At 45.9% G+C, this 72,089-nt stretch overlaps 1 protein-coding gene across 1 annotated transcript; it reads right to left on the reverse strand.

The window, feature by feature from the left end:
* Positions 1 to 5,090: 5,090 nt before the first annotated feature.
* Positions 5,091 to 55,132, reverse strand: LOC138580984 (gap junction beta-3 protein-like). The gene is made up of 2 exons (XM_069651958.1): positions 54,603 to 55,132; positions 5,091 to 7,433 (listed from the first exon to the last, which is right to left on the reverse strand). Exon 2 carries the CDS (start codon positions 7,423 to 7,425, stop codon positions 6,694 to 6,696), a length of 732 nt encoding a protein of 243 aa, XP_069508059.1. The 5' UTR covers positions 7,426 to 7,433; positions 54,603 to 55,132; the 3' UTR covers positions 5,091 to 6,693.
* Between the last annotated feature and the right edge of the window lie 16,957 nt (positions 55,133 to 72,089).

The raw sequence follows: 72,089 nt of genomic DNA on the forward strand, positions 1-72,089 counted from the left end.
CTGCTAACACTCTTCCTCCACATCCTCCTTCTCTGTCTATTTATTTTCCTCCCTCCAATCTATCCATCTCCCCCACTGCGCGTAACTTTGGGCTCCACTTTGATTCTAACCTTTCCTTTGCCTACCATATTTTCTTACATCTCGGTCCTGTCGCATTCTTCTCTATAATATTTGCAGAGTTCATCCCTTTCTCACCTTTCATGTTACGAAACTTCTCATGTCTTCACTAATCTTTTCTCGCTTATTCTATTGCTCTGTCACGCTTTTTGGCCTTCCTTTTTCACGTCTTGCTCCTCTTAAATCAATCTATCACTCTTCTATTCATTTACTTTGTCTTCTTTCCTATCGGGACTCGATCTCTCCATCTCTTGTTTCTCTTGGTTGGCTACCCTTACCTTCTCAACTTAAATTTCACTTTCTTTGTTTAGTTTTTAAATCTCTCTATGGACTCACCCATGACTATCTTGCTTCTCTTCTCTCTTTCTACACTCCTTCTTGCTCTCTTCGCTCTTCCTGTCTTTTTAAGCTGTCTTCTCCTTTCAGCCTGTCTCCCCTCCTGTGCCCAATCACGCTTTCTTTCTTTCCACTCCTTGTTCCTCTTCATTGGAACACGCTTCCTCTGTCTCTCCGCTCCATTGCTACTTACTCTCTGTTCCGTTGTTCCCATAAAACTCACTTGCTCTATTATCCTTGTTTGTTTGTTACCGGAAGGCTCTGAATGTTGACATGCATTACTGATCATTACCTGTACCGTTGTTCCTTTCCATGTGAAGCGCTTTGGACAAAGGCGCTATATAAAGTACAATAAAAATACAAATACAACATACTACCAGCAGTTCACCACCCCCCACTTTCACCCGCTGAACATGTATAGAGTATTCAATATATATTTTATATGACTGCAACTACGTGAGTCTCTATGTATATATCATTGGTTATCCTACAGTTCCCAAGTGATCCGAGTATTGTCGTTTTGTAATGGGGGGAATGAGTTTATACTCAGTGACATTTGATTTGTTCATTATAAAAAAGGAGGGAGTGTTATGTGGGACCCTCCCAAAGTGTATTGTCCTTTTAAGACACCCAAGCTAAGAAAGGGAGCTCATGCATGCACACGCCTCAGAACGGCTGAAGACTCCAAAAATTGAACTGCTGACTGTGTCTCTCATTTCGGGTCTACAGGCCCATACTGTGTGATCACGGCCCTGCAGGCTTTGCTGGTCTGGGCCTCCCAGATCAGCATGGTGCCCTGGGTCTGCACAGGCCACCCTCCATCCCGTATGCTCTCGTCATCCACGGAACCACAACACCCCAGGCCCTTTACCCCATGGGCCACCAGGCACCCACCCGGCAACTCCAGTAAATCCGGGTGACCCCCGGCAACTCATCAAGGTGCTGAGCCCCCCAGCACTGGTGAAGCCGGCCGTGTGAACACCGCCGGCCTCCCAGCATGCAGGACCATGGGCCAAATGTCAAAGGTAGTAAAACGTGCATACATTTTCAGTTGAAAGTTGCAATATACTCAGTACTATTCTGTGGAGTGGGCGATTTTCCTCTTTTACTGCCGGGACTCTAATGCATTCCTAAGGAAATTAGATCTGCACCTGGGAAAGGGTGCTCAGCCAATCAGGTGGCAGTAAATGAGGGTGCGAACACAATGTGTACTGCCCACATTTTCCAGCCATCCGAGGCCCTTCCCTCGGTGTCGCTATCTTGATTGTGGGGATGCAACAGGGAGCCTCTCCATGTTTCTGACCCACTCCTTTCCCACCCTCCCCGCTAACCTGCTGGATCAGCGATTTGTACTCTGGTCCCAGAGCTCCTCCTGCCCACGGCCGCCACCATGGATATAGAAATGATGGCGGTGATCTTTTTTTATGGGAGATTGAGCTCACGTAATACGTGCAGAGCCCATCTCTTGTGAAAAAATAAAATAAAATAAAACTATTGCCCCAAACCCCTGGGCAAATCCTGGGGTGCGAATAGCTATCACCCCCTTGTCGGGGGGCTGTGCAGGTCAGGTAACAGCCCACAGCCCTCGCCGAACTGGCTGGTGGGCCGTTTCTGGTCATGTACGCACCTCTGAACCCCAGGATGCAGGGATGATTGCTACAATGTACATGTTCTACCTAATGGCAGTGAAATGGTTACAGTTTTGGATATGGATAACTCTTACGGGCACCCAGCTGGTAATAAAAGAAAATTTCACACGTTGAAAATCTGAACTGTGATGCAACAATTTGTATTCGATTATTTTCCAATTACATATTTATGAAACCACAATTAAGCTTAGAAAAACTGAGTATGTTGCAACTTTGAAAGGAAATTGACATCAGTTTGACTATCTTCAGCTTTGGACCATTGCAACCGACTGCTGTACATTTCCTTGATGCTTCCTTATAATTGTGCAATAACTCACGTGCATGCAAATGATCTAACCACCTGAATACTGGTTGCCTTTGTGATCATCATTGCACCCACCACCATGCGACTGCACCCTATCGGAGAGTCCGACAATTCCTCAGTGCTCTCAAAATGCCTTGTCTGGACTATGACAATTGATAACGTCTGAGAATTAGAATTCTGTAAGATGCTTGCTCCTTAACTTGGAACATTGGGACCATTAACATGTCGATAATATGTATTCATTTCCACTCTCCTATCTCTGTATATACATTTGATACATTTGCTAAACATATGCCTATTGGTTTCTGCTAAGGTCTTAAACGTTCTACAACTGCAACACTCTTTCTGGTCATTTTTGTATTGTTCATCCCTTCTTGGTGACACTTTTCTCCCCAACCCCCACCCTACACATTCAAACAACTGTTCCCAGCATCCTTAGCACAAGTGATTCTGTGATGCTCTTCCTCGTTCACCTTTAGGTGAATGTTAAACAGAACACACTTTTCGTCCGCATGATCCTTTGGGCAAATCCCTCCTCCTACAGGAAAGTCTCGTACACTTTCATTTTGTGATTTCTTCACGTGACATTGCTGTTAGGTTGCATGCACCCTGAGGCTCGTCTAAACTCTCCCAAGTCTGCTCCCTGAATGTAAAAACGCATGTGGTTTTCCCACAGTGTTGTGATGCTTGTGGGGCCTTGTGCACACTCTTTCATGTCCAGATATTGCAGTGGATTGATTGGCTGTCACAACGGCTGTATCTGAGTGATGTCGTCTCTCTGCTGGAGGTGACTCTGAAGATGCAAGGATGATGTTTAGCCAGTATAATTATTATCAATTCAGCTGTTGAGACCAAAAACGATTTCTCTCTGAGGAGAAAGTTAGGTGTGAAAGTAAGCAAGGATATCCAGTGCTCGCACTTTTCTGATCTTCTAAAAGTGGTTCTGTGGCATTATAAACACCTGATGGTGGCAATCATGCTCCCTCGCCCCTAGAAGGGTGTCAAGGATCCCATAATGAGACATTCAAAGGTATCTCCTCTTCTACTCCTCCTTCTGAGTCACATAAATGCAGTCTGACAAAAAAGCGGTGCACACAAGCCTCATCCCCAGGCACCGTGGCACCCGCACCCATGCGAAAATACACGCACTTACCTGCGGGGGCTTGTATTAACAGATTCAGCCCATGTTCCTGGCAAGACGAGTGGAGGAGGAAATGCATCCAGATGTTACAAGCTGCACTCACTGCAGAACTTCATGGTGCCCGTCCGGGCATCTCTTGTTCAAGGGTTGAGAGTGGAGAAAATACATGGGGTGGTTTCCTTGTAGTTGCACTTTCGTGGCTTACTTTTCGTGTCATCTGTATGTTCCACCAAACCATTTTTATATCATTTTTTGTTATCTGGGTCATGGCCTGAGTGGGAGTCTCCGATTCACTGCCCAAGCTCTAGGTGGCGCCTATCCCATCAGCTGTTCTGAAGGTGTCTGAACCCGAGGAATGCGCCTGCATTGAGCCAAGGACACCTTCTACACAATACTGGGAAGGGTCAGGCCAACCCCCACCTACCTCTGACGGGAAGTGGGGGGTCTACTATGGCTTGACCTCTGATTATTTGGGCAACCTGGGACGGGAAGTGGGGGATCTACTATGGCTTGACCTCTGATTATTTGGGCAACCTGGGACGGGAAGTGGGGGATCTACTATGGCTTGACCTCTGATTATTTGGGCAACCTGGGACGGGAAGTGGGGGATCTACTATGGCTGGACCTCTGATTATTTGAGCATTCTTCCAGTCCGACTGTGAAGTCTTTGAGAATGCTATAATTAAGCCCCTTTTGCACGTTTTACAGACATCAAAAGGCAACAAAAGCACATTGAAATGAGTGGGAAATTAGTGAATGATTTAGAGTCATTACCATCGAATGCCATACCAGAGAAAAAAAAGCATTGAAAAAAAGCATTGAATGCATTTTCTTTCATTTTTTTTTAATGGGGGGTTCCCCCCCCAAACCTCCCTTTTTAACCTTTAAACCCCATTTTAATTAAAATAAACCCTTTACCTTTGGAAAAAAAATCATTCAATGCTTTTTTTCGATGCTTTTTTTTCTGGTATGGCATTCGATGCTATTTCATTCGATGCAATGACCAGCTACTGAGTGGTGAATGACTTTCACGGAGTGCAGTGTGGTTACATCATTTGCAAATGGTGAGCCTCAAGCATATTCCAAACTGTCTGCTTTTCCCCCTACAAATGCCTTCATGAGATGATTTCATACTATATGCAGCCAGCCTCTACTGCCCTCCCCTTCCCCCTAATCTTATGAGGAGACAGCAAGCTAAACCACCTCCCCGGTCTCCCTCCACAGAGAAAAGAGCACTGTATGGGTCCCCCGGTCACGGGCTCACAGCTCTATCACCACCAGTCAAGTTGGTAGTGCATGTTCCCTAATTGACCCACCATGGCCGGGAGGACCACGAGGTTAAGGGCAGGTGGGTTTACAATGATGTGAATGTTACAGGAGCCTTTGTGGTGCTCAGTGGTATTCTGCTACCGGAAGTGCTAAACAGGAAACGGTATCAACTGAGTCTTTGGATTACCTTATGCCACGGCCACCCAATACCTTTTCGACCACACAAAAGCGAACTAGCGTAGCACCCTGCACACACGTATTTATGTCTTTGGTGTGGGATGAAACACTGACTTTTATTTATGAACGAACAGTTCGTTAAATACCTTTTCCATTTGCATCAATTAGAAATGCCTCACACAGGGCAAACTTCCTCCAATTCAGAAAGTGTGCATTACTGATAATGTCATTATTTGTTCCGCTTTCCTTCCTCCGTCACCTCCTCCAACCGTTTCACAGTTAGTCTGCTTTGGTGTTTCTGTAAGACCAGGCATAGCATTCTTTTTCACTACCCTCTTGGCTTGGGAAGATAGCCGGCTTTTCCTAATCGCCTGGCAAAAAAGACATGGGGGTTGCTGCAGTTTAGGTCATTCCATAGCTCAGCCCCAAACTGAGCCCCTCCCCCCCAGTCCAGGACAATAGACACAGAACCTAGTGCATAATCATAAAGTAACTGCTGTGTGCCTCTCTCTCCCCATAAACTCAGCTCCCAGCGATCTTCTGCATAGCACTTTAAAAGCACTTGCATGCTTAGTCGTTTTCTTAGTTGCTTATTTATAACGCACTTAATACCCAGAGGTTTCTATGCGCGGACCCGGGGGTCGAACCTGTGTTGCTTCGTGTCGTCTTGCTGCCAGGGCGAGCACGTTGGCGCTGAGCTATCCTCCCCATGCCCACCACCCGACCTCAACATGTGTATTATCAACCGCCTTCTTCTTGGCCATGCTAGGTCTGAGACGTAAGCGGTGTATCAATGACACACATTTGTATATAAGAGGCCACTGTCATGGAGAGCCTTTGAAAGAAAAGATACCGGGCCGAAAGGATTCATAGGGTTTCTCGTGGCCAGTTTTCTCAGCATCATGTCCAGTCAACAAAAGGTCAGTGCGCTCAGTGAGCGGGAGTCACATTTTCAAAATGAGAGCTCATGCAAAGGTAAGCAATGATAGTTTATCCAAAGTGTTCCTTTGTATCTGGCACTGGAGGGGGAGCAAGAAAATCCATCAACTTTAATATCCCATGAGAGGCCCTCTCCAGGCACACCCCCCATTGCGGGTCATGCGGAAATGTAGATATACTCTTTATTATGTAGTTTTTTAATACTGCTAGGAGGTTAATGTCTTAAGGGGCCAACATTTTGGGTGGATATTAGAATTGAGGCACATCCTGATAATCTTCACCTTCCCAGGATCCGAGAATTCGTTCATCCAGGATTAGACCTCCTGGGATCCATGGTCACAGGGTTAACATCTAGGCTTCCTCTGGTTCTGCCTTCTGCAATGGGGACCATAGATCCTTTGTGCGTCTCCCTCCCTCTCTGTCTGTCCCCTGTGTCTCTTCCCCGTCCCCTCCTTCTCTCTCCCTCTTCTTTGCCCTCTCCCTCTCTGTAGGGAAGGCTCTAATCTAAGCTAGCAGTTGTGTCCACGGCACTTCGGCTAACAGCCATAGGGAAGCCGGGGTGCCAGAAATACCATAGTGCTCTCTTCTACTTGGCAGGGGAGTTCTCCTACATTGTTCAGAAAGTAGAAAAAGCAATTGTTTGTCAACTGTGTATGCGGGAAATCATTATGGCTGCTATGAATATTTCATCATCTAACATGTTGTTCAGTTTATGGGGAACCAGATCAATGTCTCACTTTGCACATGGGTTTCCAGAACAGTTATATGCAGGACCCATGGTGATTGCGGCCAAAGACTAAGTAATGGCAAGTGGTGTAGAAGGCAAAGAGGATGCAAGTGCACATGATGGCCAAAGAAATGGTGCAGAGCATGAAGATGGCCATACGCTTCTCCACAGCAGCCCGCACCAGGCAGACGTAAGGTCCTGTACACAGCTGTGTGCTGCAGCTGATGGGCGCGCCATCTACCTTGGGCAGCTGGCAGAAAAACAAAGCATAGAGGAAACCGAGCTCGATGATCAGACGAAGGAGGACGCAGAAGAGGTAGAGGACCAGCATCTTCTTCTCGTGATGGAAGTCGATCATGATATCCTTCGTTGCCAGTTCGTGGCTCTTGACACCCGTGAGGGCAGGGTTCGCCAAATTCTCTGAATGTGCCCCATGCTTTAGCTTGGCCTTGATGAGGTTGTAGCGTAGCTGTGAGGCGAAGAGCTCCATGAGGAGCACAGAGATGATGAAGAGAATGAAGGTGAAGTTCCAGAGTGAAACCATTGGTATGTTGAAATGGGCATTGAAGCAGTCCTTGCGGCAGAACTCGCTGGCATTCACATCACACTGAAAGTCAAGGTCCACTTTGCTCCAGGGCATCTCAGCAATGTAGAGAGTGACCAGGCGGACAGCCAGAAAGCCAAACCACATGGTGCGCCCATTGTAGTCAGTGGTCGCCTCGATTGCAGAGCGCAGAATGGGGATCAAACCTGTCACCATGGCCATCTTGGCAGCTGCAAGGGATTGAAGAACAAGAGAGAGCTTGTGGTGAGGAGGGAACGCGCATGCATCAGCCATCTTAAACCCACCCAATGGTCCCAACACTCTCCCAACCACCCCAACACATAACCACTTTGGCCTCCCTGACCTTCACAAAACCACATTTACTCCCACCCAACCCAAAAAACATTTCTTCAATGACACTAATAAACACCCATATCTGTAACTCTAACATCCACTCTACCACAGAGCAATCACCCAACAGCTATCTCAATTCCCCATCCATTACCCCATCCATGCACCAATAAAACAATAGGAGAAATAGCCATACACACCCCTGCACGTTTCCTTATATCTCTATCCCTCTGATTGTATCCGATGATAGGGACAAACATTACAGTGATCCACTGAGGCCAGAAAACAATCTCACCCCATTATCCACATACTGGAATTCGGTCAACATCAAGCAGTCCTTTGTCGCTGTCTGCTACTACTGCTGCACATCTCCAGCTCCCTCCGGGGCCAGAGCAGTGCCACCCAGAGACTAACCACTAGATTTAAATTCTGCACCGCATCTACATGATCTCATCTAGTGCCATACTGTGACTACTGGTTGGATGCCGCTGCTGTAGCTATGCATTTGAGGCCCTCCAGAATGTTAGTCCACACCATACACTGCACTCCTTAAACACTTGTGTATAGGCGCGTTATAAATGCCATATCATATCATTTAATCTATTTATCATGGCAATGAGATGAACGTCAGTGGGTGGACATTCTGCCTGTTTCTCCAGGATCTACACGGATCAGGATACAAGCACATAGAACCCGGGCTTAGGAGAGGCACAGCCACCGAAGAGAAGTCCTGGCACAAAATGAGCAGGTGTATATGAATGTTTCTAAGCTTGCATCGTTCTCACAGCAGTAATCTCACAGCAGTAATTCTCTGAAAAGTCGCAAAGCCCTTACCAGGCCAACACTACTGCGGGCTCAACTCAGCAGCCAACAGGCAGCCTGTGGTCAGACCCTGGGTAAGTGAAACATAGACCAGGCCACCCTGGTCTAGGAGAGCCCATGCCCTCTTCCTCACCATCTTGGAGAACGTTTCTCCCTCGAAATCTGATCACTGTGCCCTCCCAGAAAGATGAAACCACTTAGGGAAATGAGTGTGTGCACCATTAGTGCACACCTCTCTCCTGCCCCCCCCCCCATACTTAGCTGGTGGCTCTGAAAATAAATCTACTGATGGAGGAAACAGAGAGGGAGCAGGTAGAGTATATCTACATTTCTGTAAGATAAATAGCAAGCGTCTTTGAAGATTAGACCCTAAACCAAATTAGTCTTAAATTATAACTATTCTTAATATGCCAAAGTGATATATTTTTAATCTACATAGCCAACAAAATTCAGATTTTTCAGACCTTGTCCATCCTCGTATCTTTGAGTATTCGACTGCCTCTATTACATTTGATCTGAATACAGTATGGCCAGACATGATGCCGAGCTAAAATGGGGGCGGGGTGAAAGTCAAACAAAATACAAACCTACACGGCCTAAAGCAGGGATGCATAGGCCCCTTTGTATTTATCAGATCTTCTGAGTTGTAACGGCCTACTATATGACGACAACACATTGAATTTAGGTGGAACAGGTGTCAGCCCGTGGCATCAGGTGAGTACGCTCTAGAAATACTGTGTAGACATAACTTCTCTGCTCCTAATATGGCAAAACAGATTCCTACTCCTACATAGGGAAGATCTTTCCAAAACATCTCTCTTGGACGCATCGTCTTGCCTATGCCTCCACAAGAGAATGGGTATGAACCTCAGGAATAATGTTTGGAGGTGCATGGAGCCAGGTGCCAAAGTCTTCAGGCTGGAGTTATATCAAAGAGTCCTTTGTGGAGTTGGGGTCTGGTGTTGGGGTAACGTGTTACCCAGTGACTTATTAGGGGGCATCTAGTGGAGGCAACTACTGGATCTTCCTCAGAAGGCAGTGGCACCTAGATGCTCCCAGTTAGGCCTTGCGGCCATGAGTTGTAGGGGGAGATTGGGGGCCTACTGTTTACTTGGGAACTTAGTAGTTAAGGAACACATTCCATACTGGGGTCTGTTGGAGGGAAAAAGAGAAGTCAGGGTGAAGGCATAAATTAATTGCGCCGATTGTGCTGATCCACAGCAGTGATAAGAAGGTGATGATAGCAGGGATAAAGACTTAGGGTTTTAGAAGGTAGAACTGCATGTTGAAGCCCCATTCTAAGTAGAGGAGATGAGAGCTTGACATTGAGAAAAGCAGGAGCTTAAAAGCAATGTAGCTCTCGAGTCAGTGGGAACTAAATTGGTCCATGGCAAATGTATTGCCAGGGAACATGTGCAGGGAGGTATGTAGGGCAAGGTTGTGTTTCTTTCCAATGATGAAGGACTGGCGAGTCTGGACTAAGACTCCCAGACAGGAACGAGCATCTCTGTGCAATGTCTATTTGATATTCTTGTGTTGATTTGTAGCGCAAACCTAACTTGAGAGCAGCTTAGCACTTTGCAAAGTTTGGAAGCCAGCATTGGGCATGGTCTTTTTCGACAGTAGCACAGTACTGTTGGTGGAAGGGATGAAGACCATGGAATTAGACAGGTGGGAGGTATTGATAGAAGAGACACATTTTTAGTGTTTTGCGGAACTAGGGGAAGGCGGGGGCTTTCTGAGACTGCAGTCTGATGGAGTTCCAAGGCTGAGGGCGGGGGGTTGGCGGCGAGACAGAAGAAGGCCTGTTGGTGTGTCTTCTCTGTGTGGGCTAGCTTAGACTCCAACCTGGATTTGCTATGGATGGCACGAGAGCAGCCAAGGGTGTGCAATCCTAACATACTCAATACCACTGAGTATCGGTTTATAGTCATTGCATCGAATGCAACAGCATTGAATGCCATACCAGAGAAAAAGAAGCATTGAAAAAAAGCATCTAATGCATTTTTTCATGTTTTTTTTTAATGGGGGGTGGTCCCCCCAACCCTCCTTTTTGTAACCTTTAAACCCATTTTAATAAAATTAAACCCTTTACCTTTGCTTTTTTTCTCTCGTATGACATTCGATGCTATTTCATTCGATGCAATGACCAGATACCCTGAGTATCTATTATGTTTCTATTCGGCGTTTAAACAACAAAAAGCATTTTTAAAGCCAATGCTAGTGGAGTCTAATGTTAGAATGGTAAGCATAGCCACGCATTTTCGTATTAGACAGAAATCAGGCACAGGTGTGTAGGCCGCAGGGGGGTTTTCTACTGGCAGTGCAACAACAAAAAGAACCCCTCACAATCAATGTTCCCTCTAATTATTTTTCTCTATGTGCGGAACTGGTTGGCTGTTGTGGACACATTGTTTTCCATGTGCGCAACTGACTAACGAGGTAAGTCACTTTGTGAGCTACCGTAGCAAATGAGAACTTGGAAAGGAATTTTCGCTTCCCAGCTTCTGCATATCTTTACAAATCTTACAAAACTTTTTCCAAACACATAGGCTAAAGTAAAATATGCCGTATGTGATTATACAGAAAACTCATTAGCCAGTCAAAGACTTCAACATCTGCCACTGTACCTTGCAAACATACTTCTGCGCAGCAAAAAAATGTCAGCCTCATTACGACTTTGGTGGCAAGTGATAAAGTTGGCAGTAATTAATTACCGAGCGCCAAGGTCACACCTGCCACTGCTAAACGCTCCTCAGAGCCGAAATACAAATCAAATGCTCATGATTCTGCACCAGCCATGGTCTTACAACACGTGACCAAGCCGACCTGATACGATGACAAGCCCTGCGGGACAGAAAAGCGCTGGGGTCTCACGTCTGGGACACAGTCTGCAACAATGAAGTGACAAATTGGACACCTAAAGCGATGAGAAAGACATGCACGTTAGCCAATAGTCAGACCTGTCCATTGTCCCCCACAAACACATAGTCATACTTTGTTGCCAGTACCAGGTACACCGCAAGCGGGTAACAACGATGGTCCCATGCTTGGGGGCTCGCGGATAAACCAATCAGAATACGAGGGGCGCATCATGACGCCTCTATAGTCTAGCCAATCACTAATTGTCCCCTTGTAGCAACTTTCGTGTAACAATCTGCCGTTGCCCCCTTTGGGGGACTACAGGACCATCGCGGAACTGCGAGACGACCGGACAGCGCAATCCGGAGATTGGCCGTCGTGAGCCGAGTTGAGAAGTATGCCGCCCGCGGTTGGCAAGTGTCCAGAAGTGGTCCAGATGAGGTGAGGCGGCGAGCTGATTGGGAGGGGTGTCCGCAGCCGAGCGGCACCAGCAAGCGAGAACTCGATGTCAGTATGGCACACACAACAAGCAATGCAAAATTGTGCAGGAGGGGGGAGGAAATGTAAATTGGGAGCAGGGTGGTTGATAGAGGGAGTTGAAGAGGGATTTTGACAAATGAGCAGCGATTAGTGTGTAAATTGTAGCAGGGACGGGCACAAGGGCAGACTGGGTGGAGCTATAGGCACTCACGTGTGGTTGATGGATCGCGCTGATTGGTCTAGATCACGGACACCTGTGTAAGGGGGCGTGGGACTCGTACGAGTTGGCATTGTACATGAATGAATAGATAGAGATCCCTATCTGACTGAGTGTTTTAGCTCTATGAATAGATGACGTATTCCCACACACGAGGTAGCTAGATTGTTTCTCAGGCCGGAAGACAGTTGGCTGGTTAAGCTCCCCTAGAGAGGGGGCGTATCACACGCTAGGGGACGCAGCATGCGCAGCATGATTGTATTTACTAAATGACCCCCAGACGTGGTGGGAAGACAGCTGTGGGGATAACAGGGGACAAGTTTGTGAAATGTGGCATGCATTGATTATCTGTATGAAATTGTACGTACTGGTAAAAGTTTTTTTGTAGTGGTTGGTGACGTCACCATAGGACTTGCAAAGGGGACTTGCATAGGACGCCGCGGTAGTTTTCTTTTCCTATGAGAGTGAAGGGAACAGGCACCTGCGGTAAGGGGGGTCGAAGGGAGAAAGGCGGCCGCCCACGGAGAACGCCAGCACGTGCTCTACAACTGGGGCCGCACCAGGAGGCGGTGCAGCCGGTGGGAGGGGGGTCTAAAAGGCCTACACTGTGCAGGCAAAAGAGAAGGAGGAGGAGGTAGGAGAACATTGCAGGTGCGCCGAGTTGCAGCAGCACAGGAAAGGCGGGGCAGTTTACAGCACGCCTCACGGGGCACGCAGCCGCAGGGGGCTCCATGCGCCACAGGTCAAAGGGGGCCCTAGCTCCAGAAGGAGAAGCACAAAAGTAGGAAACATTGTTCTAAAGGTTGAGAGGACAGTGGCATTGAGCACGAAATTGTAATTTTAAAAAAAATGCTTTTCCTTGCAGCCGAAAGTCGGAAGACCCCAATTTACGGGGCCAGGTAACGGTGGTATTAAGAAATTGAAGTAATAAAATGTCCACATACTATGGGGTAGGAGCAGGGCTGGGGCTCAGGGCCAGCGCCTTAACAACACCACTTCAGCACATCTGTGCAACACTAATACCACACAGAGATAAAATAGTAAAGGATAGCATTGAATGGACACAAGGTACGGACAACAAAATAAGGATACCATGGCCGCCCAACGGCAGTTTTGATATGTGCAAGCAACCCTCGCTGTTAGCATATCTACATAACACATACAAAGGGAAGAAACTAGCAGGCCACTTGGAAGTTTTCGACCTCTGGAAAATGTTCCAGGGGTGCGCACCCGGGCTACCAGGGATGTTCACTGTGCAGGGAATAAAGGTGGAAAAGGTGAGCGGAGAGGGCGAGTGTAAAACACAGCAGACTACGCCCACTACTGAGGAGAGCGAGGAAGAATCAGAAGCATCATTCACAGTTGCCAAAGTAAAAAAGGAAGATGAAGGAGAAACACCCATAACTAAAGAAGTAAAGAAGGAGGGCTGTATCCAATGAGGGAATTGAGGGAGGCTACCCGATCACCATTGATGGCTGCCGAGGGGTATTCTAACCCCGAATACAGCCCACCACCATACGCGCCAGCAGACAGTTACCCAAAAGGGGTGGGTGCGAGGAGTGCAGCAGAGTCAAAACGAACACAAGTAAACACAAGAAAAAAGAGCGCAATTAGACTTGGCAAGTGTAGGACCAGACGAATGGATAGCAGCACAGGTGCTACTATAGCTTCGAGGGACACTAACAGGGGAGGAGGAAGAGGCAGTAAAGAAGGTAAGTAAAGAAGAGATAGACTACACATAAAGGGAGAGCGATGTAAGTAGAGAGGAGGAAGGGAGGATGACACAGTAGGAAGAGGAGATGTTAGAGGCAAGACTAGCGGAATTGAGAGAAGCACGGAGTGCACTGATCCACCAGTTCCAGCGGGAAAGGAAGGAGAGAAGGAAGGGAAGCAAGGGGGAAAAGGTGGGGTCAAAAGGACAAGAGGAAGAACAGAGGAAATGAGAAGAGGAACGCATAAGGGCCATCGCAGAAAGGGTGGCACGCATGGAGCAGCGGGAGGTCAGGAGAAGAGAAGAGGAAAGAGAAGAAAATGACAGAGAAATGGGGCTTTGGAGGAAAAAGATCATATCAGAAAGTGCACGAAAATATGAAGAAGGGAAGGTTATAGAGAGTATACTGGCAAAGGAGGGCAGAGTATGGGGCAACAAAGAGGAAGAAGAAAAGATATTGGAAGAGGTAAGTGGCGCGATAGTGAATGAACTGTGCAGAGTACGAAAGGAAGGAGGTGGTGGGGTGGCCGAGCAAAACAATACAGCACAAGGAGAAACGCACAAGGAACGCAGAGCAAAAACATACGCATGTAACACTAAGAAGGAAGCCACGCACACGTGTAGCAATAAGGAAGTAGCAACAACACCGCAGGAGGGGGGCACGGAAAAGAAGGGTGAGTACACAGACATAGACTTAGGGACCGTCACAGTGGGAGGAAAGCGCACAGGCCTTGGATTAACATTTTCAGATGGATTCTGCAGTGAGGAGGAGGAGGAGGGATTGTGTACAGGACGGAGTGATGGAAGCGGGGAGGGATTAAGCAAATTATACATAACCCGCACAGACTGCGGGTCATCATGGGAATGCGAGATGCGGGAAGAAGAAGACACAGAGAGGGAAATGAAAAGGCAACCAAGAGAAAAAACGCCACAGCCACTGACACTGCCAGCACAGCACACGCCATATGTTAGCAGACTCAGAGACCTCCCAGGACGCAGGATGGAGGAATTAGCTGATACACACAGGAGGAGTAAGATCGGTGAACATAGGAGGAGCAAGAACATAAGGGGTGATAGAGTAACACAACACATTACTGACTTCATTGAAGAACTTTCTGACATGGAAGAGGACAGCGAATACACCCACACATCCCCGCACAAACTAACACCAAGGGAAGTGAAGGAATACACTTTAATGCCCTTACTAGAGAGGGGGGAGCAAGGCCACAATATGTCCCATGAAAACATGCAGACAAGGAAAACATTAAATGCAGACTCCCATCCCTGAGCAAAGGGGCCGGGAAATGGATATATCAGATGGAAAAACACACTGCAGGGCAAAAACTAGCAGTGGGTGACGTAAAGGGGTTTTTAATATCAATACTAGTTGACGCTGCAGATGACATTTGGAAGAGGGCGGGATTCCCAGGTGTGACTATAAGCGACACATCACACGATGGGGCGCCATTTGCAAATTGCAGACACGCGCTATGGCAGGCACTGAGGGTGCAGTACCCAGACACTTCAGACATAGGAGCAATAACGTCACGCAAAATGCGTGAGAATGAAGATCCTGTTGATTACATCCAGGAGATTAAAGAGAAGTGGTGCCTGGAAACACGAGAACCGTGGGGCAAAACACTAGCAATTTTTTTATCACATACTGATGCAAGGACTCCCAGAACAAATGCAGAGACAATTGAAGAAATTAGTAGGGATGGAAGCAAAGGCATGGCCCGAGATACAGCTGACAATAGCACACCATTGTAGACTATGGCAAGAAAAGATGAAACAGAAAGAGGAAGACAGAAAGACAGAAGAAGCGAAGTTGGTCCAAAAGAAACTGTCCAAGTATGCCATGGAAGGAGCACTGATAACAGGTCCCACTCAGACAACACCGTCACCAGACAATACCCAGCAATACACAGCACCACTACAACAAGCACAGATGACGACACAACAAATGCCACCACCATACACAGCACATTACACAACACAGATGGGAGGTGGATACCCTGAAATGGGGAACGGATACACAAACAACTACAGGGGGAGGGGTGGGCATACGAGAGGAAGGGGATTTGTCCAAGCAGCACCACAGCAAGGGGGAATTCCGGGGGCCAAACCAATATGGGCAATAGGGTTATTTAGACAACACGGGAGGGTACCCATGGCAAGCACGGGAACCACCAATGTGTTGGACATGTGGGCTGGTAGGACACATGTCATGCACATGCAGAGTAAGACAGGCACAGGCAGGCTGGAGGGAACAAGGGCAACAGGGTTACAGTGCCGGACAACAACTTTACCAACAGCAACAACAGCAGCAGACACGGCATTCAATACAGCAGCAGACACAACCTCCAATACAGCAGCAGACACCACCACCAATACAGCAGCAACCACAACTGCCACATAATCAGCAACAATTGCAAACATACACAACACAACTAAAGCAAATACAATACCAACAACCACAACAACCAGTACAACAGCAAGTGGCTACAGCACAGCAACATGTCCAGACAGCACAACAGCTCACACAAATACAGGACGACAAATTACTACCCGCGGACACGCAATTACAACAGACAAAATTGGGGAGAGTGACAATACTAGGTCACAACCCATACATAGGGAGTGGACAGTCACTATACCCACAATAGGACAGCCTACAGATGTCTTTCATGTGTCCCATCCTATCGGTAACAACTAACCCTACGGAGGAAACACGCATAAAGGTGGTGATAGGTGACAACACATTTTCATTCCTAGTTGACACAGGGGCCACTAGGTCCTGCATTAGGGAAGGGAAGTTCAAATTGTCAGGCGATGTCATGCACACTCAAGGATTCTCTGGGGCTCGAGGGCTGGTTCCCTTTAATGATAACATCTCCTTATCTGTCAGAGATAACGATCTGTCTCTACCATTGCTTTACTCAAAGCAATCGCCGGTAAACATACTCGGGAGAGACATTATGAGCAGGTTGAACATGACTATATCCTTTACTAACAAAGGAATAGTGTTCTCCACGCCAGGCATCAACATGCTCACAGCACGACACATACTTCAGGCTTACTGTGGCAAAACGGTAGTAAGGGCAGAACCAGTAGATGGGGACCTCTTCCAATACGGGACGGACATGGCACTAGCATGGTTGCACGGGATTGAGGGCAAAGTGTGGAGAAGACCAACAGCTTACTTTTTCAGGCCAGAAACACCCACAAGCGAAAGGGAAGGAGCTATCATATCAGTAGATATAGAAAGCATCGTGGCAACAGCTGACTACATAGCAGTTCACGCACAAGATGAGGAGGGGAAAGCATGGAGAGCAGTAATAGCACTGGCAGAAGGTTGCAGGCTAACGCAGGTGTCAGACGAGGAGCTATTTTCAGATGAAGCAGGAGATGGAGAGATGGTCGTTCGAGATGAGCGTCTACATTTGGCTACGAGTGACATACAAGAAAGTAGCGCAAAAAATGGCAATGGCATGTTGGGTGTCCTGACCCACGTTTAAGCTATCATGCCACAACCTTTGGTGCCGTGGGCTTAGAAAATTCAAGATGGCGGAAAACCCACATGTGCGCCGAAATCCAGGAAAGCTGCGCAGTTTGTGCGCACACCAAAATGCTTGCCTCACTTGCCACCCACCAGTGCGAGAATGAAAGGCCGGGTTGCCATGAGGGAAATGGGTTGCCAAAGGAAAAATAGTAGCGCCGGTTAGCTTCAAAGCGCTTTAAAACCACCATTGGACTACCCGCACAGTAGTCTGAAACCATTGGGAATGGCAATGCTGATTGCCAAATGCAACCTAGAATTGTGGGGAATTCATTTCTTAAATCCCAAAAATGGGTGCAGTACCAGTACTCGCCACTATCCAAAAGCCGGCGTTTTAAAACCACCCTGTTTTTCTCTGAAGGCAGGCTCAAAATGCCTATTTTCAAACATTGCAACATGTGCAAAATATTCACTGAACACCAGCAGACATTTGGCAGAATGGAGTTTTGTGTGCTTACAAAATCTGGGAAATGAAGAGCCCAAAACAATGCTTATAACAAAACTACTATGGAGTCAGCAGTTTAAGTTGCACTGGATTTAAAGACACTAAAATCGAAAATGTTTAGATTAAATGAGTGACCTATGTTTGGTGTCACATGCCTTTGTAACTGTTGAAATGTCATAGTTTTGCACTTAGAATCAGCATTCTAGCTGCATGTGTAAAATTGCAAGTTAATTTAAAAAGCAACAAAAAGTGACATTTTATCTGAAACTTGGCTTAAGGAACTGAATTCTGCCTGGCAACTACCCCCATCAGGAGTGAAACTTGAGTCACAGCTGTGTTCCCAGGCCTAGCTGCCCTTTTGCTGCTCACACCAAAAGGGATATGACACTTCCCTGATTGAATTACCTGGGCTCTGCAGGAAATTGAACAAAGCCCTGTCCTGACTCAGGCAAATGTTTTATTACCGCGGTCGTAAAATGTAGCTTCCTCTTGGCAGAAGCTGGGAGGGGCACTGCCTGTGAGAGCAAGCTGGCTTGGCAGAACTGGATAAACCAGTATTTCCACCATGTGACCTGGGAAACCACACCCCTTTGTAGCCAGAATATTGTTTAGAAAAAGATGAATAACTCATGGTGCGGACATGTGAAAATTTTTATAAATGATACCATAATTCTTGTGATTTTTCTGCCCACAGTTTAAGAGGTTTTTAGAACCGGTGGTATGTTCAGGGGGGTGTTAGCGGAAAAGTGGATATTACTCTAAATGTATGCATGTTAAAAATCTGAAACTTCATCAGCTAATGTCCATACTCCCTGCGCACATGTATGTAAAGTTGGGTCAATGTCAGAAATTGAAAAATCAGTTAAAAAGTCAATTATGTGCCATTTCTGAATGCAAGCTCTTAGAAACAGCAGATTTGGACAGAGACATGGCTAAATTCAGCCACACCATGTATATGTAATTTCAAGCAACTGTGTAACTGTGAAATATGTCTTTTGTTATCAAATATAGAATATGTGCAATCTGACAGGGGAGTGTCCTATCTGTAAGCCATAAAATGACATCACTCTGACTCACAGTTCCTTCCCCAATCAAGTGAGGAATGGAAATTGGACCAATGATAAGTGAGAGGGGCAAGTTTAGTTATGACCAACACACACACCCACTTGCAGAACATATAAATGGACCACTGAAACTTAGGTAGAGACCTTCAATTCCATCTGCCGCTGGAAGCTCTGCCGGAAAAATCCATACTTACCTCCATCAAACTTCAAAGAGCCAACACTTAGACTCCAAGATAAACAGAGACTTCAGAACCTTAACCAAAAAGGTCACTGCCAGCAAGAGTATTTGTCAGCAGGCCTAAAAATCTTTTTGCAACTGAACTCTTCAGACAGCCGGCTGACGCCGTCTGAATTTTGCCAAGAACTTTTGCAAGAACCCGGTGACAGAAATATCCAAAGAGAAGGCAGGACCCGACCCAGAGAACCGGTGCCTAGCAGAGACCAGGCCATTGTATCCAGAGTGCTGACCCCGATGCTGTGAGCAGTTCCAGAGACCAGACGCTGTGCCCAGAGACCATCCGAAGTCCAGACCTGTTGACCAGATCGTGACAAAGCCGCCTTCCTGTTTAAAATCTCTTGTGAGTACCGCCAAACTGTACCAAACCAAAGCTCTTAGTTTAAATTCATCTAATTCAATCTATTTAACCTAAGTAGAACTGCCTGATAGCTCCAAATCTGTCACCTGTCATTCTAGCTGCAAAATCTGCACTTGTCATTTTGAGCTTTTAAAATTTCAAATCTGAAAAACGACCTTCACAAAATCGCTCATATCTCTGCGACCGTTTGTCTTAGAGACTTGCAATAACTTTCATCTGAAAGCTTAGAATCGTGGCTTTCCTACGAACCTAGAACCGCATTCCTACCCCCTATAGTTTTACCGCAATCGCGGAACACACATCCGCGAATTTTACCACGATTTGCAAATTTCTCCTCGTGTAAAAACAGCTGCTGCTTGCCTTCCATTTGCCAGAAATTCGTTTAACCTGCTAATCATTCCTGAATCATTGCAAGAGTGAGCCTGAGCTAATATTAACTAGATATCACTCACCCTGAAACTCTGAAAGGGAATTAAAAGCATTTCCAGCATATTTCTCATCCATTGCTAGCACATATAAAAGTATTTGGGCCTGTGTTTTCAAAACTCCTATCTGTTTTCTTTAAGCGTGCTTGGGGGGGATTGAACTGAATTACATTGATTGCATTTCTGAGAACTGTGTGCTTTCCTCCCATTTCCTTGCATTGCATAAAGAGGGGGGGGGGTGAATAGCCAGAGAAAAGTGATTACATTGTTTGGTTGAAATCATATTGAGTATTTTCTGTACTGCATTCATTGAATATTGCATCCACCTGAGCTTACATAAAGCATTCTTTACCACCTTCTTCTTTTGTTCCTATTTACCAGTGTGCTATCTTATCCATTTCATGTCAACTCATTAGTGATTATAAAGAAGTGTGCTAGTGCCAGATTCTCCGTTGTTAATATTTATCATATCAGATTAAGTGTGATATATATATCTATTGTTTAAATTATCAAATAAACCTTTTAACTTGTAAAACAGAACTACTTCTTGGCTCAGTGGGGTCAGGAGGATTCCAAGAGAGGGGTGTTATATAGGGGTAGTCATCCAGAACGCATGAACTGGACATAAAGATATATCAATAAGGGTTTCCATTCAGTATCCCAGACTAGGCATTGACTTAGCTGTAGTGTTGAATTGAATCCTCTTACAAACTGGGGGCTCGGCCGGACGTTTGGGTTAGAATACCACTTGTGCAGCTTAATAGAGTGTGCTAACTGACGGGATACATACATCCGGTCGGATCACCACGCTGCATTACGCTGTGAAGCATTCCTCAAAAGGGACACTCCAAGAAAAGTTCTGTTCTGCAAAAATAAAATACAAACTTCTGTAAGTCAGGACACAGACCAATCTCTAGAATGACGACCTTGGTAGATATGAAAATAGCCAGAGAGCACTTCTTACATAAACTATTTGTGAGAGGGGAATGGGCTGAGCAGGGCCAGGATGCCTGGTTGCAGGCCATCACGCGACAGGTCACTGAAACAGGGTCAGACTTATGGAGAGATCAGGGTCCATTACATGTGGCCCTGAGTGAACTATATATGGCTCCTAAAGCCAAAGAGGAACACAATAAGATTGCCAGGATAGCAGCATACCTGTACCTATATATGGGAGACATGCAGGATAGATGTGCTGAAAGCCAAAATCTGGCAAATAGGCAACAGGTGGTGTTAGAGAAGGTCCAATCTGACCTGGTCTCTTCTGAGCAGAGGCTGCAGGGGAGCCAGGAGTCAGAAAATGACAGCAGGCAGTACATCATTAAAATAAAAGAGGATATGGGCATCCTACAACAGGAAAAGACAGACCAGGATACCAGATTTATGGCCCTGCAGAAGGAGCACCAAGACAGTTTGGACTCCTTACTGCAGAACCAGAAAAAGTTGGAGCAACAGATCAATTTCAACAGGGCATGTGCGGAGCAGGTAGTCACCCTGCAAAGCCAGCTAGATAGAGAGAAAGAGGAGAGCAATAAACTGATTCTGAAAGACCTGGATACCCAGGCAGAGTTTGATCAGGAGCGCCAGAAAGCTGGTGCCTTCCAAAGGCAGAGGGACGACCTGGCGGCACAAATGCAGGCTCTTAGTCAGGAAAGAGACGCCATAGGCCAGGAAGTCTGCCATTTAAAAAGGAAAATGGAAGAAAATCACCTGGCCCTCCAGGGGCTGGGTGACCTCCAAAAAGAAAACCAGAACTTGTTAGAGCACACCAGGAGGGTGGAGGATGCTCTAGCAAGAAAGGAGCAGGCCAATAGGAACACAGCTCAGGAGGTAAACCTCCTGCAGCAAAGACTGGCCCAGTTCTCCAGGACCAACCAGGAAGCACAGAGGGAAAATGAGGCCCTCTGTCAACACAATGATAGGCTCCAACAACAGGTAGCGATGCAGGAGAGACTGATAGAGTCTAGTAAGGCCTTAACTGAGGAACTGAAGGCACAAATGCAGACTCTTGCATTGCAACAGGGAGCAGGGGCGGATAGAGATGAGGTTCGCTGGGAAATGGAAACTCCGGAGCATAACCTCAGGAGCCCTAGTACCAGAGGCCCTCATACCTCTCAGTCCCTGGACTCTGCCACCCCCATGTCCCCTGGCGCACGTGAGCACAGGGCCACAGGGATGGCAGATTACTATCCAGCTAAGAGTATGGGGCTCATAGGCCAGTACCACCCAGGAATGGAGGGGTGGGCATCCGGGTATGGGCACCCAAGTACAGTACAGTTCAATGGGGAACCCCAGGAGAGTAGGCCCATTAAGGGCATCCTGAAAACCTCTGCCCAGTTAGGTCAGTGGAGGGGGTACCCATCAAATCCTGGCAGCAAGGAGGAATCTGAAGACTCCTCTGAACTGCTCAGGACACAGGAGACCAGGTCCCCACATTCTGCCAGCCATTCCCAGGCTCGCAGAATCCGGGAAAACCTGGAAGAACAGACGGGAACCTCTGGGAGCAGTGCCTCTGAGTCCGAGGACGAATGGACAAGGGTTACCCGAACCAAAAGGGCCAATAAGGCAAAAAGGGCCTTGCTTAAGGACCCCTTAAAACAGATTAAGGCGATCAGGAGCGTCATCACGCCTTACCATAAGAACGCTAAGTATTCTGTTTGGGAGCACTTAGAGTTGTTTGAACAAATGATGGAGACTTTCCATTTGAAGGACAGCCAAAGCTGTATTCAGTATGTAAAGTGGACCTTCTCCCCGGAATACTCCAGTTTCTTTGCGGGGCTGGAGGACCAAAATCATTTAAGATGGTCCACCTATAAGGCGGCCATCTTGAAACATTTTTCTGTTCACAGAAATCCTCAAGAGGCTCGCAAGGCAGCCTACAATTTGCAATGTGGGGAGGATCAGGCCCCACAAGAATTTGTGCAAGAACTGAAACGTGCTTTTGCGCAAACCACCAGAAGGGTGCGCACAGATAGTAGAGAGTTCATTAATACGTTTTTTCATGCCTTGCCCAAATACATAATGACCCAGCTCGTGAGGGATTTTCACGAGAAAAGATCTTTAGACTGGGTCATTGAACAGGCTACCCGGATCTATGAGGTGCAGAAACCGGTAGATAGCAAAAGTAATGCCCAGAAAAACCCCAAAGCCAACAGCACCCCTGCTGCTGCCAAGGTGGCAGAGGTAAAGGTCACCCCCGTTTTGGATTTGGAGATGGGGGGGCCTAAAAACCTACCTGCACCTAATAATGCTAGGCCCAGAAGGTCCTCGGGCCAGTCACAGGCAGGGAGTGAAAGAGGTAGTCCCCCCAATGGGGTCCCTCGCTCTCCTGACTATGTAAGTCCTCGCTACAAAGGTAACAGACCCATCCTGGGTTATGTGTGGACTCCTCCAGCCCAAGGGGGGGGATCCAGCCAAGCACCTAACCCAGGGAACTTCCCTCCTAACTTCCCACCGCAGGGCAGAAACTCTCCAAATCCTGGGCAGAACTTTTTCCCCAGGTATCCACCCAACTTTCAGCCCCAAAACCATCCATCCTTCTTTCCCCAATTCCCTGATCCCAGACCACTGAATCCGGGAGAGGGGAGGCCAAGGGTGGAGGGGTACCCAAATCTTCCCAACCCGGGGTATTACCAGAGGAGGGATAGCTACCCTTCCCGGGATCAGCCCAGGGGAGAAAACATGGCCCCGTATCAGCCTGAGCGGGTTTCCCAGTTAGAGCGCCAGGTACAAAACATGGCGCGGGATCTGGGTCACATACTGAGGGCTCAGCAGAACCCTCAGATCGGCATGCCGGCGCAGAACGCACCCAACTCTGGACCTGGTGCTCCAGAACAATGACAGGGGCAGCACCCCGATAACTCACCGGTTCCCAGGGAGGAGGCACAAAGGGAAGGGGGGTGTAAAGCCTTGGAGGAAGCTTCCTTCCTCACTTGTAAACAGACCCTGGAAACCCAGGAACCAGAAACAAAATCTCTTGCCCCTGAAAGTCTGCCTCCTAAGGAGCAGAGGGGGGGTAGGAGAAACAAAAGACCCAAACAGACTCAGTTTGAGGAGGAGGTACAGATCTTCCAATTTGAGGGAGAGGGATCCTCAGAGGATCCTGGGAAAAGGATCTTCTCCTTCAGAGAGGGGGGAACTCCTCCCAAAGAAAAATGGGTCCCTAGGGATGCAAATCCAGACTGGGGAGATGTGGAGACTGAGCTACCGCCGCCCACCATCTCATCCCAGAACCAACAGCAAGAAAATCCCCTGGTTCAAACCCATCCTGGTGACTGCCTCCAAAAAGGGGGGGGGCGGCCCGGAACCGGAGCCAGGGGAACCCACAATGGCTCTGATCTCCAGTTGCCAACTTTTTCTTTCAGATTCCCAAGGCTCTCCACAGAATTCTGCCCAAAATTCTTCTCTCGCGATGTCCAAAACCAGAAAATTAGCCCACCAGTTGTCCAAAAATGTACATTATCTGTGCCCCCTTGAGGAGAAGGAGGGAAGATATTATGCCCCGGTACAAGTACAGGGGCAGGGTACAATCTCGGCACTGGTAGACACTGGATCTCAAGCTACCCTTCTGTCCAGAAGGGCCTTTGACGAACTGAATGCAGGAAGGGGAGAGAATTACCAAATTCCTCTCACCTCTCTTCCTGGACAACTGCAGAACTTTGACGGGAAGGAAATTCCAGTTGAGGGGACTGCAGACTTGGACATTAAGATCGGGCGACACAAGTTGAAACACCCGGTCATAGTTGTGACCCCAGAGGGCACCCCTTGTTTACTACGGAATGACCTCCTGAGAAGGTTGTCACCCCTAATAGATTGCGTAAACAAGGTCCTCTGGACCCAGACTAGCCGACCAATAAAATTAAAACAGAGTGTCAACCATGTTAGTTTAAACGGCACCTGCCACATGGTTGAACAAAAATCTGACCAAGTAGAATTTCACTTCCAGAACAACCAGATTCCAGACGTGACAGTAATAGCAGTAGGACAACAGACTGGTGATGGGGGGTCCTCTCTATTTCTGAAAATCAACCTTCCTTCCAGTTTAAGGTGGTATTCCACACTGGAAGGAAACACTCTGAAATTCTATACTAATCCACAATCAGAAACTACCACTTCTATAGTCCAGGAAGATGTGAAATCAGCTCAGAGCCTGGCTGATATTCAGCAAATTGGAGAGCAGTTGTTCATCCCTGTTCAGTTAAATGATGGGAAGGACTCTGTTCTCGCTCGAGCGTGTGTGAACAACGGTAAGAGCTTCATCAGCGAAGCCATGTTCCGCCAACTCCCAAAAGATCCAGCCATTCCCACCTTCAAACTGATAGACAAATGGGAAATGGACCTGGAAGCACCTAATTCCAAACATCTCCTGCCAAGCAGGTGCATGCTCAAAATCTCCATTGGCAACAAGAGCATAGTCCACAATTGTTGGGTCGTGCGAGACGTCACTGCCGCCTTTTACTTAGGCAGTGACATTCTCAATCGCTTTGCCATTAGTTTGGACCTAATCAACTTCAAAGCTTGGTCCCGATTAGCGGATAATCCCATGGGCTTTGATGATCCAGAAAAAGTATTTAGGTCAGCTCAATCGCTACCTTATGCAGTTGAAATTCAGGTTAAAGAGGAAGTCACCATCCCAGAAAGGACCCGACAATTCTCCCTGGAAGTGAAAGTCAAAAGGGGACAAGAGTTGAAAAACCCTGATGCTTACATACATCTAAATGCTTCTCTCCAACAGCAAGGGTTGGGGGTAAACCCAACACCATTAGTCAACATAGAACATGACACCATTCCAATAGAGGTGGATAACAGCGACTTAAAGAGTATTACTCTAGCCGCAGGCACCATTATTGGAATGGCGGTTGATGACCGACATTTCTCCATTGATCTTAGAAATGAACTGTTAGGACCAATCCCCAAGGACTGTTTTGACAGTGACAGTGATGACAACGCAACACCAGACAGGATTTTTACCCGGCATGGGGGGAACTTCCTGGTGTACACTTCCTGCCCGTATGGTAAGGAAGATGTGACGTGTGACTTCAGGAGGGATGAGGTGATTTTCCAGGTTCATGAAGGCTGCCTTTCCCACCTGAAGCCTCCGGTCCAAATCAGCACTCTGACCAGGGACTTCTCCACCCAGCTGGAGGAGGCCGCGGAGATAGCCAAACCAGAAGTCTTTCCAGGCTTCAGGCAGATGGTGGAAGAGAGAGTCAACCTAGCTGATGCCTGTGTGACTCTGGAACAAAAGCAAAAGTTGAAACAAGTTTTCTTGGATTTCCAAGATCTCTTTGCGGTAGACTCATATGACTGTGGCCGCACCGACATCCACACAACCACAATCCCCACGGACCCTGGCATGACTCCTGTGTTTGTGAAGCAATATCGCTTGCCTCTCGCATCAATGGAGTCCCTTACTGAAATAATTAAGAACCTTGAGTCCCGGGGAATAATCCGTCCAGTCCACAGCACCTTCAATAATCCGGTGCTGGGAATATTGAAGCCAAACGGCCAGTAGAGACTCTGTGCTGACCTTAGGGAGCTCAACAAACGGGTCCATACTTCCCGATGGCCTCTGCCCTACATTGAACAAGGGCTGGCCCAGATCCAGGGGTCACAGGTATTCACTGCAATAGACCTGACCAATGGATACTGGACCGTGCCGGTCAGTAGGGAGGACCAATACAAACTGGCTTTTACCTTTGGGGGCCAGCAGTACACATGGACCCGGACTCCCTTCGGATACCTCAACTCCGGCAATGAATTCAACATTTTCCTACATAAGGCCATGCCCGACCTGGGTGCAAGGGGTAACCTGGCTTATGTAGATGATGTCCTCATCAAAAGTTCATCTGTGGAGGAACACATAGCGGAGATCCGTTATGTTCTGACACAGTTGAGGGCCGCCGGAGCAAAACTTTCCTTTCAGAAAGCACAGTGGTGTAGAACCTGTGTTAATTTCTTGGGGCATGAGATTACTCCTCAGGGCCTCTGTCCCCAGGAAAAGAAAGTGGAAGCACTTCAGAAACTGAAAGACCCCACAACTCTGCGGGAACTAAGGAGCCTCCTTGGACTGACTAATTACAGCAGAAAGTTCATTGAGGGCTACGCAGAGATCACCAGACCCCTGATTCATCTCCTGAAGGGGGGAGTCAAGTGGGAATGGGGTCCAGAACAATCCGAGGCAGTAAGACAACTCAAAAGAAGCCTCTCGCAAGCGCCATGCCTAGCTTACCCTGTCAGAAACAAGGAGTTCTTCCTGGAGACGGGGTTTTCTAATACGTGCTTGACGGCAGTATTATACCAAAAGCATGACAAGGTCAATAAAGTAATCTCCTATGCGAGCAAAACTTTATCCTCTGTGGAGGAAAAATTCAACGATTGTGAGAAGGCACTCCTGGCGACGGTGTGGGCATTGAAGAATTACCGCCCGTTTATCCAGGGGGAACACATCATAGTGGAGACTCCACACCAGCCTCTGCAATATCTCCAAAGTGACAGAATCCGGGCCGGAAATGTGAGTAATTCCCGAATTACTTCCTGGATTCTGTCAATGCAAGGCTTTCCTGTGGAGGTCCGATATGGCCAAAACAAGAAGAGTCCCCTCGCGCAAGGTCTGGCTGACTTGCATGATTGTGCCAGAGAAAACTGTCTCGAGGACGAAAGTCTAAAAATAAAGGACAACATGGAGGCATACCTTAATTCCCCCCACAAAGTCTTTGAAGAAGACAAGTGTGAGGGAATGCCCACTGTGTATGTGGATGGATGCTCTTACCATGTTGACAACAACGGGGAGAAAGAACTGGTGGCTGGCGTAGGGAATGCATGGGTAAATGAGTCCCCAGAACCCTCCGCTGGATACAAAATTGGTCCCCGAAGTAGTCAGGTGGCAGAATTGATGGCTGTGCATCAGGCCATCCTCACTGCTGTCCAGCATCAACTCCACGAACTGGTCATAATCACAGATTCGGATTATGTACGGAACGGGTTCGTGGAGCACCTGGTTAATTGGAAAACCAGAGGCATGTTATGTGCTAACAACAAACCCTTGAAACATGGGAAGTTGATCCAAAACATTGATGATCTGGTCACCTCGAATGAGATGACCATCTATTGGAAAAAGATCAAGGGTCATTCCAAAGTAGAGGGACCAGACAAAACTGGAAATGACTTAGCTGATCAGCTGGCCAAAACCGGGGCCATCCAAGGGGATCTAATTGAGATTGAGTCCCTGTTGGGGGAAATCCAGGTCACTGCTATCACTAGGTCCCAGACAAATGCTCACAACGACCTTTCAATTGCACAATGGAGTAAGGAGACCCCTGATGCTGATTTGATTACAGCTCAGAAGGGGGATCCAATTATTGGTAAATTTTACCAGCACCTTGAGGACCCTGAGAACTTTCCCCTGACGGATACCGATTACATTGGGAAAGAGGACCTAAGAGTGTTGATGAAATGTCCAAAAATGTTCCGGATCCAAGACGGTTTGTTGGTAAGGAAATCCAAAGCTGGCCACGATCAGTGGGTGGTTCCTACCTCATTCCGAAGCCTGATGTTAAGTCACGCCCATGATGCGGCCACTGCCGGTCATAGGGGGTTTCACACAACATTGGAAATCTTAAGAGAGGTTGCATACTGGCCACACATGGGGCAGGACCTCGACCAGTACTTGAAGGGGTGTCTTGTGTGTGCACAATTTCAGCCATCATCCCTCACGCACCGTGCGCCTCTACAAAAGAGGGGAATGACACTGCCATGGTCAGATTTACAAATCGACTTTGTAGGCCCTGTGATTCGCTCGGCTAGGGGGAATAAGTACATGTTGACTGTGACATGCTTGTTTACCAAGTGGGTGGAATGTCTCCCAGCCCCAAATTGCAAGGCAGAAACTGCAGCTGCCTTGATGATTAACCACATCTTTTCCCGTTTTGGTCTACCTCAAAGGATTGAGTCAGACAGAGGTAGCCACTTCACCAGTGAAGTAATGACAAAGATGTGGGAGATACTGGGGGTCAAGAGAAAGCTGCATATTGCTTATAGACCAGCTTCTTCTGGGGCAGTAGAGAGATATAACCGGACAATTGTGAGCATATTAAAGAAGTTTGTGGCAGATTCTGGGCCAAGTTGGGATATCCGATTACCTCTGGTCCTAATGGCCATCAGATCTACCCCTTCATCTGCAACCAAAATGTCACCATTTGAGTTGATGACTGGGCGCAAGATGGTGCTTCCACAGCATTTGCTCTACAGGACCCAAGAGCAGACACTGATAAATGCCTCCACTACTCATGAGTATGTGGAGAATTTAAGGAAACACCTCCAACATGCTTTTGCTTATGCTCAGCGGAATCTAGAAAGATCAGCTGATAGCATGAAGACCCATTATGACCTGAAAACTTCCAGGAAGGAATATCAGGTGGGAGACCGGGTCTATCTATACAACTTCCAAAGGAACCAGGCCAAGCAGCGCAAATTTTTGCCTACATGGAAAGGACCCTTGGAGATCATCGACAAGATCTCCCCTGTGGCCTACAAAATCCACATCCCCAAAGGTCCTTTGGCAGCGGGGGAAGACAAGTGGGTACACATAAACCAGTTGAAGTGTTGCCATCCCAGGCACGCTCTGCAACAACTGGAGGAATCCTCTGGAATCCTAGCGGGTACTGTCTCAGACTAATTCTGTTCCAATCATAAAACATACCACATCTAGTCTCTAAAATATTGTGATTTGCATGAAACTGTCTCTTAGTTATACTGTTTTTTTTCCAAAATAAGAATGTAATGTTTCGTCATGATGAAATGCATATGCTGCCCCACTATCTCAACAGTGGTGGAAAAACGTCTATGAGTAGGTATTGCCGCTCTTCCTTTGTCGTCCTAGGAGAAAGAAAACCTGGAGACGGGCCAAGGAGGGCGATCCGGAGACCGGGAACGAAGATCCAATGGGCCCAGTAGACCGCCCAATATTCCCATCAGGACCGGCGAGGAGAACCGATCGATCAGTACCGGATGGAGAAGAAGATGCTGAACTGTGCCATCTACAGAGTAGGAAGAAGATTATGCGGACAGACCGGTGCGTGGGTCAAAACCCTTGGGCACGCGACTCCCCATCGACTCAAATTCAAAGTGCAGTCGCGTGGGGGGGCTTGTTGGGTGTCCTGACCCACGTTTAAGCTATCATGCCACAACCTTTGGTGCCGTGGGCTTAGAAAATTCAAGATGGCGGAAAACCCACATGTGCGCCGAAATCCAGGAAAGCTGCGCAGTTTGTGCGCACACCAAAATGGTTGCCTCACTTGCCACCCACCAGTGCGAGAATGAAAGGCCGGGTTGCCATGAGGGAAATGGGTTGCCAAAGGAAAAACAGTAGCGCCGGTTAGCTTCAAAGCGCTTTAAAACCACCATTGGACTACCCGCACAGTAGTCTGAAACCATTGGGAATGGCAATGCTGATTGCCAAATGCAACCTAGAATTGTGGGGAATTCATTTCTTAAATCCCAAAAATGGGTGCAGTACCAGTACTCACCACTATCCAAAAGCCGGCGTTTTAAAACCACCCTGTGTTTCTCTGAAGGCAGGCTCAAAATGCCTATTTTCAAACATTGCAACATGTGCAAAATATTCACTGAACACCAGCAGACATTTGGCAGAATGGAGTTTTGTGTGCTTACAAAATCTGGGAAATGAAGAGCCCAAAACAATGCTTATAACAAAACTACTATGGAGTCAGCAGTTTAAGTTGCACTGGATTTAAAGACACTAAAATCGAAAATGTTTAGATTAAATGAGTGACCTATGTTTGGTGTCACATGCCTTTGTAACTGTTGAAATGTCATAGTTTTGCACTTAGAATCAGCATTCTAGCTGCATGTGTAAAATTGCAAGTTAATTTAAAAAGCAACAAAAAGTGACATTTTATCTGAAACTTGGCTTAAGGAACTGAATTCTGCCTGGCAACTACCCCCATCAGGAGTGAAACTTGAGTCACAGCTGTGTTCCCAGGCCTAGCTGCCCTTTTGCTGCTCACACCAAAAGGGATATGACACTTCCCTGATTGAATTACCTGGGCTCTGCAGGAAATTGAACAAAGCCCTGTCCTGACTCAGGCAAATGTTTTATTACAGCGGTCGTAAAATGTAGCTTCCTCTTGGCAGAAGCTGGGAGGGGCACTGCCTGTGTGAGCAAGCTGGCTTGGCAGAACTGGATAAACCAGTATTTCCACCATGTGACCTGGGAAACCACACCCCTTTGTAGCCAGAATATTGTTTAGAAAAAGATGAATAACTCATGGTGCGGACATGTGAAAATTTTATAAATGATACCATAATTCTTGTGATTTTACTGCCCACAGTTTAAGAGGTTTTTAGAACCGGTGGTATGTTCAGGGGGGTGTTAGCGGAAAAGTGGATATTACTCTAAATGTATGCATGTTAAAAATCTGAAACTTCATCAGCTAATGTCCATACTCCCTGCGCACATGTATGTAAAGTTGGGTCAATGTCAGAAATTGAAAAATCAGTTAAAAAGTCAATTATGTGCCATTTCTGAATGCAAGCTCTTAGAAACAGCAGATTTGGACAGAGACATGGCTAAATTCAGCCACACCATGTATATGTAATTTCAAGCAACTGTGTAACTGTGAAATATGTCTTTTGTTATCAAATATAGAATATGTGCAATCTGACAGGGGAGTGTCCTATCTGCAAGCCATAAAATGACATCACTCTGACTCACAGTTCCTTCCCCAATCAAGTGAGGAATGGAAATTGGACCAATGATAAGTGAGAGGGGCAAGTTTAGTTATGACCAACACACACACCCACTTGCAGAACATATAAATGGACCACTGAAACTTAGGTAGAGACCTTCAATTCCATCTGCCGCTGGAAGCTCTGCCGGAAAAATCCATACTTACCTCCATCAAACTTCAAAGAGCCAACACTTAGACTCCAAGATAAACAGAGACTTCAGAACCTTAACCAAAAAGGTCACTGCCAGCAAGAGTATTTGTCAGCAGGCCTAAAAATCTTTTTGCAACTGAACTCTTCAGACAGCCGGCTGACGCCGTCTGAATTTTGCCAAGAACTTTTGCAAGAACCCGGTGACAGAAATATCCAAAGAGAAGGCAGGACCCGACCCAGAGAACCGGTGCCTAGCAGAGACCAGGCCATTGTATCCAGAGTGCTGACCCCGATGCTGTGAGCAGTTCCAGAGACCAGACGCTGTGCCCAGAGACCATCCGAAGTCCAGACCTGTTGACCAGATCGTGACAAAGCCGCCTTCCTGTTTAAAATCTCTTGTGAGTACCGCCAAACTGTACCAAACCAAAGCTCTTAGTTTAAATTCATCTAATTCAATCTATTTAACCTAAGTAGAACTGCCTGATAGCTCCAAATCTGTCACCTGTCATTCTAGCTGCAAAATCTGCACTTGTCATTTTGAGCTTTTAAAATTTCAAATCTGAAAAACGACCTTCACAAAATCGCGCATATCTCCGCGACCGTTTGTTTTAGAGACTTGCAATAACTTTCATCTGAAAGCTTAGAATCGTGGCTATCCTACGAACCTAGAAGCGCATTCCTACCCCCTATAGTTTTACCGCAATCGCGGAACACGCATCCGCGAAGTTTACCGCGATTTGCAAATTTCTCCTCGTGTAAAAACAGCTGCTGCTTGCCTTCCATTTGCCAGAAATTCGTTTAACCTGCTAATCATTCCTGAATCATTGCAAGAGTGAGCCTGAGCTAATATTAACTAGATATCACTCACCCTGAACCTCTGAAAGGGAATTAAAAGCATTTCCAGCATATTTCTCATCCATTGCTAGCACATATAAAAGTATTTGGGCCTGTGTTTTCAAAACTCCTATCTGTTTTCTTTAAGCGTGCTTGGGGGGGATTGAACTGAATTACATTGATTGCATTTCTGAGAACTGTGTGCTTTCCTCCCATTTCCTTGCATTGCATAAAGAGGGGGGGGAGTGAATAGCCAGAGAAAAGTGATTACATTGTTTGGTTGAAATCATATTGAGTATTTTCTGTACTGCATTCATTGAATATTGCATCCACCTGAGCTTACATAAAGCATTCTTTACCACCTTCTTCTTTTGTTCCTATTTACCAGTGTGCTATCTTATCCATTTCATGTCAACTCATTAGTGATTATAAAGAAGTGTGCTAGTGCCAGATTCTCCGTTGTTAATATTTATCATATCAGATTAAGTGTGATATATATATCTATTGTTTAAATTATCAAATAAACCTTTTAACTTGCAAAACAGAACTACTTCTTGGCTCAGTGGGGTCAGGAGGATTCCAAGAGAGGGGTGTTATATAGGGGTAGTCATCCAGAACGCATGAACTGGACATAAAGATATATCAATAAGGGTTTCCATTCAGTATCCCAGACTAGGCATTGACTTAGCTGTAGTGTTGAATTGAATCCTCTTACAGGCACTAGAAGCACCAACCCCTACCCAGGTACCTTCCTATGACAAAGATTTAGCAGCAGTACCCGCCTCTCTATGGACCACTAGTCCATATGACGTAGGCTGCATAAAGAGCATTGGAGGGGTAAAAATAAAGTTAAAGAAAGGTGCAATGCTGCCCAGAGTGAAACAGTACCCACTATCAAAAGAAGCTGATGAGGGGATCTATGAAACACTAACTACCCTAGTTAATAGAGTCACCCTGCCACACTGCGATTTGTCCTGTGCATAAAACGAAGGGAGGGTCCTGGCATTTCATACAAGATCTTAGGCCCCTCAACCACATTGTAGAGGCAGAGTACCCGAAAGCAGCTAACCCAGCAACAATACTGTGTGGAATACCAGCAGAGGCGTCACGGTTCACTGTAATCGGCCTCAAAAATGCTTTTTTCTCAATACCTCTCCACCCTGATTCACAAGACTTAACAAATTTCACATACCACAACACAAAGTGGAAACACACTAGATTACCACAAGGGTACTGCGAGTAATACAAATGGATCTAGGAAACACAGAGATGGAAAGTACGGTGCTGCAATATGTGGCTGACATTATCATCTGCAGCACCACTGAGGAAAAGTGCAGAAGGGATTCGGTAAAGATGCTCACAGTGCTGGCTGAGAAAGGATACAAAGTTGACAAAGGGAAGCTGCAGTACTGTCAAGAACAGGTGCTCTATATCGGACAGATCATTTCACAAAAGGGAAGGAACATTGCACCACAAATGGCACAAGCAATAACAAATACACCACAGCCAGAGAACTACAGTAATTTCAGGGCCTCTGGAACTACTGCAGGGCATGGGTTTTCGACTACAGGTCATACATAGGACCGTTGCTCGAAGCCCTTAAAGAAGTTCAGAGGGGGGAAAAGAAGTTGGGATGGACAAGAGAGATGACTGTCATGATCTCTGCTTCCAAAAGATCAGGACTTGCCCGACTCCCTTGGAAGCAGACCCATAACCCCGGTTCCGAGTGCCAGCCAGTCCCAATTGGGACCTTTTGGACCCTGTCCTGGCGCCAGTGGCACCAGGCTCATAAAGATGCCCAGTCCCAGCGCTGGAAGCGCCGGGCTCATAATGCTTGGGTGGACTTACCTGCAGCAGACCATGCTGCTTACTTACCTGCCAGTTGAACCCCTGATCCTCTTCTGTTTGGGACTACTTTTCCTGTTGGGTGGGGCAGGAGCCACTCCCTAGGTTCAGAACACTGGAACTCTTCTGGAAAGCAGGAACTCTTTTCTTAGGCGTGGCTGTGGAAGGAGACACCTAAGCACTACAGGAGGCTATTTAAACCACACCCAATGGATGAATCTTGCTTTGCGTTATTCTGCGTTCTCTGCAGAAGAACGCTCATCGTGTCTTCTGCTTCTGATCCTGGGCCTAAGGGAACAAAGGCTTACCATCCTGGAATCCAGTCTTCAGCAGCACCTGTAAAGACAAAGAAAGAACAGGTTAGCACTACGGTCTTCAGTGGCAGCGCATCTCTTACCTGGTCCATCGGCTGTCACCAACGCCTCGCGCTGCATTCCGGCATCTGAAAGACAAAGGCTTACCTACTCTTCGCATGCTCCGGAGGTCTTCGCACTGCATTCCGGCATCTGAAAGACAAAAGCTTACCAGCTCTTCGCACGCTCCGGAGGCCTTCGGCGCTGCATCCCGCATCTGAAAGACACAAGAAGGTGCGTTTAAAGACATTGGGCAACTTTATTACTCACGTGCCATTACTCCTTCCCACGCCGAATCCAGTGGGTATTCCAGCACCCTTCAGCTTCTCTAAAGCTCCGAACTTGTACCTGCAAGATAAAAGGGACAGTTAGTGCGCATCGTGAAGCAGGCTACAAGCGCTTACTTACGTGCTTCCAGGCGCTTCTATTCCTCACGCGGGTTCGATCCTCAACTCTCATCAGCCCGCCATCCGCCATCGCCGGAACCCTGCAAAACAAGAGATATCATTACAAAAGACTTTTAAGACATTTGAAGTGCCCAGAACTTACCGTTCGTGCAGTTAACGACGGACAGCAGTCCTCTGAGGTCAAGAGGGCTGCACCCTTATCCAGTGAAGAAACTGGTTACGGCACCCTGCCCCGAGGCAGATGGAGAGCTCGGCGTTCACTTACCTAAGGTGAGGGTGTTAACCTTTGGGGTTCTACAGGAGAAGAGAAAGGGAAGAGGAGAGAGGCACCCAATAACCCCAGTTCATTAATCCCATATTTTCTATCTGCAGACATCTTACTCTTCGAGTCAGACATACAGTGCACAGAGGTCCAGCCCAAAGAGCCAACCGTGTGTTACACATCACCTTTGAAGATACGGCATTCACCCAGTCAAGACCGGCGCCTCTGCGGGAATCAGGTGAGCGTTACAGAACGCAAAGCCTATCGCAAAACTCCCACCCAGGCGCTATGGAAACCTCGGATACCGACCAGCTAGCCCAGTTACTTGGGGAACTAAGAGCAGAAGTGCATGCAGCCCGTCAGGAAACGAATGCTCTAAGAAGGGAACTGATTATTTCCAAGGAGCGAACAGACGATCTCGCTAGACAATTGCTACAGTCACAAGCCGGACAAACTCGTTACCCGCATCAGGGGCAAATCTTCCTTCAACATCCTCTACGAACCCAGTGCAGATCAACCTACCTGGGAATGTACCTCTGGCTCCGCCCGAACGATTTTCTGGTGACCCAAAGAGGTTTGCAGTATTTATTAATCAGTGCCGGTTGCACTTCTTATGCCGGCCAGCAGCCTTTCCAACTGATCAAGCTAAGGTAGCTTTCGTGCTTTCGTACCTTAGTGGCAATGCGGCAGACTGGTCGATCCCTCTAGTTAATCAAGATGATCCGGTTCTCCATGATTTTCGAGCTTTTCAGCTCAGTATGGAAAAACTGTTTGCAAGACATTCACAGGGGCAGGCCTTGGACAATGAGCTCCTTTCATTGCGACAGGGTAATCAAGACCTTTTGGCTTATATTGCATCTTTCAACAGACTGATAGTGGAAACTCGATGGCCTGAGGACAAAAGGATTACGCTGTTTTATAGAGGTCTACGTGGAGAGCTCAAAGATGTGTTAGCCCAAGTAGTGAATCCCCCGCAAGACTGTTCGGACTATATTGACTTAGTCGTTCAAATTGACCACAGACTGCAGAACAGGAAGGCTGATCGTTCCAAGTTTGATGCTCGAGTATTTTCCAAACCACCAACTCCTACCAAAGGAGTAGACTCCGGGGAACCCATGCAAATAGGGGGCCTGAAAGGACCACGAACACAAAAGGAGCGGGAAAGGAGAAAACAGCTGCAATTATGCCTCTATTGCGGAAACTCGGGGCACTTTCTTCGAGACTGTCCGGTGAAACCAGCCAAGAAGGCAGTAGGAGCTGCAGTTACCAGGGTCACAAACTCTGAGCAGGGAAACGACCTCGCCCGACAAGAATAGAGGTCCTCTTGCCGAGCGTTAAAACCAGTTCCGTGACCTCGCATTTCGTGATACCTATGGTCCTCATTAGCCCTGAACATCCGGATCGATTACATGCGATTGAAGCTTACGTCGACAGCGGTGCCATCGGCAATTATGTGGATCATGAAATGGTTTTGAGGATGAATCTGACTCTTTGTCCAAAGGCTGTAAAGGACGTCATTACTACGGTGGATGGTACGGAGATAACCTCCGGACCAGTAACGCATACCACCGAAGAAGTGACGCTAGTAAGTCAAGATGGACACCATGAGAAGATCGTGTTCGATGTGATCAAGGCCCCCCAGTTCCAGATTATTCTAGGAATTCCTTGGTTAGAGAAGCACAATCCTCAGATCGATTGGCGAGCAAGAACGGTTCAGTTTCCAGAATGTGTCTCCACTTGTCACCCTCGACCTGGTGTTGCACTGGCAGCAATTTCCTCGGAGGCTCCCCAGTTACCTCCTGAATACCTAGAATTCCAAGATGTTTTCCGGAAGGATCAGGCTAACTCTCTACCTCCTCATAGGTCTTATGACTGCCAGATAGACCTGATACCTGGATCTACTCCTCCTTGTAGTAGAATTTATGCCCTCACCGAGCCTGAGAATCTTCACCTCTGACAATACCTGGATCAATACCTAGCGAATGGGTTTATTCGTCCTTCCAAGTCCCCTGCTTCCTCAGCTTTGTTCTTCGTTCCAAAAAAAGAAGGGGACCTTAGAACTTGTATAGATTATCGCGCCCTGAACCAGATCACCGTTAAGAATAGATATCCGTTACCTTTGATCCCTGAACTCCTGGACCAAGTCAGAAAAGCATGCATATATACAAAGCTGGATCTTAGAGGAGCCTACCACTTGGTACGAGTAAAAGAGGGCGACGAATGGAAGACGGCCTTCCGCACCAAGTATGGGCTATTTGAATATCAGGTCATGCCCTTCGGACTTTGCAATGCCCCGGCCGCCTTTCAATATTTTATGAACGATGTCCTCAGAGAGCTCATAGATGTGTGTGTTGTTGTTTACATTGACGACATCCTCGTTTATTCTTCATCGGAAACTGAACATCGGAAACACGTGAAAATGGTCCTCGAGAGATTGCGTCAACACAAACTTTTCGCTAAGTTGGAAAAATGTGTTTTCAACGTGACTGAAGTTGAATTCTTGGGATTCATATTATCACCTAGCGGAGTGCGTATGGATTCAAAGAAGGTCGATGCAATTCTCAAATGGCCATCGCCATCCTCCGTAAAAGGTGTTCAAAGCATGTTAGGCTTCGCTAACTTTTACCGCAGGTTTATCCCCGAATTCTCTCGAATAGTCCAGCCCATCACCGCCTTGTTAAAGAAAAACAAACGTTTTGAATGGTCTACCGAGGCGGAACAAGCTTTCCAGAATTTGAAGACTAGATTTATCTCTGCACCGATCTTAAAACATCCTCGCCCAGAACTCCCCTACATCGTTGAAACTGATGCTTCGAGCCTTGCCATGGGGGCAGTTGTATCACAAAAGGACCCAGTAACCAATCAGTTGCATCCCGTGGCATTTTGGTCCGGCAAATTCTCGCCTCCTGAAATCAATTACACTATTACTGATAAGGAACTTCTAGCTATCAAGTCCGCCTTTAAGGCTTGGCGGCATTATCTTCTGGGGGCCCGACACACCGTTACTGTGATTACAGATCACCGAAACCTGCAATATTTGAAAACCGCAAAAGCTCAATCCTCTAGGCAACTCCGTTGGGCACTATTCTTTGCCGAGTTTGACTTCATAATTACCTATCGACCTGGTACAAAAAACGGTAAAGCTGATGCCCTTTCTCGGATGGGAGTGGGAGAACATTTGATCAATCCTAAACCTGTACCTATCATTCCCGAACAAAGAATTCTAGGTGTAATCGTCACACAATCCATAGAGGAAGTTAAGGATAAAGCCAGGCTACTGGTAACTCCAGCAGACATACAGAATTGGCATCTGCAGGGAAAGGACTTTACGGTGAAGGACAACCTATTATATTTCCAAGAACGGTTATACCTGCCCAGCACAGATTTACAGAAAAAGGTAATCTCTTGTTATCACGATTCTTTAATGGAAGGACCTTCCGGTATGACCAAGACCTCGGAAAAGATCAAGCGCTACTTCTGGTGGCCGTCTTGAAAAAAAGATATCAGAGACTTTATAATGTCCTGTGGAGTATGCGCCCAAAACAAGAGTCAAAAGGAAAAACCAGCCGGCCTCTTACGCCCTATTGACATCCCGCCTCGCCCTTGGCATACGCTTTCTATGGACTTCATCACCGATCTACCTCCATGCTCCGGATACAATACGATCCTAGTAATCGTGGACCTATTCTCCAAGATGGCGCATTTCATTCCACTCAAAGGCTTACCAACAACAGCAACTCTGGCCCCAGAATTTCTCGAAAACATCGTCCGACTGCACGGTTTTCCTTCAGTTCTAATTTCGGATCGAGGTAGTCAATTTATTTCTCATTTTTGGCGAAGTTGCTGTCGGTCGGCTCAAATTGATGTGAGACTTTCGACCAGCCACCACCCTCAAACCGACGGACAAACCGAGAGGACCAATCAAACTCTGGAACAGTATTTGCGCTGCATGCTACAACAAACTGAAAAAACTTGGAAAGATATCCTTTGGATAGCCGAATATGCCTACAATAACTCTGTCCACTCGGGAACTGGGAAGACCCCTTTTTTTCTTTTATACGGTAGTCACCCTCGAACCTCGGAGTTGGATCCACTCCAAGATCTTGGAACACCAGCAGTAGACCACCTGCATTCTACAATCACCCAAGCCTTTAAGGAAGCCGTTTCTCACCTTCAAAGGGCTAAAGAACAATACAAGAAAGGAGCAGACCAACATCGAAAGGAAGCCCCCCAATATCAAGTAGGAGATCAAGTCTGGTTATCCACCAAATATCTACCTCTAAAAGGACCACGCACATTCAACCCAAGATACCTTGGTCCCTATTCCATCACTACCATAGTAAATCCAGTAGCGGTCAAGTTGGACTTGCCCCCTCACATGAAGATACATCCGGTCTTCCACGTCTCTCTATTAAAACCTGTGTAACCTCAAACCCGACTAACTACATCTCCAAACCTATTCTAGTTGATGGAGAACTCGAGTTTGAAGTCAAAAGCATCCTGGATTCCAAGATCTCCAAATCTAAACTATTTTACCTGATTGACTGGAAAGGCTACGGTCCCCAAGAAAGATCCTGGGAACCTGCAGAATATGTCCACGCGCCTCGTCTAATCAAAAGATTTCATCGAACATTTCCTAACAAGCCCAAACCCCCGGAGAAGCCCGGTTTGGGAGGGGCCTTGAGGGGTGGTGCTGTCATGATCTCTGCTTCCAAAAGATCAGGACTTGCCCGACTCCCTTGGAAGCAGACCCATAACCCCGGTTCCGAGTGCCAGCCAGTCCCAATTGGGACCTTTTGGACCCTGTCCTGGCGCCAGTGGCACCAGGCTCATAAAGATGCCCAGTCCCAGCGCTGGAAGCGCCGGGCTCATAATGCTTGGGTGAACTTACCTGCAGCAGACCATGCTGCTTACTTACCTGCCAGTTGAACCCCTGATCCTCTTCTATTTGGGACTACTTTTCCTGTTGGGTGGGGCAGGAGCCACTCCCTAGGTTCAGAACACTGGAACTCTTCTGGAAAGCAGGAACTCTTTTCTTACCTAGGCGTGGCTGTGGAAGGAGACACCTAAGCACTACAGGAGGCTATTTAAACCACACCCGATGGATGAATCTTGCTTTGCGTTATTCTGCATTCTCTGCAGCAGAACGCTCATCGTGTCTTCTGCTTCTGATCCTGGGTCTAAGGGAACAAAGGCTTACCATCCTGGAATCCAGTCTTCAGCAGCACCTGTAAAGACAAAGAAAGAACAGGTTAGCACTACGGTCTTCAGTGGCAGCGCATCTCTTACCTGGTCCATCGGCTGTCACCAACGCCTCGCGCTGCATTCCGGCATCTGAAAGACAAAGGCTTACCTACTCTTCGCATGCTCCGGAGGTCTTCGCACTGCATTCCGGCATCTGAAAGACAAAAGCTTACCAGCTCTTCGCACGCTCCGGAGGCCTTCGGCGCTGCATCCCGCATCTGAAAGACAAAAGAAGGTGCGTTTAAAGACATTGGGCAACTTTATTACTCACGTGCCATTACTCCTTCCCACGCCGAATCCAGTGGGTATTCCAGCACCCTTCAGCTTCTCTAAAGCTCCGAACTTGTACCTGCAAGATAAAAGGGACAGTTAGTGCGCATCGTGAAGCAGGCTACAAGCGCTTACTTACGTGCTTCCAGGCGCTTCTATTCCTCACGCGGGTTCGATCCTCAACTCTCATCAGCCCGCCATCCGCCATCGCCGGAACCCTGCAAAACAAGAGATATCATTACAAAAGACTTTTAAGACATTTGAAGTGCCCAGAACTTACCGTTCGTGCAGTTAACGACGGACAGCAGTCCTCTGAGGTCAAGAGGCCTGCACCCTTATCCAGTGAAGAAACTGGTTACGCCACCCTGCCCCGAGGCAGATGGAGAGCTCGGCGTTCACTTACCTAAGGTGAGGGTGTTAACCTTTGGGGTTCTAAGGGAGAAGAGAAAGGGAAGAGGAGAGAGGCACCCAATAACCCCAGTTCATTAATCCCATATTTTCTATCTGCAGACATCTTACTCTTCGAGTCAGACATACAGTGCACAGAGGTCCAGCCCAAAGAGCCAACCGTGTGTTACACATCACCTTTGAAGATACGGCATTCACCCAGTCAAGACCGGCGCCTCTGCGGGAATCAGGTGAGCGTTACAATGACAGAGGCATTCAATGAATTAAACATGCCATTTCAACTGCACCAGTAATAGCCACACCAAACTATTAAGAACAATTTTACATATTTTCACATTGTAATACTGCAGTAATGAAAGCAGTGCTGACACAAAAAACAAGCATGGGACACAAGCCAGTGGCATTTTACAGTTGCCCTCTGGACCCTGTGATGATGGGTCATTTCCCGTGCGAACAGAGCCTAGCCGCAGCAGCTTTTGCGGTAGAAAAATCATCCTCATTAACAATGGGATGCCCCACCACGCTATACGTCGAACACGCCCTTTTTGCAATACTGACAAAGCCAAAATTAACATTAACAACTCAAAGAGCCACAGGTTACGAGATCATACTCTCGAGACCAGAGCTAAAAATAGTGAGATGCAGTAATGTTAACCCAGCCCGATTTATAGTAGAAGAAGTGGGAGATGGAGAGCACGCACATGACTGCACACAGGCAATTGAAATTTACACAAGTTCTAGGAGAGTGGAAGAAAATGCCCTAGAGGGGGGAGAGATAATGTACATTGATGGGTCATCAACAATTGATCAAAGCGATGGCATAAGAAGGACAGGAGCAGCAGTTGTACGACTAAGGGAAGACTGGACTTATGTTCCGGTGAAATGCGTACAATTACCACAACACTACTCTGCGCAAGCAGCAGCGCTAGTAGCACTAATTTTGGCCTTAGAAGAAAGCAATGAGAAAAGAGTAACAATATACTCAGACAGTGCATATGTTACGTCAACAGTACACTCAGGACTAATAAAATGGCAGAGGAGAGGGTTTAGAAGATCAGACGGTACCCCGGTACAACACGGCCCCCTACTGGCTGAACTAATTGAAGTAATTGAGTACCCGAAAGTGGTAGCATTGGTAAAATGCCAGGCTCTCACTAACGGGGATGACCCAATTTCAAGAGGTAACGAAACAGCAGACGCACATGCAAAATATGCTGCGTATTTTGGCGAGACATGGACCCTCCAAGAAACAAAAAAAGATAAGGGGGGGTTACAGATGTTGAAGGGTGGGTACACACACATCCCAGAGGCACAGATCATGGAATTACAGGCAGCAGCACCAATGGCAGAAAAAAAACTATGGCTTAAAAGAGGATGCACCATGTCCCCCACAGATGCATTATGGCGACAAAATAATACTGGGAAAGTTGTGATGCCCCTGGCCCTATTGAAAACAGCCCTGACCCAACTACACTGACCCGCGCATACAGGGAAAGAAGTAATTGCTGCACGAATAAAGGAATCATGGTTCTGTCCCGAGCTAAACTCACATGTTACAAATTTCAGTAGCAACTGCCTCACATGCCAACAATTTATAGCCTGTCACACACTACAAGTGATCAAAGGTACAATACCCCGGCCTGAAGGGCCCTTCCTGCACCTGCACATTGACTACATTGACAAGATCAATGTATGTCAAGGTTATAGATACATGTTTGTAGTAGTGTGCCCATTTTTAAGGTGGATCGAGGCTGGCCCCTGCTCCCACACAGATGCTTTCAGAGCAGCCAAATTCCTAGTGAGGAAGGTGTTCCCATGGTGGTGGGTATGCAAACTGCTGCAGTCAGATAATGGCCCACACTTTGCCAATGAACTGTTCCAGCATGTAACTGCCCTTTTGGGAATCAAACATAAGTTTGTGTGCGCGTATCACCCACATGCAAAGGACATCTGCGAACGCCTCACGGCCTGCTAAAATAAGAGATATCAAAAATACAGCAAACAACTAAAAGGAGTTGGCTATACTGCCTCCTTTTAGCATTATTTGAGTTGAGAAATAGGCCAGGGTTAGATCACCACCTCACACCCCACGAGATGGTGACAGGACATCAAATGCACCTCCCACTCACGCCACCGTCAAGGGCCACAACTGATTGCCATGCCACAAGTGCTGTTTTTGGTGAAGAAATTCATGAGTATGTCTCTTCCTTGGTTACTAGTGCCGCTTTTATCTCTCAACAGATCGAACGGACACAGGGAGGGTCGAAGAACAAAGAAGAAGCAAACAATGAGGAACAAGAACGACCAGCACAGGGGGCAATAAAAGAAGGAGATCAGGTGTTACTTAAGAACTTCACCGTACATGGAATAAACCCAGATTCATAGGTCCATACACGGTGGACAAGGTAGCACCTAGAGCTGTTCGACTCAGAGGAAAAGAAGTGTGGACCCAAATCCATGACATCAAGCCCTACAAAGCACAGACCCACCCTCACATCAACGAAGGGGCCAACGCTTCAGCAACGAGAACTGGCAACAACGACGACACAGCGCAAACATCAAACTCCCCAAAGGACATAAACGACCAACCACCCATAACCCACCCTATGGTCACGAGATCCCAGGTAAAGTAAACACCAAAGCACCCCCCACCACACCACCCGTCCCCAGCCACCACCTACTAAAGAACATTGTCCAACAATCTGCAACATACACCACACTGTGTAGACACGTGCATGCTCTCTTCTTTTTTGTCTCGCACATGCAGGTATCACGCAATAATGTTGTATATGTAATGTGAATAGAAGGGAATATACGTCACAAAAGCATACGTCATTGCCCAGGGATAAATGCTGCCCGCGGATGACAACACCCCAGAAGCTCTGTCGCACCAGTTCATCTACGTTATAAAAAGACCAAAACACTTAAAGAAAAGAAGAATACGTGTATATTATAACACGTTCCTTATGATAATAGTTTAATCATTCCCACATCTCCACGCAGTATTGCCCGCCCTAAGAGATAGGACGGTAAGGAAAGCATGGGAACAGCTTTTCGCCTGGGCATTGAACGATTACTTGATAGCCAGGCCTTGACTAAAAGATACTAACAAAATAACGCATATTTGAGAGATTTTCAGGCGGGCATCTATATCATCTAAAAGTAGAAGTGGCTGCAGGACCGCAGCAGGGGTAAGAGAGATATGCCACTGGTATTAGCAACTGTAATAAAAATGATAGGGATATTTTTTACCACTGGTCTGATTACTGCAGCTGTCTGGCAGGCATACTATGCTTCCTATGTTATGGCATCACCCTCTACTAACACTCCCCTACCGTGGCTGCAACGAGCACGGCGTCAGGTGGTACAAGTAGTACGAAGCACAACATAAAGAGAGATACACGTAGTGTTTCTGTTGACACACATGGGGTAGATACATACCTTACAGAATCGAACACGTCTCAAACAACATGTGGTACAAGCACATGTCCAAATTGTTAAAGGCACAACTAAGGACAACTGCTATGTGTGCTCGTTGATCCCATACGCCATGAGCGCATCAAGAACATTTGTGGCAACTGAGGTACCTGCAACATCAGCGGAGTGCCTGATATACTTGGCCTTGTTCCAAACATGAGGGCGATTTCAAGGAAGAAAAGCAACGCTAAGATGGAAATCAAGGTCTACGTACCCCTATGAAGACAACTTTATCAAAACACTACCAATGTATGACAACTACTGGCAGCTGACGCAAGGGCTCCAGTACATGACGGATGGACAAGACAAAGGAGACACAAAGGAGGTTACATTGAACTACCTACCATGCGAATGGCATGCAAAAGAAGTTGCTGGTGAACCGGGATGCTGGGAAAAACCACTAATGTTAATATATAGCAAGGTATACACTAAAGAAGGGTGGGTGGACGGAGTTGTAGGGAGTAAAATGCTACTAGAACACAAATGAAAAGGGTTGATAATATAACTATTGAAAAACCTCCTCCCTTCTGGTTCATTCAAACATTTCAGCACAATGATGTGTAAAAAAACACACCTATGATTCCAAAAGCTTGTATTTTATGTAGTTTTTTGGTATCTACTTTTTACATTATTTTGAGAGATACTTCTGAACATCATAGATGACAACAACACAAGCAATAGTAGTTTGCACAATCAGAACAAAACAGAAGCAAGATATTGTTCTTGCATAAAGAAATTAAACAACAAACATAATGCAATTACTACTGTCGCTATTCAAAATAGGTGACAGGGGTCAAAATTCAGTGAAAAAATAAACAATAAGTCTATAATAAATATCTTGAGAACAAACAGTTGACAATGGCGACACTGTGTTTTGGGGGAAATACGTCTACACCCAGTGTTTCAGCCCTATAAAGGGGCTAAGTGAGCCATTTCTTCCTAGGGCCTTCATCAGGACAGAGGAGGACTGTGAGGTCAAGATGTTCATGAAGTGCTGAAAGGGGAATGAAGGAGTAATGAGGGAAGGCTCAACGCATACTTGCGAAGAAAATGTGAGATAAATCACTAGATGTCTCTCGGTTACTTTGAAAGACACCGCTTACCTGTGGGGACGATAGTCAGGCCACAGGTGAAAGGAGTAAAGGTAATGGTAACCTATTGTGAAGAAAAGAAGAGAGGAATTACCCTGTACGTTGAGATATGTATTATTGTATACATCTATGTCTAATAAATACTCTCAAATGCCATGTTGTATCAATCTTACCTAATTAGAGGTACCCGTAGTATCGATGGAGTAAATTTAGGCTTCACAATGCTGCTGTACAAAATGCTGGGAAACCTCAATATATACGCTTCAACTTTGCAATGTTGCATGATTACTCGGTGCTGTAAAAATGCAGGGAAAACAGATAGTAACTAGGTCTGTGTGGGCTGTCTTAAGATAGTACAGATCACGAGGGCATCATGGCTGTGTTGAGTAAGAAAAACTGCTTACCCGCATAGAAAACTACAAAAGAGACATCTCCCTGCGGCATCAGGGTGGTTAAAAGACTGCAACTGTCTCCATGCGCAGCCCGGGTAATTCCTATGATATATATATGTAATTTGTATTAGTTAAAAGATGCTCCTGACATCAAAAAAGGGTGCAGGCTGCTAAATTAGTGGTAAAGTCATGAAGCGTGTGCTTCTTACCTGAGTCTGCAAATTTCAATAGCTTTACTTTGCTACTGTGATGTCTATCTGCATCAGGCGCGCGTGGAAAAACCGGCAAGTCTGCCGATCTCTACAGCACATCTGTGCTAATGCAGTAGCAGTTCTGCAGTGTGAAGCGGTGTCAAGTTCCGATGGTGTACAGCGGTGGAGACGCCTTTGCTAGGCGCCATACTAAAATATAGCGGGTGCCGTCTTGAATCGGGAAGCACTAGGATCTTAAAAAATCACTAAAAGCATTGAAAAGATGGGCGAAAAACACCTACAAAGTAAATGTTGTATATTTCTATTATAGGTATAGAAAAGTAGTGTGGAGAAACAGCGCTGTTACTGTTCGTTGTCATGGTAACTGGAGCGTGATGAAACAAAGCTCCAATATTGGCACACAGAGAAAAATCACAGTGTAATGTGACTTATTGTAAACAAACTATGTACGATTGCACAAGCAATCTGGAGCGAAACTGACATACGTGTGTGATGTTGTATGTTGTCATGGAAACCAGACGTATTGGGACTTGTTGTGGGACTAAATGAAAAGGGCCGCTACTGTTGACTTCCAAAAAGAAAGCACATTTTCTAAAAACATTTTTTGGCAAAGAATGTGGCTTACAAAACAAGCGGTCAATAGTGATTTCCATTTGACACTATTAAGCAGAATTGCAAGACGTATAATTTGTGGAAATGTTGAACACATAGTGCAGAATCACAGTCTACAACATGAACTTTTTTGGCAAAGAACGTGGCTTACAAAACAAGCGGTCAATGATGATTTCTATTTGACATGTTAAGCAGAATTGGAAGGCGTATAGTTTGTGGAAATGTTGAATACATAATGCAGAATCACAGTCTACAACATGGCTAAACATGGCTTACATTGAAGTAAAATGCTGACTTTGACAAACTCATCAGTGAGGACAGTTCAAGAAGAAAACGACAAATGTTACAATGAATGGACAAGGAGTACAGCACTGGTCACATGGTTAGATAAGGAGGAGCAATCAATAACAATACTTCCACTCACAGCACCAACACTGTGTTATCAGCATGACAGAGAAGTTGATGTTGGAAGAAATGATGATTGCAAAAGAACAATAAAGATTCCTGAGGGGGGTGCAAGAACAGCAGTTCTAATGGATCACTATTGGGCCTGCAGTGCACTATGGTACACATCAACGTACAGTCCTTAGTAGTACCGCAAAAACACGTCAACCTGGAGAACTTCCCTAAGATGGACGAATGGAATGACATGACCAGCCTGTCCAGAGTGAAAAGACAAGGAGAACCACTGACGGGTAACTACCTGTGGGGAAGGTCAGAAACAGCTCTGAGTGATATCCCACCAGCACACAGACTGTTTAGCAGAGCAGCGATGTTCTTTTCCTCCATAATACACCCAGGAGTGCAGGCATATGTAAATGTGAAGTGGCTCCAGATTACCAGATGGGAGCTAATGATGACGATAAACTCCACAGTTAATGGATTCAACGCGATAAAAAGAAGAACTGAGGGCAATACGGATGATAGCACTTCAGAACAGATATGTGCTGGACCTCCTGACAGCAATGGAAGGAGGTGTTTGCGCAAAAATTGGGAGCTCTGTTGCACGTTTATTCCTGCCAACGACGAGGACAACAGCACGCTTTCTGAGGCAGTATCACAGCTGGCCAAGATGCATGCCAAAATGGAAGAAGAAGCAAAGGGAGTGAAGAAGGACGGTAGCTGGTTCTCTTACATTTGGTCCTGGATGCCATCTTGGCTCTCAGATGGTCTTAAGATTGTGGCGGGTTGCATACTTTTAGGAATGGCCGTCCTGATGGGGATTAAGGTATGGAAGACGACCAACACACAGACATCATTATTAAGGAACATGAACGATTACGCCAGCAGATAGTAGAAGCAGACTTGTATCCACCTTCAGTAAAGGTAGAGAACCCAAGGAACCCGAAAAGTTACGTTGGAAAGTGGGTTTATTGCAAACCCGGTGGCGGATGCGTCTATATGTACTGGTCATTTGAAGATCACGTGAATCAGTACCGACATTTGGCAGGAATAACGAAGGTATGGCGATTACGTGGAGACAAGAGTGTGGATAATTTTGTGGTCGACAAGTCGACCAGAGGGGAGACTGAAGAGGGAAAATGGGAGAATCCCTTCCCCTATTCTCATCCAAACCATGGCCTAGGACGTCACGGCCCAAGCACTCCCCGCAAGAGGAATTCGACCCGCTCACTGCTGCACCAGACGTCAAGATCCACTGTGGCCATGCCCCACACGGCCAGGGAGCCTGCCCGTTAATGAGACCACATACAGGAACCTCAGGTGGAACTGTGGAACTGACATCGACCATATGGACCAACTCGATTAGACAGTAACTACAAATACCATCATCGCTAGAGATGCCATGATGACATAGGCAACAGACAAGAGCACACATGCCACCATGCACATTGGTCACCCACACACCAACCTACACAAAGAACATACTCAGTGCTATGACATAGAGGACACATTACACCCACATATGCATCATTGTTATGTTTCATATAGGCCACCTACAGCACCGCAGAAACGCAAGATGCCAGAAGAGCTCGTGTACATGCTTGCAGACACATCCACGCCACTAAACCCATGAAGACGTAATCTTACATATTTAGTAATGCATATGACACTCTGTCGCCCCTCGCGACCCACATATTATGGACCATGTACCGCCACCCAGAAGCCAGGCCAAGGTAGGCCGCAAAGCAAGAGTCCCCAGGCAGAAGCCTCTCAGACAAAACTGCAAGGCGCTGATCACACAGAACGAGCCCCAACGAGAGCCCACAACCAAGGCCGCAATGTTGCAACCTACATGCCGCGTTCCCTGCGCCAAGGTCACACCTGCCACTGCTAAATGCTCCTCACAGCCGAAATACAAATCAAATGCTCATAATTATGCTCCAGCCACGGTCTCACAACACGTGACGAAGCCCACGAACAACAATGGTCCCAGGCTTGGGGGCTCGCGGATGAACCAATCAGAATACGAGGGGCGCATCATGATGTCACTATAGTCTAGCCAATCACTAATTATCCCCTTGTAGCAACTTTCGTGCAACAATTGTTAGGGACAGCCCAAGCGTACCACCTGACCCTCTCTCCTCCACTAATCGTCTCTTCTATATGTGTCCATACTGACCCTACCACTCGGGGAGCCAACCCAAGGTGGCATTAGGTTTGGGGGCCAGTCTTCCTAGGTGACGCATGTAGCCGCGTAATACAGCTACAAAAAGGGCCTGCGAGCCCACCTTAGTGAGAGTTCTCTCGGATGCCTATGACCTGTGTGCCCGTCCTTGCTTGTTTCATGTAATAAACAGCAGTAACTCCATGCTCTTGTGTGTGCCTCATACTCTGTTGGGATGCGGGAGGAGTTGGGGCCTCCCCAACCCCGGAGGTCCACGGACGGCCCTGCCGGCCCCCAGGAAATTACCCCGAATGCAACATACCCCACCCTTATATCATTGCGTAGGATTACACAAGTCCTCAGTGAAACAGCTTTTGTATTGAAGCGAGTTACCATTAATGTGTGAAGGTCTATGCCCAAAGGAACTCTGAACACTTGGAAACGATGCAGATTGTGTGAAAAGCATTCTCCTGTCTGAATATACGGTGCCCTGATACTATGGACAAGTAATCCCAGACATAGTCCATACCCATTATCCCTTGTAGGCTAAGTAAATGATATTGCAATGTTGCTCTCCACTTATAGGGTAATGTTAGCAATGCTAAAGTAGGAGATGCTAAGCATCACATTTGTCTTCTGAAAATCTTTAGACGGCAAATTAATATTTGAGTTTTATGTGTTCACTTACAAAGGGAACGCTTCAAAGCACTTGCATGACATAAGTACAAAGAAGAGTAAGTATGGGATAAGGTTACACATCCAAGTATCCTGCTTACTTACAGTCACTGACAACATAGTAGTGTAACGCAAATGAGCAGAATATCAAGACTAGTTTATTTTAAGAGAAAGATCATTTCAGGTAATTGCTGTGGCTTGTGCCTTATTAAATATTTTTGAATAGGTGAGAATTGTCTGTGTGCGCTGCTAAAAATCTTCTGAGCAACACCCAGAAGGAAGCTGGGCAAGCGCACATGCGCACAGCTCAGAGGGAAGATTGCTCAGGACATTTCCAAGAAGTGCCACTTTCAGCTCTTCCTTCTGAAAGGAATTCTCCCTTTTCTCACTTTCCCCCAGAGGCTCAATGTGATCCAAGCCCTGGTTCTCTCTAGGCTTGACTATTGCAATAGCCTCCTCCTGAATCTACCATCTTCCACTCTGCAACCCCTCCAGCTTATCCAGAATAGGGCAGCAACACGTATCCTTGGCATCTCTCCTGCACGAAAGAGTCTCCACTGGCTCCTGGTTGCTGCACAGATTAAATTCCAATCCCTCTGCATCATCCACAGGGCGGTCTGGGCCCAGGGACCACGCTATCTTCAACTTTATCTTACCAAATACTCTCCCTCTAGACCACTACGCTCCTCTGGTTCCAACTCAATGTGTGTAAAGCATTTTGCTAGACAGAGGGCAGGTGGTCGTTCGCTTTCCTCAGCTGGCTCCCTCCTATGGAACAGTCCCCCCCCGCCTCTGTGCCTTGAGCAGGATCTTCTTAAATTTCAGAAGCTCCTTAAGACTATCCTCTTTACCTTCTCTTCCCTTCTTCACTCCCCTGCTAATCCCACAGTTGCTGCAATTGGTGTTCTGCGCCCTTATGCATCCCCGCGGCCCTGACCTCCCCACTCAATTGGCCCAGCTTCTGTCTATCCTCAGCACTTGCACTTACACCCTCTGCCCTGGAGACTCATACTTGCACCCCTCGCCCCTCCAGACCGCGTTGCACTCAACACCCCGAGCACTTCCTCTGTGGCTCACCCATGAGCTCAGACACCCCAGCACATACCCCCTGCCCTCTTCCTTGCTGCACTTGCACGTTCTGAATACTCACAATGCATAGTAGGTTTGTACTCTTTTTCCTCCCCCCCTCCCCCCTCAGCTCTTAGTATTGTGTTTTTATGTATTGAAACGTACCTCCCACCCCTGCTCCCTCCCTTGGCGTATGGGCGCTTTGAAGCAGTATTGTCTTATTTTATATGCGCCTAACAAGCAAATAATAAAATAACATTGAAGAGATAGTGCTAGAATTCAATATCCGATGTACACAGCGCTGAAGGGCTGGCATATTTTTGGCAGGTCCTGTCTCACGAGTATTACTCACACACCATGCCTTCACTGCCGCGAGAGAAAGGTCTCAAGTTCGGCCAACCAGGGAATTGAAGGTTTCCAGTATCCAAAACAAAAGAATAGTGTTTATTTGATGACGCAGATTCGTGCACTCTCTCCCCCACCCACAGATGGCGCTCTCGTGGTCCGCCTGCACCTAAGGCACTTATGAATACTTCTTGGATTCGAATTGATCTTGCGCGCTAAATATTACACCGTGGGTGGGCCTCGTGTTCCACACTGCACGAGGCTTCTGCAGCCCTTTGGAGGGTTTCGTCCATGGGCGTGTCTGCCACGGCGTCTCCACAGCCCGTCAACCTGACAACCGGGCAGCAATGTATGAGCACCCTGGATAGGTTGCTGTTTACTAAACCGGTTTCGGTCTGAATGGCGAAATCAGATACGCACGGCATCGATTCTCTCACGTGTGTTGTCTTATCGTCGCCCTTGGCGCTGTGTTTCCATGAGGACGCCCGGCTGGTGCACCGACTCAGTGGCCATGGTGAACGGCAGTCACGGAGTTTCTTTTCACAGCTTTGTGGCGCAGCAGCCCTCAGCTGATAAAGTCATATTACAAGTCTAGAAGCCGCGCTGAGAAATGCTGGCAGAGTCCCATTAAAAGGACAGCATTCCCGCTGACACCAGTCGCCCTGACTGTCTCGTTAAACTATATAAGGCCTTTCTAGAGTGTCGGTATTGCTCATTAACTGCACAGCAACTCTGATAATAAGAGCGATGTGGGCCTCAGTTTATGTCAGTCCCAAAGGTGTGTGATCCTCATACCGTGTGGTAAGTGGCCCCTAACCCCCTGCCCTGGTATGCGAGTTAACATCTCTACGGCTATTTGGCCTCTTTCCTTCTGCAATTTGGTGACGTGTGTTCCTGCCCTTCCTGGATAGGGCCTCTGTGCCACCCCTGAGCAAGAGTGCCATTGCTTGAATGCCTTCTCTTGTGACTGGGCCCCGCAGCAGAGACATTTAATTGCATCTGGGTGTCTTCATTGGGGCAGCCTAGCCGGGGGGTCTTAGATAAGAGTGCACCTGTTAGCCTGCGCGACCTCCATACCATTCACCAAGAGCCCAGGCAAGATGGCGACATGCTGTTTGCCTCCATGAACAGCACTCCAATGGGAGACCCCGTTGTATTCAATGGTATTCTTTCCCCCCACCCTTCACCTTTCCTTCTTGCTGGTTCTGGGCCCCATCTGCCCATTCCTTCATTAGGTTTGTTCTGAGTGTCCCCAAATCCCTTATATCTCCCACTTTCCTCCCTTGGGCTGGTTCTCACCCACTTCCATCCTGGGCTGGTTTTGGGTGCCCTCTCAACTTCCACACTTCTCCTGCACTCCCTCTTCGACCCCTGTGCTGTATGTGGCTGGCGCCCAGTCCCTGTGGTGTTTGGTCCTAAGTTCATGCGGTATGCAGTCCCAAGTACTTGTAGTCGATCGTCCTGAGTCCCTGTGGCCTCTGACTCTGTGGTTAGTAGACCTTATTCCCTTTGGTACATTGACCCTGCCACTGCGGTTAGTAGTCCACGTATCGTTTTGCATGGGTACCGTAACCTTCTGCTATCTTTGCCTCAGTCCCAGTTGTTAGGGGGTCTGCATCACTCTGGTGTGTGGCCCTAAGTCCTTGTGGATACTTGTCCCCAGTCCCTGTGGTCCACAGTCCTTGTAATATGTGGCCCTAAATCTGTGTCTGAGTGGTCATCAGCCCATGTGGGGAGTGGTCGTCACTCGGTGCGTTAATTGAGGGGGGGCTCTCGTTTGGGGGCATGACCTAAGTATGAGTGCTTAGGCCACACCCCTAACAAGAGCCCTCCCCCAGTCCTTGCATTCAAGGAGCTGCTGACCCTCTCAGGCAACCCTTTAACCACATGGCTCCTTGAATGCAATGGGCTGCCTGGGTTGAGTTAGCTAGTCTCTCCTTTTGTTTCAGAGTAAAGACCTAGCATGCAGTGGAAGCCCTTTAGCCAAGCCTGGCTAAAGGTAGGGAGACCAGATTAAAAGAAAATGGACAGACCATAGACATAGAAGTGGGAATAAAGTAAATACAAATAAAATTGTACTTCTAAAACTAAATCCTACTTCTATGCCGCTGGCCTGTTGCGTGGGATAGGGCGGGTGTGCTCACAGGCACACTCCTCTCATTAGAGGAAAGCGGCCGGGGAGGGCATGGGGGTGGAAATGGGGACGTGAAAAGCATTCATGCCCCCATTCACGCGCAGTAAGAGTCGCGCCGGACCCGATTTCGAAATCAGGTCCCGGCAAAAGCCAGGACCGTAGCCACCCACCCTTCCAATCCCGAGACGGGGGTTATAAAATTTAAAAAATCCAGGATCGTCGGACGGAGGGCGATTTCCCGGGACTGTCCCGGGAAAACCAGACGTCTCGTCACCCTATTAAAGGGCTTCCTGCTGCATGTTAGCTCTTTACTCAGAAACAAACGGAGAGGCTGGCCAACCCAGCCCTCCTCCTTTTTCGGAATAAAAAGACATCACGCAGCAGGTTTAGCCGAAGCGCTGCCTGTTACACAGCTGCCTGCAGGTGTCGGATTCGGATTAGAAAGAAGAAAAGGCATGGCCCCGCTCAGGAGCCCATTTGAGACTTGGCCCTGGCTATCCCCGGGCCACTTAAAGCCCTGTCGTTAGTCCATTTGGTTCATTATTTACAGTCCCTATCGCCTTGTTCCCTGTGGCTACTTGTCCTCATTCCCTCAAGCACAGGTCACTGTGGTTAGTGGCTTTCTGTCTCTGCACTAGCAGTTCACCCTTTTTTCTGCTTCTTGCTTTAACATAATCTGCTTGTCCATACTATAATATTCAGTAGACGAAACACCCTAAGGCCCCCGCAATCCCGACCCCCGCCTCCAGCATTCTTCTGGACCACACTCACCTTTTCTGGGTTTGCTTGCAGACAGTAATCCAAAAACGGGACCGAGGGTCAGTTCAGTCTATAGAGTGACTGGAGAAAGTAGCGCGAGCAAGCCTTGTAGAAACTTCCAGACAGACACAGCGAGGGAATCTGTGACAGGATGGCTGGGTCCAAAGGTGGCTAGAACGCCGGCGAATCCCTTAGAGACAGACAGGTGGTCAGAACCGATCTGAAAGCAGTGTCCGAATGCGAAGTGACGCCAGGGGAGCCTCGAAGAGAGGAAGACGCAGGGAATGCGGCTGTGTGAAGGGACTGTCCAAAGTCAGGGGGCCCGGAAAGAGACGTACAGTTGGACGGACAGACGGACTCGCAGCTAGGAGGGCTAGCCTTGTGCAGACACGTCGAGGGACACAAGAATGCCAGATGTGAACACTCTCGACAGCCCCACCCTCCGCCTATTCCTCGCGCCCCCAGGGGTCCATTCTAGACTGGAAAGGCCTGTTCCACCAGGTAATATTCAAGAGGGCGAGGCCGCCTCACACAGGTGACACACCATTCTTCAGCCTGTGGACGAGAGTAACTTCCAGGGACAGGCAGGAGGGAGCCAAGCCTTCCAGGAAACGTCTGAGGCCTCACCCAACGGCAGCAACTGTGAGCTGTGAGTCACACAGAGTCCTGGGAGCAGGAGTTCCAGGGTGCTTGAAACGTAGCCCGGATATGAATGCCAAAACTGCCAGAGGGAGCTACTTATGTTAACATTTTATGGGATATCATGTGTGCGCGATATGCTATGCTAATTAAAGATATCTACTTGACACAAAAACGCATAAAAAGTAACACACTTATGTTAAGGTTACTCATGATATGCGAACATAAAGCGTTAACACAGCAGCACATAGACATGTAGCTTAACGTAGTATATATAACATGTTAACTCATTGTTATGTAATGTATCAACTGCTGTTATGCCAACATGTCATTTTATGTTACCAAAATATATGTTTAGATATAAGGCCTTTTAGTGGTCATGTTATTATGCCATATTAACAACCAGCAGTATTTTATCTTATGTGAACACAATGGTTTCATTTTAAAGAAAATACAAATTGCATGCAAGGGACTTCCATCGTTAGTGCTTACAGGCTGGTGGGCACTCTGAATGCAGTTGTTAACATTTGTAAAGCGGAGTGTGTTTGTGAAGAATAAAACAAGGTGAAATTGCCTTTACCCTTCACTTTTACGCTCCATTTAGAAAAATTTTGAACGTAGCCTGCAAATTATGCTATGCAGGCAGCGCTTTATAGTAAATTCCTCTGAGTGTAATTGTAAGTTAGTGATAGGTTATTTATGATGCGCTTAATACCCAGAGGTTTCTAAACGCGGACCGGGGATCGAACCTGTGTTGCTCCATGGTTTGCTCCACACCATGCTGCCCCTGAGTTATCCTCCCGCGACAAATCCACCTGCTATTTAGTAAGCACAAATGCATGACGGATTTCATAGGAATCCATTGTTTTTTACGCCTGCGTGGAAATCTCCTTCAGTTGTAAAAACAGGTGCTCCTCCAACACTAGACGGAAAGCAAAGTGGAGATGAAAACACCACTTTGTTCCCCTCCTAAACCTTGGAACAGGGATGTCAATTTCACAAAATGCCAGGGATAGCGGACGTGACATCACACACTCAATGACATCACAGGAAGTTATGTCAAATGACATTTGGCCCTGATGCCATGACATGATATATCATCACGGGACACTAAGCCTCAATAACATCACCTGAACTGACTGACGGTTGTAAAAAACATACATCAGCTAAAATCCCATAAAATACCAAAGCGGTACTAATGCAGAAATAAGACCTTTTTAGATATCAACCACATTTTAACCAAAATGCTGCCTTGATATGCCATGGGGGGGAGGGGTCATGTTGAGCTTATGGGCTTTTAGTAACGTGCATGCAGTGGATGGGATCGCAGAGTAATTCTGAGTCCAAATAATCGAACCAACTCAGGAAGATGCCAAAGATACTGTTTTATTAACAGTGATCTAAAACCGGCAGGTTACAACGGACATCAACAGACGTTCGTTCAGGCTCTCGACGATTTTCTCATACAAACATCCTTATATGCAAAAAATACATCAGAAGTGATGTCATACTACATGGCAAATAATAGAAAACTTATCAAGGGTTAGGATTGGCTAAGGGAAACCTCTAAATATACTTTCTATAGGGACTAGGATTGTGATTGGCTGCCCACTGTCAGGTTTACTACTTATCCCTACTTCTAAAACATGTCATCTTTAACACTATTAAGTACACAGTTTATCATTGGTCTTCACTCTATAAGGCCCTTGGTTATAAGGCCCTCTACAATTGGTTGGCACGCTCATGCAATGTCTGGAATATTTGGCTCACTTAGCATCACGTAAGCTCAGACCCAGGTGCCAGGACGTGGATTTGACTTTACCTCCCCACCCAATTAGCCCAACATCTCTCATCACCCAAGCCTTCTGCCATGAAGATTGTCTTTGAACTTGGCCTTGCAAAGTATCCTTGTGTCTGGGAATATATGGGAGTGCAGGCTCTCACTATCGTTTTCTAGGGCTCCAAGCTCAACTCTATTTCCATCTTTGGCTCACGTGACAGGGCACCACAATTTGGTCCATTTTGCAGCATTTAAATGTCTTAAATGAATAAAACTTGGCACTCTTGGTGTTCTTTCTTTGCACCTTATCAAGAGATGATTCATCCTTCGCACAGTCACTGCTTTCAAGATTAGATAACTGACACTACTGCTTCAGTTTTGATACCAGGCCAGACAGCCTCGCCAGGCGCTTCCACAATCTCTGCTTATTCTTGCTGCAACACAATTATCTGCCTTTCCTCTCCATGGGTCCGGGTTTACTAAATTCATGACACTGATGTCCAGCTCCTATACAATGGCGGCTTAGCCCGCAGTCTATTCACTACATATAGCCAGGTTCTATGATGACTTAGTGTACTTGCGTTTCAGCATCTGTACAATTAATGAACGGTTGATTTTCGGCAGCACTTCGTACACATGCAATCTTCTTTTCTCATATGAAAGTTTATTTGATTCTTAACTTCGTCATGAGTTTCTGATCCAGGCATTCGCTTAAACCAGTATTCTTGGGGCTTCACGCATGTTTCTTGTGACGTCACAAGCTTCTCCCTTTTTGCTCTTTTTTATATTCCTTCTTGGAGTTCCTCCCTCAGATTAGCGTCTCTTCGGGAATACATTGGATAGGATTTTCTCAGTGGATACCTTCTTTCAAATATCCGCTGCGGTATTGGCACAACTGCTGGTGTCAAACATGGTATGATCTCAGGCTTCCAACATATAGGAGGTAGGGGGGCAGGATTTCCTGCAGAGGCATGTAACTGATCCTCTACATTCCCTCCTCTGATCGAGTCCTCGACCACCTTCTAAATTATCTCCACATCTTGATATTTTCTTTTGAAGAAGTGCTTCTTTGGTGTCCAGATCTTCATCATCCCCCTCAGGGTGCCGGCTGATTTAACATGCTCATCTATACTCCAGGTCATGTAGTTGCTTTGTCCATTCAGATTACAGTAGATCCATTATCCCATGTACTTCTTATGATTCTTTGGATACAGGAACTTTGTTCCTTCAGGTGCTACGATGCTGGCCTCTATATATTTTCTGACATCTTTATCCCTCAATTCCTTGGGTCCAAACCCAGATTCGACATTGATCATGATCCTCATTCCTACCGCCTTCTTTGCTGTTTTCTTGCAATGGGTAATTGTTATCCTGATCACACAGAATCCAAACATCAGCATCCCCAATATTGCTCCTAGAATCTTGAACATGTTGCCAACCACTGCAGAACCCATGAGAATATGGAAGCAAACCAACTGTCATCCTCAATGTCCTCTCTCTCGTCTTCCATCTTTTTATGCAGGTTTGTTAACAACGCTATGTCCTCTGTCAAGAACCCATTCTCGTCATCATGAGAATGTTGAACATGCAACATGAAGGCCCGATTTTGGTACGAACTCCTCCTTCCATCACTGTGATCATGTCAAAGACATATCTGTTCTGCAGGGTCATTAGTCGTATGGCCCTCAGCTCTTCCTTGATAGCATTGAATCCCTTTATGGTGGTATTGATTGTCTGCAGAAGCTCCCATATCTTAATCTGCAGCCACTTGGCGTTGGCCATCGTTTGGATCCCAGGCATGACTATATTCGTAAATGTTGAGGCAATCTTGCTGCACGACCTGTGTTCATAAGTAATGGAGTCATATGCTTCTATTGATATGGTTGAGAAGTAATTCCCTCTTCTAGTCCAATTGAGAAGTTCAAGCAAACTTCTTTCTCTGAAATGGGCATCTGATTTTGGAAATTCTCCAATGTTCAGGTCACTTTGAGGAATCACTAATGCTAGAACATGGATGAGCACCAAGGAGCATACTCCACCACAATCGTTGGGCAACTTCATGTAGGCTCTAGACCCACAAGCCCAATATTGATCAATGAGGATGGGTGTCCCTTCTCCCATCCCAGAAACGTCAACTGTAGTTCTGCATTCCTTATTATCTCCCACATGATTCTTTCTGTGTCTTCGGAAGCACAATGTCTCATTAGCCAATGGGATTACAACCATTGGACCTGGTTAATCTTCTACTCATGTCTGTAGTTTGGCATGTTTAGCCCATGACTCCAAACATCCGTCATTCACCCTTTGCACCTCATGTACATACTGTGGCTTCAGTATATGATCTGATTTTTGTATCGCCTAGCGCACACCTATGTTTGAGATTCTTTTAAGAATTTATGGGAAATTAGTGGGGTGCCGGGGAGAACAACAACCTTGATACTGGGTTGTGTTAACCTATGTAAAACCAACATATGTCCACACATTTGTGGAGCTCTCCCGTCCCCTGCACACCCATTCAATTGTCAAAACAATCAACATTTTTGTTAATAGTAACAATATGTTTTTTTGAAAAAATGTTTGTAGAAAAACAACTATAGACACTGTTTATATCAAAAAGATGATGACCATCAATTTAATTTTGCTCTGAATCACATGCTATAAATTTTGCATTCTAATTCATTAGGTTTTTGACCTTTGTGTTAATGCGATTTCAAACTTGATAACATAAACATACACATTTTTTAGTCACACTCAATTTTGGCACAATATTCTTCGTGGGCACACCATATATTTATCACACTTTCTTCACCTCTGTGGAGAATTGCCTTATAACGTATAATGTTCATGGAAAGTGTTGACATATAATACTCAACGCGTTTCGGGGTTGGTTGTATCCCCTTCTTCAAGAATTGTTTGCCCTCTTTATTCCTTTTTCTTTATTCGCCTACAATATATGATACAATAATCAGGTCTCAATCAGGCATCCATATGTTTATCACTTCAAAAAGAACATGCTCCCATTCTCTAAATCGATATGTACAAAACATTATTTATTTTTGAGAACTCGAATGGAGCTTTTTTCTTCAATGAGAATTGTTTATGATGCTTAAGATGTACTAGGGATGAGTGCAATTGAAACAAACTAGAGAATGGGAGCATGTTCTTTTTGAAGTGATAAACATATGGATGCCCAACACTTCTATAGACTTACCATTCCCCCCGATGGAGCTTTATATTCAAGAATCCAGATGGAGTTAAGATACCATAACACCATATGCGCAAGATAGGCTTATCATAGGCCATACAAGGTGTTCTCAATACTCGTACCCCGAGTTGTATACAAGATTAAATCATGTCAATATTATTGACAGCACCAGTAGTAGGATGTTTCACTGATTCACAAATACCTACAGTAGTGAAAAAATGCACCCATAGGTTCTATCTACTCATGTCTATATAACGTTATTTACGTCACACGTTGATGTTATAAACACAGTGATGTCATCACGTTTCTACGTGATGATGTCATGACATAAATAGCAGCCATCTTGAGCGTTAACCGCGAGGAGCAGTCCGGTACACAGCACTGACTTTTGGAGCCCCTTTACTGGAGGAAGGTAAGAGAGACTCAGTAGATCAGCTAGTTACTTTATCTATTAGCTAGTTTGACACTTTAAATTTACTTTCTCAGTAATTTGCAAATAATAGCCATGCACGTAATAAGAGATTGGTAGACATTAGTCACCTTCCACATCTAAGGAATTAGTTAATTGTTATCACCACCGTTATGTCTCCGAAGCTATTGTCGATTAGACTCACCATAAGATATGATTCCCTCTGCACAAAATCTGAAGCTCATTATAGCCCACAGGGCAGGACATCGTAATTCTTTAATAAAACACATGTACATGTGTCTTACAGATACGACCTGAGGTACTTACCTTGCTTAGATACCTCCACACCATGGGACCTTCGTAGCGAATAACGGCTACATTATTCCATATGAAGTGGCTCTACACGCAAAAAATGTAAGGTAAACTTTGATGCACATAGTGTATTAACATGATTAAGGTTTTCCCTTTATTATAAAAACTCTAGACTAGAATTCAGGACAAATCTCCCTTTTAATTGAGCCTTTTTATTGTTTTTCTATTGTTTTTATAGGTTGCATATCAACTTTGAATCCATACAACCTTAAGGTTGATATTGAAAAGTCAACAGTCTTTGAGAACATCCAGTTAGGAAATTCAACTTTGGACATCCAAGTGATTATTATATAAATAATTATTAAAAATAACATGACAGATATCAGTTAAAATATAAGAACTGATTATTGTATTATATATTGTAGGCGAATAAAGAAAAAGGAATAAAGAGGGCAAACAATTCTTGAAGAAGGGGATACAACCAACCCCGAAACGCGTCGAGTAACATATGTCAACACTTTCTATGAACATTATATGTTATAAGGCAATTCTCTACAGAAGTGAAGAAAGTGTGATAAATATATTGTGTGTCCAAGAAGAATATTGTGCCAAAATGGAGTGTGACTAAAAAATGTCTATGTTTATGTTATCAAGTTTGAAATCGCATAAACACAAAGGTCAAAAACCTAATGAATTAGAATGCAAAATTTATAGCATGTGATTCAGAGCAAAATTAAATTGATGGTCATCATCTTTTTGATATAAACAGTGTCTAAAGTTGTTTTTCTACAAACGTTTTTTTCAAAAAAACATATTGTTACTATTAACAAATTTTTTGATTGTTTTTACAATTGAATGGGTGTGCAGGGGACGGGAGAGCTCCACAAATGTGTGGACATTCAGTATATGAGCTGCACAGGACACCAATCCTTGTCCACATTCCCTTCTTGGACTTCACTCGTCCATAGACTAAGAATTGAGTTTGCTCCCAACATCGAGTTGATCCAGCTATTTATGTCGCATGACGGCAGTTAATTTTCTTCATCTCTTCAATGACCACCTCATCTAGTCCTGTTGCAGGATCCACAAGCATCTTGCTCTTCCATCCACGTTCCTTTTCCATCTGTGTGGTCTTAATATAGTCATCCTGGTATGGAAATGACCATTTCGATCTCCAGCGTAAAGTGGCCCAACTTCCTTGAAATTGTCCTCTAGTCATACATGCTGCAAGATGACTGAGGCATCTTGCATCAAATTCTGGGTCCTCTCCTGCGATGAAAGTTCACACTGTATTCATGGCATAGGGGGTGAGAGAGCGGACGTAGCAACTCTCCTTAGATGTTCTCTCCCCCACTTTTCTCATGTGCTGGTACCACATGTTATTCCCCAAGTGTGCTGCGTTATCTAGATAGGCATTTATCCCCTCATTATCTTCCTCTTGTGTATTTTAGAGGCCATGTACCATTCATGAAGTATATCAAATGAAGTTCCCAAAGTAGGAAGAACCATGGGCACCTCTTCCACAGTGGAACTACTAACATGATAAAGACTCTGAATGATGAGGAACAGAATGACAAAGAGAACTATCATGCAAGCATATATTATGCATAAGAACATAGGCATCCATCTCTTGCGCCATCCTACTACTCGTTGCATTTTTTCTTCGCCTAGAGCCTTGCCATTTTCTTCTTTAATCAGTTTTAATAAAATCATCAAATTCCTTTATACTTGCAACTGTAAAATCTGCTCGATAATTGCAATAGGAAGCTTTCTTATCACTGGGCCATTTTTAGGATCCTGCAAGAAAGTGTGAATATCAACGTCTCTTCTTACAAAAGCAGGGTAAACTTGAAGTATAAACACAAAGACAGCAAGCACAAGTCAGTGAGCGTCACTATCAGTAAGTACCATATGTTTACTGCTTAGAACAGGTATTCTCCAAGAAATTAATCTGGATACTGATCTTGTTTCCAATTTCTAATCACGAACTGACGTTTAGGCATATCTCTGATTCTTCAATGTATTTCTAAAAGTTCATTTCAAGATACCTGGAATTTTCTGCAAGTCTTTGCACTCTCTGCTAAAATAAGGAATATCCACTGAATTCCAGTCCAATCCAAAATCTCTATTACTTACTGGTTGCTTTATCGTCCTTCTTCGTCATCAATCGAGTTTGCACATGCTGAAATTCTTCTTCTTGTCTGGCTTCTGGATCAGCAAATGTGGGAGGGCGGTTCTCACCTTTATAGGCCTTTACTTCACTCCGGTGAAGCCAAGCTTGCCTCCCATGGACCTTCACAGCTGAAGAGGTTATATTCTCAACACAAAAAGGACCATTAAAACGTGGTTCATGTCGCCTTCTAGTAAAATTCTTAATGAGTACTAGGTCTCCAACATATAACTTAGGTTCCGATAATAGTTCAATTGGGTTGGATGTTGAATTGTCTTCTTCTGTATTCTGAGACCAACCACCCTTGCGCTTGATTTGATCTGAAATGAAAGAAATGCTAGAGGTCATACATGTCAAATAGTTGTGCAATTCATCACCTAAAGTTGTAGCTACACTCTGGGCATCACTTCTAAACCTAGATGGAGGTGTAAGGGGCGTTCTTGTTTGATGCCCCGTCACTAGCTCATGCGGAGTGAGGTGGTGGTCTGATCCTGGCCGATTCCGAAGGGCATATAAGGCTAGGGGTAGGCAATATAGCCATCCCTTCTTCAAAGTCAATCTAATTTTGGAAATCCTTTCTTTAAGGAGACCATTGAGTCTCTCACATATCCCATTCACTTACGGGTGATAAGCAGAAGACAATGTATGCTTAATACTCAATAGATGCCCTATCTGTTGAAATAGCTCATCAACAAAATGGGGCTATTATCGGATCTCAGCACTTCACACACACCCCACCTCGGAAAAACTTCATGCACTAAAACCTTCACTGCGGAAGTGGCGTCAGGTTGTGTACACGGACCTGCCTCGATCCACCTAGAAAAGGGACACACCACAATTAATAGATACCTATATCCATTACATACTTACAGCATATCGACATAGTCGATATGTAAATGCTGAAATGGACCAGTCAGTCGTGGTATTACCCCTCTAATCATCCTCAGTGTATGCTCAGCAGTAAACGTTTGACACACGATGCAGTTTTCCATAAATAGTGCAATGTGCTCCAACAAATTAGGAATTAACCCTTTTTCTGCAATTGTAGCAGCAAGACTCTCCCTATATACATGTGTGGGGTAATGCAGCTGTTCAAGCGTGACCCTTGATAATGCTACTGGCATCACCTGCTTTCCAGTGCTGTCTTTCACCATAATGCTTCTGTGGGGGATAACGAACACCCCCATTGTTTCCACAATTACAGCTCTTCCTGTGGTGCACTCCCTTGAATCTACATTAGTTGGGTTATCGCCAATTTATTAAACCCTTCTTGCACTAACATGGTTGTGACTACTTCTTCTTTGATACTCTCAGTATCAAAACTCAAAATGTCTGCGGAATATGCAACCCTTTTGGCTTCTTCGTCTGCGGCTTCATTCCCTCAAGAAATGAAATCTGTTCGCTTAGTATGCGCTGCACATTTAACAACCGCTATGGCCACGGGGAGTTGCAGTGCCTTAATAAGCCTATCCAGTAAGGATGCATGTTGCACTGGAGTGCTGTCTGTGTGGAGGTGGCCCCTGCTCTTCCAATGTGCTAACCCTGCATGTACGGTTGACATCACGTAGGTGGAGTCACTATACACTGTCACTTCCTGCCCTTCGTGTTTCTCGAGCGCAACAATGAGCGCTACTAATTCTGGCGCTTGCGCAGAAAAGTGAGATGGTAGCCTTGCATTTGCTACAACTTCAAATCCTCCATTTAATTTATGTCTCACTACTGCAGCACCTGAATGCCTTTTCCCACTAATCTGATACATTTTTGAAGAACCATCGATAAAGAGAATTTCACCTCCTGCTAAAGCATTTTCCTTCACACAGGGTATATCATCATAAAATTCAACATAATTAGCAGAGTTATGCACATGATCGCCTTCTTTTACTTCTTCTATTGGCTCAGCTATAAACATGGCAGGAACCACTATTTTCCATCTTACAATATTAATCGTTGGGTTAGAAATCATAACCTCATGAGCTGAAGCTCTTTGGGATGTTAATGTGTCCTTGGGTTTCTCTAAAATAGCAAATAAAGCATGCTGCACGAAAAGAGTAATGGAGCAGCCCATGACAATACTTGTAGACTTCTCAATCATGAACACGGCAGCAGCCAAAGATTGTTCACAAGGGAAGTGTCCTCCCACCCATAACTGGGTCTAAATCCCACTGTAATATGCTAAAGGTTTGGACCCCAATGTAGTTATCTGCGTAAGCACTGCTGTCATGACTGTTCCATGTGTGTGCAAAAACAAATAATATTCCTCAGCATAATTGGTAATTCCTAAAACAGGGGCTGTGCAAATTACTTTTTTCAGCTCCTCAAACCCTTCCTCCATCTCTTCAGTCCATTCTGTTTTTATTTTCCCCACGTGTGCCTTCTTTAAAGCTTGAAGAAGTGGAATTGTGTACATACTGTATTCAAACACCCAGGCTCTAACATAGTTGCATAACCCCAAAAATGGTTGCATCTGTTTCACTGTATTTGGTTTTGAGGTTTTCATAATCGCCTCAGCTCTTTCAGGTGTAACTTTCTTTCCTTCATGTGAAATCAACTGACCTATGTATAACACCTCTTCTTGACAGTATTGTAACTTCTCCTTGTCTACCTTATATCCCTTGTCTGCTAGAATGGTCATCAACTGAACAGAATCTTGTCTGCACTCATCTTCTGTGGTTCTGCAAATTAAAATGTCATCTACGTATTGTATCACTGCACTCTTGAGATCAATATTGCCTAAATCCATCGGTAAAACTCTATTAAAGATTGATGGGGACTCACAGTACCCTTGGGGAAGCCTAGTATATTTCAATCGAGTTTGGCGGAATGGGACCACTCCAGTGGTGATAGTGCACGGTACAAATATTCTTTAACATTAACATTAACAAGTTCTGTGAGTCCTTGTGCAACGGGATCAAGAAAAAGGCATTCTTCAAATCGATCACTGTGAAATAAAGAGCTTCCACCGCGATGCTGCACAGTATCGTCGCCAGATTAGGAACTAAAGGAAACTGTGCATCTACAATCTGGTTAATCAGTCTCATATCTTGTATACATCCCCACGACCCTCCTTTAGATTTCTAAAAGGAAACCCTGCGGTATTGCACAATGATTCTGATGGCACCAGAATCCCTTGTTTCATCAATGCTGAAATGGTCTGAAATATACTTTCATCTTCTCGAGATATGGGGCACTGTTTTGCTTGAGGTAAAATTGCTCCTGGCTTAAGCTTTATTGTAACCTCCCCTATTCCCTCTGTTCTATCCTTAGCCAGTATGTAATGCTCATGAAGAACACCACTTCATCATCTGTTCAGTCTTCTCTGAATATGTCGTCATCAATCATGTCAGTCAATCTATACCCTTCCACGAGAGCTATTGCTGTTCCCCATGGTGTACCCTCATCATCTACTCCTTAGAGCATTGCCATTTCCCTCCGTACTATGACTGCTTCCAAATCTATAGAGATAGTCTGCCCCCGTCTTCGTCCATAGGTATTCATGGTCTAAACAAAAACTCATCAGGTATCCTCACAATGTTTCCCACCAAGCCAGGTAGCCATGTCAGTAAAATGCTCACTCATTATAGAAAAATCTCTGAATCTACTGGAATGCCTCACAGAGCCACTTGCCCTGTGAACGACAGTATACATTCTCCCACGTTTAAATAGTGTATTCCTGGAGTGGAGCACACTATTTCTTGATCAGTAAATGAAATGTTTAGTTTTGTCATTAAATCTCTTTGCAAAATGTTAACCGGTGTCTGTCGTGAATATAACAAAGGAACAGACATGTGACATTCTCCTATAGAGACTAGTAATTCAGGAACTCTACTTGTAGCTCCAGAGAACCCTTGAGCATTCATGGCAATTCCTGGTACTGGATATTTTCCCTCTCGTATACACGAACAAATTGCACCAGTGTCTCAAAGAAAAGAAAAGGATTTGCCTCCTATCGTCACATCGACCCTTGGTTCCTCTTGGGGGTCTGGTTTCACAGATAGTACTGAACACATCAAGGCACCCTGTGAACTGTCCTGTTGTGGGTACAGGCTCATCCCCGTCCCTGTGAAAGGATTTCCTCCTACCACAGTGACACCTCCTATTCTGGGTGTCAGTACTTGCCCTGTGTTTGCATACTGCTGTGTCTGCATAGGGGCTTATTGCAATGTGGAAACAGAAAAATAATATGAGGCCGGGAAGCCTAAAAGAAACACACCAACACAGGTTGCAAAGAACATACAAGTGCTTTATTTAAAAGCTACAACAGTTACCAAAGTCAATTGACAAACGGATAGCTATTCGGCTCTCAGAGTAATGTAACAAACTTCAACGTAGGTTCGATGCATTAGTGAGAGAGACCGTACATTGGAATACTTGGGCTTTTTATACTCTTTATCCAGCCCTTGGCCAACCCCCTTGCGGGTTAACCATTCTAGGAATCGGGCTTATAGGTTCCTTGCCAAGCCAATCCTATAATATATGTATTTTGATTAGTTTCGCTGATATAGTTGCACATTTACACATAGGTCAACAATAGGACAAGGTCTCAGTTTGCGACCCCGACAAGTGGCCTGCAGGCATATTAATTATTCGTGCATACAGAGGTCACTACGGCCAGAATCTTACTCAGAATGTCATTCGGCCTTCATTTTGATGTTCAGGGTGACTTCCACATTACAAGAGAACCTAAAATGGCGGCTTAATCCAAGATGGCGACTTACATTACTTTCTCTAAGGTCAAGACCTTGCTGCAGAGTTTGTCCGCATATGATGTTTAGACAACTTGGTTGGCGTAGGCCAATACACATACAATTGTTGCAATAGGAGGCATGATATTGTTTCAATTCCGACAAACCCTCCTTTTGGCCTATGCCAAGTGCTAATATCATTTCTAATACTTCTGTAAATAACTCCATGCATTGTCGTCTATACATCCTGAATCATTATCTGTAATGTCTATAGCCATTAGGTCGTTCATCAGAACCTCTTGTAACACAAACTCTTTAGATGCTGTGTCTGGGGCGTACATTTTGTGCCCCACTGTGCTCACACATCCCCCTAGCATTGCACATATACTAGGTAGATATTGGAAACAGCAACAAAGGAATAGCAGGATTCCCAAAATAACCAGGATAACAGAAAGCACCTTCCAACCCCAGGATCGTAGAGAATCCCAGAACCAGGCGCTAATATTCCAATCTCCCACAGGAACATGCACCTCAGAACTAAGGATGTGAAAGTTCTGTATTGCTTTGAAAATTGTAGGTGAGGAATCTGGTACGAAAACACAGCAAGCGGACCCCACTAATTTGCATACTCCACCACGTTCTGCCAGGATGACATCTAATGCCATCCGATTTTGGAGTGCTACCAATCTTATTGCCTTTTGTTCTAGTGTCATATTGTAGAGTATATCCGTGGTCCGGTTGATGGTTCTCTCCAGTACTCTTGCTAGCCCCCTAATGTTTTGAGAGTTTGCTATCTGTCCCCAAAAGGGCACAACTGATTTCTCTATATCTCCCAATACTTGCCCAGGGGAATCTCCGTTCTCGTCCCGTCATGGGCGAGCCTTAGAAACTTCCAATGTACTAGCTACAAATACCCTAGGTAACAGGATTCCTAAATAACAGGTTCCCTGCCAATCCTTGGGCAACCAGGGAAATGCTGAACTACCACAAAAGAAATAAACAGACCCCCCTACATACAGAGGCCTGTTCTCCCCAGTCAAAGTTACAATGTTTACACAACCTTCAAAATCTCCCATTGGCCGAGTGCCATTTCTTTGTACACAAAAGGGGACTGAATCGGGGCTATGATTAATAGAGTAGGAAGGGGGCACAGTGTCCTTATTGCCTATCGGAGCCATTTTAAAGGAAATTCGAGTTTGGAAAGGAAGAGATAGTTTATCAGATGGCCTAATAGAAGCAACATTAGGTCTACTTCTATTTGCAAAAAGCGAGCATCCCAGGGGAGTCAATTCACGTTTCTCAAAATCATTTAAATTAGTTCCATCAAAGTTCCCTAAGACGGTATCATTCCAACGGCCAAATAATAGTGCTCTAAGAGAAGCATAGGAAGCAGTCGTTAAAGGTAAAGGGTGAATATACCATCCTAGCCCCTTGTTCCCATGTTGCGGTAAATGGGTGCAAATCCAGCAATTACTCTTATTAAAAATGGCATGCGTTGCATTCATTACTATCATTAAAGTGTTATTATGATACTTTCGTCTATGCTGGGAGTCTCTAGGTGACAAGGTGTGAAGGTGTACAGAGGGAGTCAAAGCAGTAGGTACAATCTCAATTGGCAGTAGAGGTTTTAGAGGGTAAATTTCTTCGAAATACCAAAGTCCCACAGCAATAATTACACAAATTCCAATTATTATTAACACAACACAGCAATACGTTTTCGGGGCCCAGGCACATTGTTCGTTGTCCGAGTTGGTCACCCCCTTATTTACAAGTCCAGTGCGGGGAGCAGCGGTGGAGGTGGCAGGCATCGTAGTTTCTCAATCGACGACCCCAATGTTCGTTGCTGGCGACACTACGGTCGCGCGACTTCTTAGTCCTTCCCAACCCTAGCCAGCAGAATCCCTTTTTTTTCCTTTTGTTCGAAAGGAACTTTCTTTTACAAGAGAAAACGTTCAATCACTTCTTCTTTCCAAATGCACGGAAAGACCTGTGCCGTAGTTCTATTTTCTTTGTCGAAGGTCGTACCTGGTGGTACCCAGAACTGTTTGATCCGGAAACAAGGTAACGTCACTTCCTGAGGGAAGCGACGTATCGGAGGCGACAGAAGTCGCAGAGCTTGGAACAATGTTTTCCGCAAGTGACTTTTTCAAAGAGTGCAGAGACAAAATGGACTGTTCCCCAAGCTCCACGGGCTCAGGGAAATTCTCCGACGCACTCACAGTGCTGTTTGCTACTCCAGGATCAGAGATTGTAGCATCAGCGAGGGCTTCTGCTTCTTCTGTAACGTGTGGCGTCGGGTGAGGAAGTTTCTTGACATGCGTCGCGTGGATCCAATGCTTCTTTCCAGCCACCCGCACTGCTGTTTGGGTGACCAACAGTACCTGGTAGGGTCCCGTCCAGCGAGGAGCGAGACAGGAAGACCTTTCGTAGGCCTTCACTAGGACCCAACTTCCAGGCTGAATATCGTGTCCTGGGCCCGTAAACCGTACAGGTAAAGCTGATTGGACCTGATGATAAATGAAATACAGATTTTTAGTCAACTGGTAGTCTACAAGCAATACATTGTCAACCTCCCTCAATGTTTTAGGCCTCGGAAGACCCCAAATATTAGCAGGTCTCCCCATCACTACCTCAAAGGGGGAGAGCCCAGTCTTAGTTTGAGGTGTGGTACGCATGGCTAACAATACAATAGGTAAGGCATCTGGCCATTTCAGTTTGGTGTCAGCACATGTTTTTGCAAGCTTATTCTTTAAGATGCCGTTATGTCTCTCTGCCAACCCAGCACTTTGAGGATGCCTAGCTGAGTGAAATCGTTTTTCAATGTGTAATGCTGTGCATATCTGTAACTGCTGCAACAAAATGGGGACCATTGTCTGACCAAATTACCCTCGGAAGCCCAAATCGTGGAAAGAATTCTTTTACCATAGTCTTTGCAGTGGTCATGGCAGTAGCATCTTTAACGGGGAAAGCCTCGACCCATTTACTAAAAGCACAAATAATCACAAGAACATATTTTAGATTGTTACACCGTTCCATCTCAATAAAAGCAAAGTGAATGACCTCGAAGGGAACAGAAGGGGGCCCAAAGCTTCCCCTTGGAGTTACTGTCCCCTTCCCCACATTGTGCTGTAAGCAAATCATACAATTCTGAACATGGCGCTGTGCAATCTTTGAAATTTGATCATTCACCCATACTTGTTCTAACATTTTCGTGATCTGCTGAGCACACACATGCGTAGGACCGTGTGCCATCGTAACCATTGCCAGCACATATGAATCAGGGAGCAACCATTTTCCTACAGCTGTATCCACCCAACATCCATCGTCATCCAGTTTCCCCATTCCTTCGGCCCACTTTTTAGATTCTTCTATTGTGGCATCAGTTTGGATATCTCGCACAGACCCGATACCCTCATCCATTACATATGCATCTTTTGTTTCCGTTAGAGCATACATGTCTGCGCTAAGGTCTGTGGCCGTTTGCCTGGCTATCTGGTCAGCAAAAGCGTTCCCTTTTCCCACATCATCTATGACCTTACGATGTGCTGCACGTTTCATGATCGCTAACTGCCTAGGAAGTGAGAGTGCCGAGAGCAATTGCACTATCAGGGGACCATGCTGAATCTTTGTCCCATGTGAGGTTAAGAACCCTCTTTCCGACCAGAGCCTCCCGAAGTTGTGAGCCACCCCAAAGGCGTTCTGACTATCAGTATATATGTTTACTGTATGCCCTTCGGAGAGTTCACAAGCTCGGGTCAGTGCTATAATCTCTGCGGCCTGCGCAGAGTTATGCGGAATTCTCTTAGTTTCAACAACCGTACTCAACGTAGTAACTGCGTAAGCAGCTGTAGATGTACCATCTGGAAGTTTGAAGCAGGAGCCATCACAAAACAGCTCCCCTTCTACATTGCCCAAAGGAGTATCTATAAGGTCCATCCTGCCCTTGGTTTCCTGTTCAATGGCATACAGGCAGTCATGTAATTCCTCGTCACCGCAAACAGTATTTTGCGGGAAAGGTAGAAGTTCAGCCGGATTAAGAACACAACACCTCTTAATTTAAATGTGAGGGGCAAACAGAATTAATTCATACCTTGTCAGCCGTGCAGGGGTGAGGTGTTGCGTTTGAGTCTTATTCAATATGACATCTACAGAGTGAGTTACCATCAAAATTAAATCATGGCCTAGAACCATTCCCTCACTCTGTTTTACGGACGCGGCAGCAGCAGCAACAGCTCGCAAACATCTCGGCAAAGCGCATGCGACAGGATCAAGGGCGGAGGAGTAGTAGCAGCACGGCCTATT

Source organism: Ambystoma mexicanum, chromosome 3p (genome assembly GCF_040938575.1).
Source record: "Ambystoma mexicanum isolate Mex_15411 chromosome 3p, UKY_AmexF1_1, whole genome shotgun sequence".
NCBI lineage: Eukaryota > Metazoa > Chordata > Amphibia > Caudata > Ambystomatidae > Ambystoma > Ambystoma mexicanum.

Coding starts and splice junctions, on each gene's coding strand:
- LOC138580984 (XM_069651958.1), bottom strand. CDS start 7,425: ATGGCCATGGTGACAGGTTTGATCCCCATTCTGCGCTCTGCAATCGAG.